This window comes from Gossypium hirsutum, chromosome A01 (assembly GCF_007990345.1).
Source record: "Gossypium hirsutum isolate 1008001.06 chromosome A01, Gossypium_hirsutum_v2.1, whole genome shotgun sequence".
Taxonomy (NCBI): Eukaryota; Viridiplantae; Streptophyta; class Magnoliopsida; order Malvales; family Malvaceae; genus Gossypium; species Gossypium hirsutum.
In genome coordinates this window covers 118,685,397-118,741,969 of record NC_053424.1, presented here as the reverse complement: position 1 = coordinate 118,741,969, position 56,573 = coordinate 118,685,397, and the positions used below count along the sequence as shown (strand labels likewise).

The following is a 56,573-nucleotide window of genomic DNA, read 5'->3' as shown; positions in this document are numbered from 1 at the left end:
CCCAAACTGAATTTGACTAAACAAATTGGTTCAGTTTAGTCGGTTTTCTCAATCCTAATAAAAAATTTCCCTTCTGCTACCTATTTGGCACTTAGATGACATGATTCAAAACTAAATGTATTTAATAGTCGAGTGATCTACCCAAACTTAATGGCCCGCTTAAAATTGAGAGAGTTGAGTAAAAAAATAGACTTAAAAATCAGTTTGAGAAAAAAATAGACACGTTTAAAATATGAGTTAGGATCGAGTTTAAACATTTAAAGCTTAAACTAGACTGAACCTATTTCCTAAATTTATGATATATTATATAATTTATAATACACAAACATTAAATTTATATTTAGAACAACTAAGCCTGGGGCAGGATGAATTATATGGAATGAAAGAACCAAATTATTGAAGATGGATGAATGATGATGAACGACAAGATAGATGACCTAATGCCTTAGGATGTCTGGATTTTAACATCCATATTTAATCAACCCTTTATTTACGAATTAGATTTGTTCATAGGTTACTTATCTAGGTCAAAGATCGGCTCGAAATTTGAAAGAGTCTAGATAAAAAAATTAGGTCCGAAAAAAAGGTTTGGGCAAAAAATTTTAGACCCGTTTAAAATATGAGTCGAGTTCAGGCTTAAACATTTAAGGATCGAGCCTGACTTGACTCGACTCGTTTTTAAGTTTATAATATTTTATATTATGTTATTTTATATATTATATCATTTAGGACACATTAAAAAAATAAATATATACTAAATATATAATATTACTCTAATGTAAACATTAAAATAATATTAAGATAACTATATAAAAATTTTCAATAAATAAAAAATGTATAAAATTATTAAATATTAAAACAATACAATATAAATCTTTTTTAAAAAAATAAAAATAATATGGACGGACCTAAAATGGGTTTGGGTTAATCTTTTGTAAATATGGACGGGTTTGGAGAAAATTTTAAACCCATATTTTAAGTCGGGCCAGACTTAAGCAAATATAATGTATGTTACTATTATATTTAGGCTTGGTCCAATCCGACTCATGAACTAAATCATACGATTCTAAATGTACTAAGCATGATGTTATTAGTAAACCTATTTATAATAAGTATAATACATAATTTGACTCATAATATACCATAAATTCAACTTCAAAAATATCCAATATCAAGTTAGAGTTTAAAAGATTGTGTGTTTCATTTTGAGCTTTTATAGAAAATTCTGCTGGCTCAGGCTTCACTAAAATAATCATAACTTAGAGCCCCAAATTTGTTTTGACATTTTTAAAATTGATATGTACCTAAAAGACAACTATTTGATCTAAAAGTAGATAACTCGACCTAGAAATACCTAGAACCGTTCAAGAATGCTTGCAAGTTGGAAAATATTCTAGGCTTGAGAAATAATAGCTTTGGTGAATTTAATTTCATAACCATCACTCTATCCATACATGTATCATGATTTGTTATTAACTCAAGCAAAATTAATACATTATACAACTCAAAATTAATACATGTATCATGATTTGTTATTAATACATTGACACAAATATCGATGTCAATTGTCTATCGACCTGAGAAAGAAGAAAGAAAGGGGGAAATGAAGGGGGTCAAAAGTTTAGGTTGGTGTGGAGAGCAAAAATGTATAAGAGAAGAAAGGTTGATGGTGAGTTAATGATCGGTGCGGAAAGAGGTGATATTGTTGTCAAAAGCGTGCTAATAGTTTCAACATTGGTGGAAGAGACAACTAAAAGAAAAGCAAAAAAGAGGATAAGGGAAAAGGAATGAGGAGAAGAGAAAGGGATGGAGAAGTAAGAAAGAGGGGAGGGTTGTGGTGGGTGAGTGGCCGATAGTCGACCCTAATGCCACCACTCGAATGGTAAAAATGGCTATAAATGAGGAGAGGGTTATCCATTTTAAAATCCAAGTCTAATTTTGTTTAGACCAAAAGTGGTATTTAAATAAATCACTCTTAACAATAACAACTCCAGAATTTGAACTTGATCAAAATACACTCGTTAATCTACTCCCACTTTTTCTAATCATTTGTCAATAATTTTTTTTTTAAGTTTAATACTTGAAAAAGGACAACGAGGGAAACAATAATATTTTAGTTGATAAACACTCGCAAATCTAACATGTTTCAAATTCGAAATAAAAATAATTACATTTAACACATATTCAAAACTTAATATTCATATTTTTAATTTCAGCCTTTTTTTTATCTTTTTAGTCTAAGGAAAAAAGTTTTCATTTTTGACACGTCTCTAAAATTAACAACTTAATTTAAATCTTTTGAGCCCTTTAATCAAATTAATAAAAAAATTATATTTTAAACTCGAAAATTAAAAATTTAATTCAGTAAACTACCATAATAATCACATTTGTTTGTCTTAGGTTACATTTTAGTCAATTATGTTATTATTTTGTTACAAAATGGTCACTTTGCTATTAAGATCTGTTACCTCCCAAATGACAGTTCGATGTGGTAATGAAAATGGGTTTTAAATGCCAACATAGATATCCAATTGGATGAGAAAAGTTAAAATTTTTTTATGAAATAAAATACAAAATTTTGGGATCTCCTACGTGAATGATTTGGGTTTTAAGGTAAATTTTGTATTCTATTTTAATAAAAAAATTAACTTTTCTCATCCTAACTGGACATCCACGTTGGCATTTTAAACTCATTTTAATTGTATTGTCGTTTGGGAGGTAACATATCTTAACCGTAAAGTGATTATTTCGTAACAAAACAATTACGTAAGTGATTAAAACGTAACATTTCAAACATGAGTGACTAAAATGTAATATGAGGCAAATAAAAATGACTATTTTAAAAATTTACCCAATTTAATTTTATGAAAAGAAAAAGAGAAAATTCAAAAAAGCAAAACACAACACAACGACAATAATCTCTAAAGTAAATCAAGCGGCGAAGACAACGGTGTCTTTAAAACGAGTTATAAAATAGTGGAGTTGACTAATCATTTGAGAATAATCAAATCAAGAAGAAAATGTCTTCTAATTTTATGGAAAAGAAGCCTTCAACCATGTACAAATTTTGGTTGGCTAAGCCTTAAAAAAGCAACAGTTCATAATGGAAGAAAGAAACCATTTTTTTTATTTTTCTTTTTTGGCTTTGCTGATATTTTTATTAATTCTCCTCTTATTCCTAAGCTAAACCCATCTTCCCAAATTTGAAAAAAAAAAAAAAAAGAGTATCTTGCAACCCCAGTCACCACCAAGCTTTGTTCTTTCTGAATAAGCAAGTTGAGTTTTTTTTATTGTCCCCCCCCTTTTTCTGGGTTGTTTTGAGACAAAGATTTGGGTTTTTTCTCCTTCTGTTTTGATGGGAGCTTGTTGGAGCAATCAAATAAAGTCTATCTGTTCTTCAACCACAGGTGAGCTGAATGAATGTAATTTGGTTACAGCTTTGAACTTTTTGTTTTTGTTCATTAAAGGATTGATCTTTGCATTGCATGCATATTTCCTATGTTTGTAATGTGAAATTTACAATTGTTTGTAGTTAATTCAAGTAGTGAGGCCAGAAATGATAAAAATTTGAGTGGATCAAGCAGTAAGGTTTCTTCAGCTTGTACGATACCACATCAACCTTCAAGGAGTGAAGGTGAAATTTTGCAATCTTCAAATTTAAAGAGTTTCACTTTCATTGAGCTTAGGGCATCTACCAGAAATTTCAGACCAGATAGTGTATTAGGAGAAGGTGGATTTGGTTCTGTTTACAAAGGATGGGTTGATGAACATTCACTTACAGCTACCAAGCCTGGTTCTGGTACTCTTATTGCTGTTAAGAGGCTCAATCAAGATGGTGTCCAAGGTCACAAGGAATGGCTGGTTAGTACCGTACATATATGTGTATATATGTATACTAATATATGTATATATCAAAGCAGTCTATTTAGCTAAAAGTGCCTTGGAGGCTTTTGTGGTAGAAGTCAGATTATATTTTGTAGATCAATTAGCCTCTGAATATGAGATCAAAGAGCAAATTGATTTTTACGGTTAAAAATTGGAATAGCTGATGGAATAATCAGAAAGTAACACGTGATATGTCTCTTGTACCTCGTGTTGACCTATAGGGATCACTTTTTAATGGTGAAAATAGATGAAATTACTCTTTAATCTAACGTATAAAGATTAATTTGCTCATTTTTAGTATAAAGATTAATTTGCTCGTTTTCTAGTAGAGAGGACAAAATGCAATCTGGCTCTTAGTAGAGAGATTTTCATGGTACTTTTACCTCATTTTGGGGTGAAAGTATCATAGAGTCGCTTGTATTAGGAGTCGAATTGTATTGTCTCTTTCACTAAAAATGGACAAATTAGTCGTTATATGTTAGATAAAAAAGTAAATTGGTCTTTTCTATTAAAATTCCATCTATTTGTATTGTTAAAATTTGGCATGGTTGACAGAGTAATCAGACAGTGCCACTGTAGCTCATGCTGACGTATGGGGCTCAACTTTTAATAAAAGGATCAATTTGCTTTTTTATATAACATGCAAAGATTAATTTGGCTAGCTTTTAAGTAAAGAGGACAAATGCAATTTGACTCCTAGTATAGGGATCTCTATGGTACTTTGGTCTATTTGGTTAAAATGTTTTAGATATGGTGAAATGATGATGATGAGAACATCATTTGATTTTCTGGTATATTTTGGTAATACAGGCTGAAATCAACTATCTTGGACAATTATATCACCCTAACCTTGTGAAATTGATTGGTTACTGTTTAGAAGAGGAGCATCGGCTTCTCGTTTACGAGTTCATGCCACGGGGTAGCATGGAAAATCATTTATTCAGAAGTGAGTTTCATTTTGTTGATGAAAACATTCATATAAATGTCTGCAATCTAATGTTTTGTTTGCTTTTAATTTCGAAACAGGAGGATCACACTTTCAGCCGCTTTCTTGGGGTGTACGGATGAAGGTCGCACTCGATGCTGCCAAAGGATTAGCCTTTCTTCACAATGCCGAAACACAAGTCATATACCGCGATTTCAAAACGTCAAATATCTTGCTTGATTCGGTACGTAGCTTAGCATGTTGAAAATATTGGAATTTTATTCATTCTACTTATGTGCTGCTATATATATTGTTGCTATATTCGATATTCACAGGATTACAATGCAAAACTCTCAGATTTCGGGTTAGCTAGGGATGGACCAACTGGTGATAGGAGCCATGTTTCTACTAGGGTCATGGGAACCCACGGTTATGCCGCCCCTGAGTATCTAGCCACAGGTATTGCTCCCTGCTCTGTTTTCTTTTGTAAATACTTTATACACGTTAATCCGGTGCGATTTTGTTTTCGACCTGCACACTCTGTCTACCTATATTACTCAAACTCGGGTGTTAGTCAGGGGCATAGACAAGGGGGCCAGAATGGTAAGATTGACTACAAGATAGTTTAATGGTAAATATGCACTTTGGCTACCCAAAAATTTAAGATTCATTTCTGACCCCCTAAAGTGATTTTCTAATTTTGCCCTTAATGTGAGTGTCAGATATGAGTATATATCGGATATGGGTATTTGCAGAGTTCTCAGAGGGTCATATCTTTCATATCCATTGTCTACGTATATGTCGGGTACAGGTACTCTAGAAAAAGAGTCCGAGTAAAATAGCATACGTAGCTATTTGGTTCTCATTGTGCTTAGCTATTTGTTAGTAAATCATATGAATTGAGATGACATATCATATACTCGAGTATCGAAATCGATATCAACATTTTTTTTTCTATTGTAAAGGTCATTTGACTGCCAAGAGCGACATATACAGCTTTGGAGTTGTTCTTCTAGAAATAATATGTGGCCGACGAGCTATCGACAAGAACAAGCCGTCTGGTGAACACAATCTAGTAGAATGGGCAAAACCTTACCTGACCAACAAACGTAGAATATTCCGCGTGCTCGATACCCGTCTCCGGGGCCAATATTCATTGAACAGAGTCCAAAAGGCGGCTAACCTTGCGCTTCATTGCTTAGCCAAAGAACCCAAATCAAGGCCAAGCATGGATGAGGTCGTAAAAAGGCTCGAGCAGCTTCAGGAGCCAGGAGGTACACCAGGAAACGCCATGTAAACGCCGGTGAACCAACCACTATACCCTTTGCCTTTGCCGCCTCGTGTGTAAATGAAAATCTTTCGATGCAGCAGTGATATCGTTACTGATTTGAACATCCACGAGAACGGTTTTTCGAATTTAAGCGCGAGGATATGAGAGCATGCATGAAAATTTGCTGGTTTTTAGTATACATATCATACCATAATGATTGAAAAAGTGAAGAATATATGTTCAGTTTTATATGGAAAATGCTTTGTATGTAATGTAATTAAGCACATATTGGACCCTGTCCATAGATTAGTGAGCTGCATGTGTGTGTATACATATGTATATGTTGATTTGATATTTTAGTATATATACATTGAAATTATGTTCATAAATAAGTTACAAATATATTTTATAGTATTGAATTAAAAAATTATTAGTAAAAAATCAAGGGGAAAGTCAATTTTTTCTAAGGGTAAAATATAATTTCATTGTCGTATTGATTTATATTTTTATCGTTTTTAAAAAGATTAGATTAAAATTTTACTATTTTTGAGAGACGAATTATAATTTCACCATATATTAACTTATAAATTTAGAAGGACTAAATCAAAAAATTTTAATGTTGAGGGATAACGGTCTTGTGCACCTGTCCTTTTATTTAGACTTGTTCGTGGGTCGGGCTACCCACCCAGGTCCGAAGGTCCATCAAAATTTGAGAGTGTTTTGACAAAAACATTAGGCCCAAAAAATGGCTTAAGCAAAAAATGGCTTAGGCTGGTTTAAAATATGAGTCGAGCTCGAACTTGAACATTGAAGGCTCAAGTCCAGCTTGACCCATTTTTAAGTTTATAAAATTTTATATTATATTATTTTTATATATTATGTAATGTAGAATACATTAAAAAAATAAATTTATACTAAATATATAATACTACTCTAACGTAAACATTAAAATAATATTAAGATTACTATATAAAAAAATTTAATAAATAAAAAATGTATAAAATCATTAAATATTAAAATAAAATAAAATAAAATAAATATTTTTTTGCCTAAAATGAGTTTGTGTTAGTCTTTTACAAATATGGACAGATTTAGGTAAAATTTTAAGCGCATATTTCGAGCTAGGTTGGATTTGAAAAACATAAAGTATGTTTAAGCTCAGCCCGACCCATAAACACCTTTACTTTTAACCACGTAAAAATTATTAAAAATCATAAAAATATTTTAAAAATAAAAAAAAAACAATTTAACTGTCAATTTAATCGATTTGTGAGAATAACTAATTTAACCTTCTATTTTAAGTTAATATTTTATTCAATTTTTTATGAAAATAATTAATTTGAGTCATTGCTCGTAGAAAAGTATATAAAATAAAAAGCGAAAACGTGTGTGAGGATAACATCTATGTCTCTCAATCAATTCTTTGATTAGTATTTGTGTTCCCATTATAAGACCTGGTCAAATAACTGTTTGATTTTCAATTTGGTTTTATTAGTAAATTGACCTTTAAATTATACCCTAATTCCAAATTAGTCTTTAAAGTTTTTCAACTAAAAACTATCAAATGTTATTTCAATTTAACCCAAAAACAATATCAATTAATAATAACACGACATATGATACATTCATATAGGAAGTTGTACACTTTTTGGGTAAAATATGACAAAATTGATAGTTTAAGGAATCATTTCTAACCAAATAAAAACATTAAGGACCAATATAGAAATTGAAGTATAGTTTAGGGGTCAATTTACTTATAAAGCACATCTTTCTTTGGATCAACAAGTGGATTATTTTATTTGTAAGGTGAATGTACTTGAGAGGTCCCTCTAAAATCAAATTAGCCTCTCTACTATTAAATGGATCAATTTGGTCCAACACTATTAAAAAGAATCAAATAAGGTCAAATTGGAATATAGTTAACATTTACTGTTTCATAGAGTTCATATTTTTAAAGTTTTTATGGTTCTGTAAATGAATCTTTAGTTTGGAATTGAACTACAATTGAAAAAATAATTTTTAATATATTTTTTATATAATAAATATTAACTCTGTTACAATTTGAGCTTATTTGATTCTTTTTACTATAAGGATTAAATTGATCTATTTAATAATAGATGGAGTAATTTCATTCAATCCCCAAAATACAAGGACCTCCTAAGTACTTTAACCTTATCTTTTAAGATTTTTTTTTGGATTTTTTTTGTCGTGATTTAAAAGGAGAGGAGAGGGGTTGCCTAAAGTTTGAATGTTAGAGCTAATAGATTTCATATAAGAATATTTGGATGTCCGATGTCTATTTTATATTTCATCATAATGCATTAAGATAGGTGCTCATGGAAAAGGATGTTAGATATTTAAAGGATAATGTTGCAAATTTTCTCAGCTTTGAGACAATAAATTATTGGATAAATAATTATAATTGTGTCGTCAATATTTGTGATCCTCATTAATACCGTGTGCATAAAAAATTTAAAAGATAAAATTATTTTCCACAGATATTTGGCGACGACATTAAAGGATTATATATAATAACTAACATACACCAACTAAAATTCTCCAAGTGACTGTGTCTTACAAGGACAATGTGATAGAGAAATAAGTCTAGAGCATGTTAGAAACATGATGGACCAATTGGTTCCATAAAATGAAAGTTGTCTTGGAAAAAAGTAGCAAATATCGAAGGTGGTCATATGTTAATGGAGGCAGATATTCGTAAAGAGATCCAAGACATATTATTTGATAAAATCTCAAGAAAAGTTTAAATACTTGAAATTATGAATATAATGAGATATCTTAATCAATTATGTCACAACCAAAAATGATATACCCGAAAAAGAAAATAATTGTTGACAACGATACTATACATAGAGCACTTCAATTTACGAAAAAGTAAGAATATTAAATGAAAATATACTTGAAAATATTGAGATAGAAACGGTTTGCCAAAATAAATAGACACGAGTCCAAGCACTTGGAATGTGTAAAGTCATTGGGGTACAAGTTATTATTACAACATAAAAGAATCGAGTCATAAGATATGAAATTGACTTGTAATGTAAATTTTTTGCATCAGAACGATTATGAAAAATGATTAATTTGAAATGAATTTAATAGTCTAGCACTAAATAAAGTTATTTATTTGCATCTAGAGGATTTACTTGAGTTCCCGGTAAAATCTTTAAATGTGTATATAAGTTTGTTCGTATGCATTAATAAATTAATGTATTCATGTATATAAGTTATTGTTATTATTGATGATATTAATGTATCAAATAACATTGGAGTTCTTGAAGAATTTCCAAGAATAATAATTAATTGACAGAAAACTTACATAATAAAAATATATAAAAAAAAAATTTTCTCTCAATTTAAAGATCGAGTATTCAACAAAGACAAATGGTCATACACGATGTTATTATCATTACTTTTATTTTTAAATTTTTGGCTTATTTGTATTTTTTTTCAATTGAGTTAATATTTAATTACCTCGTGATACTAACTCAATCATAATTTTAAATGCAACATACATAAAACTCACGAACAGATCGAATTCAAGTTGATTTTATCCACACAATTTTTCTATTTTCTCTCTTAAAAAAAGGGGTCATTTTCAAACTTTAAAGTAATTTACTTCCATTTCATCAAAATACAATCTTTTTCTTTTTGGCCAATCTTTTTTGCAAATTTGTATTCAACAAGCAAAATATTATATTGTAACAGCCTAATTTTTAGTGGTATTGGGAATAGAGATTTGAGATCACTAAATCCGACGGGTGAGTTAAAAATTTAATAAATTAATACCTATGAGTCAAATGCGAATATAAAAGCATTTTTGAATTAGTGAATTTGGTGATTTAAAAGAATTAATTAGGTAAATTGGGTCGAGAATGAGGTATCGAGACCTCGACTTCATAAATCGAGCCAGAAATATTTTTAGAAATATTTATAGAGTGTTGGTGAGGTAATATTAAAATTTAGTCAGAAAATTTTGACGTTTGGGTGGTTAATTAAATAAAAAGGACTAAATTGAAAAGGGTGTAAAGGTTGCTAGAAGGATTAAATAGCTCAATTGTCAAATCAGGAAGGACCTAAAGTGAAAATAATCCTAAAGGAGATATTTTGGGCGGCAATAGCTGAGAAAAATCAGGAAATGGATGAAATAAGGGCAAAATTGGAAAATTGCCAAAATTGGCTAAATAAAAATGGGACTAAATTGGAATATCTAGAATTCTCTTCATTTCTCTTCATATTCATCAGCTGAAAAACAGCCATGGAGGACGGTTCAAGCTGGTTTTCATACTCTAGCTTCATGTAAGTTTAATTCTTGCTTTCTCCTTGAAATTTTTATGTTTTTGTGACTTTTACAACTAGGTCCACTTGTTGAATTCATTAATTTTTGATTCTATGAAAGAAATTGAAAGTTGCTATGAATATGTGCTGGAAGTATATGATGATTTGGCATGGAATTAGAGCTTTAAATTATTTATATGCTGATTTTATTGAAAGAATTGAATAGAAAGTGAATGTTTGGGACCTAATTGTAAAAGAGTTTGAAGTTAGAGTTTCATATGGAAATTCTGAATTTCAATAGTTATGAAATAACTTATAATGTCTAGAAAAAGTGTTAATTGAGAAAATTATCTTAATTGAGGGGTTAATTGAGCAAGGACTGAATTGTATGAATTGTGAAATTTGGGGCAAAATAGAAATCAACATTTTGCACTAAAACTGTTTTAGACAGTAGCAGTAGTCTAACTTTGAAAAATCACTAAAAATTATAGAAATCGAATTAGAGGATGAATAAAATATGAAATTAAAGCTTATTGAGTTTAGTTTCTTATAAAAGAAATTATGTAAGCAATGGAATTGTAAATCATGAGATAAAATAACTTTTGTGAGACAAGGTCAGAATGTTTTCGAGTTCCCCTGTTCTGACTTTGGAAAATCATAAAAAATTTGGATAAAAATAATTAGGGGCTTAAATTTATATGTTTAGAATCCTAAATGAGTCTATTTTCAAGAGAAACAAACGAGGACATCATTCGAATCCTGTACAAGAAGATAATTAATTTTTAGTGAAGAAGGGTCGGAACTGTCAGACAGCAGAACAGGGGAGACTTTAATGAATAAACTGTATTAATTGGCCCAACCAAAAATTATGAAATTTTTATGGTAAAAAGGTATATGAGTCTAGTTTCAGGGAAAATTAGAGGATCTTAATTTGGAGTTCTGTAGCTCAAGATAAAAATAATTTAGTGACTATGACATAGATGGACAGCTTGAATATTCACATAAGTAGATAGTGAAAATTATGGATAATGTTACCTACAAGTGAGTTGTTTATACTAAGGATGTGGAATAGAGAGGAGGAGTAGGAAAAATATGTATGAATATTCAGCTAGCATGGCTAATTTGTATGTTTTTGGCTCAAGGACTAAATTGAATAAAAGTAAAACTTTATCATATCGAAAATGACTAAATTGAAGGGAATGAATTGTTTTATTATCTAAATTAATAAATTGAATGAAATTATCAATTTAAGATTGGGTGAAATTTGGGAATATGGTAAATTACCAATATGCCCCTAAATCTTGGTATTTCTGCAATTTAGTCAGGTAGGTTCGTATATCCTGCATGAGCATGTAAATATGAAAATTTAAGTATTGTATCGCATTTTATATGATATTTTAAATTGAATATATGAAAAGAATGTTACATGAAAATGAAAATGAATACTAAATAATATAAATTAATTGAAATTATTCTGAAAATCTCGGTAATGCCTCGTATCCTATCCCGGTCTCAGGTACGGGTATGGGGTATTACATATATTCTATTCTATGGCAATTCTCCAACGCAAATTTGTAGAACTTTGCCAATTCTCCATTGGTTTTAACCTTGCATGCAAAGTATGATAGTGATAAATGCTATATTGGATTCACAAATATCAAGCAAAAGATAATATGAACTTTTTGGTACATATTCCATTTCCATTACCACCTCTTTGTCTCTACAATCTCCCCAATTAGTATATATATATATATATGAGTTACTATTTGGTGTACTGGTAGTATATGTTTTATTCTGCAAGTAACGAAAAATTGACATGTATCTTTTTAGAAATATTTTACTATCCCTATATGACATTTGCCAACCTCTTAACCCTACTTGTGGAGTCTAAAAACTTCACTAACGGTGTATCAGATAATTTCTATACAGGTTTGTTCTTGATATTTTTGGGTCCTAGGCAAAACAATAAATTGGGGCCCTTTTTAAAAAATTTATAAAATGTAATACAATAAAATAAATACATATACTAGTAATTTCATTAAAATAATATGTTTTATTACATTAAGCGAATAAGATATTTTTTAACGTTAAAAGCTTTACGAAAAAAAATTATTTTTGAGCCTTTTCCAGCCTTGGACACTTGGCGGTCATACTCCCAAACTACTCCCAAGGCCGTGCTTGTTTCCATATATATATTAGATGTGCGAGGCTTTAGTAGTATTGACAAAGGTTGAAGTCTTGGCTCATTGAGTATCTAAAATTGAGTTCCATCATGCCCAATAACCACGGGTGGTTTTATATTCTATTATTCATTCATTTGTGCTTTGTATATGTTTGATTCTATTTTATAGTTTCTTGAATATGTATCTGTAATTGTATTATATTTGTACTTATAAATTCTGGTATATATATAAAGTTTTTTGATACGTTGTCAGTGAAAAATTTTGACTTCACGAATAAGCTTCAAATGTAGATATTTTGGCTATAAGGAAAATCATATGTAAAAAAAAAAGGATAGCATAATCCAATGGCATCGTTTAAAGAGGATTGAACCTATTATAGATTGTAAAGGGGCAAGTATGAAGCATCCATTTGTTCCACCTAGGGAAAGGATTTTATGAAACAGGGACGCCACATCATCTGTATCAATTTTCCAATAGTTTTATGCCATATCAGCATTTTTAACCTGAAAAAAATCAAATCCTAATTAAAATTCTGAAATTTAGGATAAAATTACTGATGTGGCATAAAACTATTGGAAATTGATAATATCCCTATTTCATTGAGTCCTTTCTCATTCCACCTATTGCATTTTTCACAAGATTTTTTTTTTTAGTTTTTCTTCTTACCCTCTCTTATTGATGATATAATATATTAATTTGGTGAAATTATGGATTTGATCCTTAAATTATACTTAAATTTAGGATTTATTTTTGTAATTTAATTTAATATAATTTAGTTCTTCTACTTTTATAATGCCATAAATTAGTTCAAATAGTTAACACTATTAACTATTCCACTTAAATTACCGATATGCATTTTTCTTAAAAACACCCTTTCAATTTTTATGTGTTAGAAAGGATGTTATTAAAAAAAGGCTTAATATAACATTTGGTACCTCAACTTGACACTTTGTCCTAATTTGGTACCTCAACTTGATACTTTTTCTTAAGTTGGTGCCTAAACTTTTTGGGGGTCCAATTTGGTATCTAAAATTGACTCTTTTTTCCTAATTTGGTACCTAATTCTTTTTTTGTTCGATTTGGTACTTGTCAAATGTTTTACAAATTACTCCACTATACTAACAATGTTATTTTTTTATGAAGTAGCAAAAATAATCAATGTATGACCGACATGTGACAGATGATATGATATTTTTTTGTATTTTATATGTTCAATTATTTTTACTTTTAATTAATTAATTAATTAATTAATTTATTGAAAACAATGAACTTTTTTTAATTTGGGGTTTTAAAAAATATATTTTTTCTTATTTAATATTAATTCGTTTAGCATAGCTTAATACATACTTTTAACATGAATTTCCTCTAATAGTGACAATATTTTTGTAGCCTAACAAAAAAAAACACCGTTAGTGTTCTGCGTAATTTGTATAACATTTAATAAATTTAGGTACTAAATTGAACCTAAAACAAAAAAAGCTTAGATTCCAAATTAGGATAAAATGCCAAGTTCAGGTACCAAATTGGGTCCAAAAAAATTTAAGTACCAAATTAGAAAAAAATGTCAAGTTCAGATACAAAAAAGGTTTAGGTACCAAATTAGAAAAAAAGTATCAAATTTAAGTACCAAATATTATATTAAGCCAAAAAAACCTATGTCAACATTTTAATTGGAATAGTTAACAATTTGAACTAAACAATGATATAATGAAAGCAAAAATGTCAAACTATGCCAAATTAGAGTATAATGTTAAATCCTAATTTAAATATTATAGAATGATTAAAATAATAAATTGACCCTGTATTTTTATTTTTCGTAAAAGGTATTTATCTTTAACTACCTAATACATATTCGAACATATATAAAATTTCATACAAAAAAATATATTCGCATTCATCACTCATGTAATAACATTAACTAGTAACTTATTGAATAAGGGTTCTACCCAACGGCGTAGCTAGAGGGGCTGGCAAGGCCTTAATCCCTCTAAAATAAAATTTTTACATTTAGACCCTTTAAAAATTTTAAAAATTTAAATTAATAAAGATAAAATTATGCTTTGGCTCTCTTGAAATGATAAAAAATTAATTTAATCCCTTAAAAATTATAAAAATATAGATTATTAAAATGATGAAATTATATTTTTACTATCGTAAAAATTACAATATAATTTCGATCTCCCTAAATTTTTTTCTTTGACTTGGTACTAGTTATACCAATATTTTCAAAGATTGGAATCTTAACAATGGCCTATCTCCACCGGCCTATTGCTTACCTAAAAGGACATACACTACTATTCACTTTAAATAAATTGAATGTCAATTTTTTACATAAAAAAGTTATCTTTATTTTTTAAAAAAGTTAAAGAGATACCCTTTTATGTGAAAATAAGATATTTCAAAAAGAAAATCATCTTTTAGTCACTAATCACTAGAGTTGGGTGAAAAGATTGGGATGTTAGTACATAGTTACAGTTTAGTGATGGTAAGTGAAACCTGTTGTAATCAGCATCGAGGAATGATCGCAAAGTAATAAGAAATAAAAATAAGAATATACCGATTTTACGTGAAAAACTTTTATAAAAAAAAATCATGGCTAGAGAAGAAGAAATTCACTATGTTGAAAAACACACTATACAAGAGGAGTATAGTCCTATACGCTACAGTTTACTGATGGTGAGTGAATCCTGTTATAATCAATGTCCGATAGAAGAAGTATAATCCTATACGGATTCAACTTGTGCGGCATGATCCCCTATTTTGCCTCTCTATTTTATTTCTTTAACAAGTGACGAGTCACACAACTCTAGCAAATCATTTCATTGATTTTGTAACTTTTTTTCCTTTAATGTCGTAATTGGTATCAAATTAAAATTTATGTGTATCTCAATCAATTCAACTTATATTCATCTAAGTTCTATTTCAATTGAAATTTTGGGGTACTGATATCGATTTGTACATATTGATACAAAATTTTGATATTTCTTTAAAAATAAAATATAATCATTAAATTAAGTTATTTAATCTAATGAATAATTTAAAATTTTATATTTGTGCATAAACATGTATTTATGTATGGAATTGAGGTATATTAGTTATTTACATGGAATTTGTACAACTAGATTCATTTAATACTTGGATTTTTTGACAATTTTTTTTCACAAATTGATCCTTGAATTGAGATTATGTTAATGTATGATGATATTGCATTATGAAAGTGCATCATCTCATCACTCAATTTAAAAAAAAAATTACAATTTTTTTTAAAGTTTTAGGCAATAATGTGGCACAATCTTAGATTATCATGTCATCGCACTTTAATGAAATTCAAACTTAAGGACTAAATTGAGAAAATTTTATCAAAATGGAATTAATTGGTAAGTTCAGGGACCAAAAATTAAATTAACACAAACGAAGATAATGGTTGAAATGGGCTCTTTTTTTTTTTTCACTTTCTAGAACTGGAATTTGATGCCCCATCAGAAAAGGCCCACTTTGTAAATCACTTGCAAATTGCCATCGGACAAAACAAAACAAATGCTCTTCTATTACATCATAGAGATTTTCTTTTGGCATGATATTACATCATAGAGATTGAAAGACATCAATTCTATGAACAAGTTGAGAACTTGAAAGAAAGTTCAAGAATTTGAACCCCCCAAAAAAGAATGAATGAATGAATGTTTTAAGAGATTTTTTATTCATTTGAGATGATACAAGATAATAATGTGGATTGAGTTTTAGTCCAATTGACATCAATATTATTGTCAGTGTAGTAGGATGTGAATTCGAGTGTGTTAAAACGCATTATTTTATTATTTAAGGGTTGGGGAGGTGCTATAGTCTATAAAAACTTTACGCTAATTAGACTCTAAACCCTAAACCCTAAAAATAAAAACAGAATGAAACTAAATAATCATAAATGGTTTGTAAAATTTAAAAAACTCAATCAAACTGAACTAAACTCACCCTTAGTGGAAGAAAAATAACGATCTCGTGCTATTGAGAATCACTAGAGTCATTGTGTGGCCCTAACATGGTTTTTTTGCACCATTCAAAACATTAGATCTATAGATTGGATAGACTAGATTGGTTTTGGACCAGATCAATCTTGATTGAGCTGATTCGAGTTTTAACATTTTCGAATCATTTCAAATTTTTAAGTTAGTTTCAAGTTCAAGTCATATCAAGTCTAATTATTTTGTGTTTTCCTCAAATCATATTAGGTTTAGGTCATTTTAATTATCTAATTGTTTTAGGATTTAATAATTTTGTATTCAAATTTGTTTCGGGTTTTAGTTATTTTAGATTTGATCATTCCAATTTTGAATTATTTTAAGTTAAATTTAATCGTTTTCGAATTTATCTTAATATTAAATTCTGATTAATTGAACTGAATTTTCAGAATCAAATCGAAATTGACAACTCAAATATTCGATATGAAGTATTGAAATTGGAACAAAAGTCACATTTATTATAGTAAAAACTATGCAATACATTTATTTATATAGTAGAAAACTACAGTATCATAGTAACAGTAAAAATGTAAAATTACTACATGACCAAAGAGGTGCGGGCTACATTTTAAGCCGCTTCAGCTCCCTTTTACGACTTTTTTACCGCTCGCTGCAATTTTTACTATTACCACCCAACTCAATGACAAAACAAAAACTAAAAAGAAACATTGCCTTACCCCCAAGGCCTAAGCTTAGGAAAAAAACAAAAATTACCACACATAAATTCACTTTAATCACTTTTGTATCTATCACTGTAAAATCCTAACAAAAAGGTAAAAACCCACAGTTTTTACCTCAACCTTAACTTTTACCGCCGCTTCAGATTTTCCCGGGAAAATGAAGGACAATTGAAGGGCAGGGAACAAAAGATTAAAAAGAAAAAAAGGGAGAAAAGGATAGGGTAGCAGTCTGTGACGGGTCTGTTATTTAATAACGGAAATTCTTTCCAGTGAAGGTTTGACCAAACTGCCAGTTAGTCGGTGCCACGTTCCAAGAGGTGGAAGTTCGTTTGTCACTGCCTTTGACACGAAACGACAGCGCTTGGCCGACTAAAACGACGTTAGATTGCCAGTTTTGACCCCAGTTCCGGCTCATGCTGGTCCAACCGGTATTGGTTCCTTTAATGCTCACCTTCACGATATCCCCTGCACCCGCCACGTTGGTGATTAAAACCAAGTTGAAGTAACGGAAACCGTTGATAGTGAATCGTATTCCCCCTTGCTTTCGGCACGGCACTCTGTAAAAGAAAATTAAAATAAAGGGTAAGAAAGTTTTTGGATTAATTTCATTAAACATCCTCAAACCATCACTCAAATTTTAAATCAATCTCTAAATTTCAATCCTTCCGTCAATCCAACTGTTTATCGTATTTAAAACAGATGGACTTGACTATAAACATGTATGCATGAATTGTATGGACAGTTTGGACTTTATGTGTTTAAAAAGCAAAAGAAAAAAAAATCTCATTAAATTTAGTAGGACGTATGATGAAATTAACCCAAAATTTTAAGACCCTTCGGCGAGTGACCGAAGCCACGGCGGGAGATGACGTAGATTTTGTCTTTTAGTCCCATGAAATTTACATTTCTGCCTTTGAGCGCTTTTCTACGGGAATCAAGGTAAGCTTTAAAGACAAGGGCGGCTTGGTCATATTATGGATCACCGCAAAACCGTTGGTTAAAAATGGGTAAACGACATTAAATTATGGATGGATTCTTATAGTCTAATCCTACGTCGAGAAAAAGGGCGATTCCTTTGAGCCCCCTATTTGCATTCCCAATAAAGTGACGGGAAAAAGTCATAAAAACTTGCTTTTTGACAAGCATACAAGAAAAAAAGGGGTTAATTGCACCATTTTCTTTAAATTTTAAAATGTTTCTAATTAAGTATTGTATCAATCTGGTCTTCCTATTAACATAACCATCACCTTTAAAGTTAATTTAACCTATAAAATACAGGGATCAAATAGTAAATATGTTTCTACCTACTGCATGAACTTTAGATTGACATGTTAAATAAAATAACTATAATACTATATAAATATGTTTTTACAATTTGACCTATGTGTATTAAATTACTTTACACCATATTTGAAATGACGGTTGGACTGATTGATAGAACATTAATTCTTTGAAAATTTAATTAGAGTATTTTAAAATAAAAAGAGATCCACTTATATCGATGTAAAACTAATTGATATTTTAACAATCCGACCATTGAATTAATCAATATTTTACTTGTCATTCATATGAAATTTTAAAAATGATCCGATATCGTTATCATATCAATATTAAATATTGTTTATATATGTATATATATTTAACGGTTATAAGTTTTTTTTTGTAAAATAAATAGTTAAAAAAAATTACTCCAAATTTGACATGTAAAATCTATATAAATGAAACATGAAATACGATAGTTGGTTTGTTAAAATATCAATAATAAGGAAAGTTACGAAATAATGTTAATTTAACCCCGGTGTAAGTAGATCCTCTTTTAAAATAAATATACCAATTTGAAATTTCAAGGATAGTTTGAGTACTTTTAGTGAAATTAACCGGAAATAGTGAAACCAACTTAAGAAATAGCAAGAGTTAAACGAGAGAGATTTTAGCGACTCACCGTCGGAAAGAAACGGGGACAATACCGGCACGGTACTCAGCGATCTTGAGGAACATAGGCATGGCAAGGTCAAAATGAGGCCGTGGCGGGTTACACCAACCACCATTATCGCTGGGAAGAGCGAAATTAGGAGGGCAAAAATTAGTGGCGGTGATGAAAATAGAAGGGCTACCAGGATGACACCACCTCGGGTCATTAGCACATTTGATCTCATAACAAGCACCGCAACTAAGGCCATTGTTAAACAATGCGGTGCTTAGAGCCGCTGTGTTGACACCGTAGCCTTGGCTGTATAAATTCCCATACCCACACGCACCACCTGAATAAAAAAATAGTGAAATTTGAGAAGCGAATAAAAATGGGTTTTTTGTTTAATGAAATAAAATTACTTACCCATTGTGCCAGAAGCATCACTGCCGCCATAGAAAGTGGCATGAGCAGTTTCCCAGGATCCACCGGTGTAAACACCGGGGATTCTTGCGTTAGTTAATGCGAAAATGGAGATTAATGAAGCTAAATGAAGCATGGTAAAGGAAGAAGATGAAGCAGCGGTAGCCATTGCTTTTTGTTTGTATAAAAGAGGAATAGAAATGTTTTTGGGACGAATGAAATGTGAGGAAGAAGGTGAGGAGTACAGGGTACTTATTGAGAAGCTAAGGGAATCACAATTCAGTGATTCACAAGTTTTAAAATATAAAAAAATAATATATTTTATTAAATTTGGAGTCTACTTAAATTAAATGTTTTAATAAGAAAGTATTTAATTAATTTTTTAGTTCGATTCAATTGGTTTGTATCAGTTCATAGATTAATCGATCTTTTATTCCTTTTCAAATTAATATCTTAATTAATTCAATCCAATTCAAATAACATTAAATAAAACTCTTTCAAGTCCGGCCTTGAGGATTGTTTGAGAGTGCAGTTGCTCAGGGTCCAAGGTTGGAAGGGACTCCACCTTTTAATGTGGAAAAAAAATTTCAGACTAAAATAAATTAATTAAATGCTTAGGCTTTCAATTTTTCACTATAAATGCTTCATCTCCTACAGTCCAAAAATTCATCTTTTAATGTATTACATTTTATAATTTTTTTATAAAATGTCAAGAACGGGCCTGAGCTCTCTTAATATTTTTTCCATAAAACTCAAATCCAATATTGTTACAAATTTTAATTGATTTAAGTGCGTACTATTCGTACTATATTTAAGTTTTTAACTAAATTAGTATACGAACTAACATAACACCAACTAAATTTTTTTTAAAAAAAATCATAAAATAAAATTTAAAAAAAACGAATTTTATTGAAAAGGTACTTATATATTTCAATAAATATTTGTAAATCAAAAAACTTAAACTACAATTTTTTTAAAAAAAATAATTAAAATAAATGATGAGTTAAATTAAAATTTTAATTTTTTTAATATTCTCATTATAGGTTTTTGATTATATTTGTTCATTTTTACACAATATTTAGAACTGCTCATTACCCCTTCCCAACCCATAAATAAGAAGATAATGAGTTTCAGACCATTTGAACCCACGTCTTCTACCATTCGAGTTAAGACTCCATCAACAATTTTAAAATTTTTAAACGTGGGTTCAATGTATTAATTTTATATTTTTTTCCAAATGTCACATAATTTAATAATGAAGTGTAAATTTTTAGGGTTATAATTCTAAGTATCTTTCAACCAAGTATTGATGGTTAAGAAATTTTAGTGATTTTTTTTCCTTTAAAAATTCACATTAAACCTTTTTCTTTTGAGCATCTTTTTAATTTGGATATTTCTTCTTTTTGTTGAGGAATTTTCTTGACATAAGATTTCTTTTTGATATTTTGAAGGATTTTTTTTTCTATGATCTTTATTCTTCATTACTTATTTGGGACGATTTCATTGACTATATTCCACAAAGATGAAAAGTTGAATGTAGAAAAATGAAAAAAAAAAGTATTCCTCGTAGATTTGATTAAAGAGCAAACCGATTTCTTTTATTAAAAATTTCATCAATTTTTACTATTAAAAATTGGTGTAATTGATGGAATAACCATACAAGTACACTTAACGTGACATACCACATATATCTCATGGTGACGTACATGGACTCGTTTTTAACAATAGTAATGGATGCAATTTTTAACAGAAGAATCATTTTACTCTTTGATCTAACGTAGTAGAGGGAGAAAAATACAATACGACTCCTAATAAGGATCTCCATAATACTTTATCGTTATAATAGTCTTTGAATTTACCCTCACTGCTACAATATCAAATCTCATCGCTGTAATACAATACTATTTCTAATTTAACCGAAACCAATGTTATCGTCCATCCAAATAAACCCGAATCACTATCACCTATTCAGAAATTACAATGGCTACATTTTGTGAACGAGGATTAAACTTACATAAAATAGTGATGGACAAAAATATAGTGAAGGGGAATCGAATAAAAAAGAACATGTCAATTTATAGTTGAGATGTAATAATTTCGTAGGGTTAATATTTTTTTTACATAATTCCTTAAACTTTTAAAATATTTTATTTACATTCTTAAATTATCAATATTATATCAATAAAGTCTTTTCGTTATTAAATAAGATATCAGATCTTATGTGACGTAATTTAAAATAAAAAAATTAAAGAAAAATAAACATCGTAAGAATGGATGTAAAAATCTTAATTTTTGAATTTTTTAAAGCTGTTACAAAAACTATTGTTCGTTCTCTTTTATTTTTGGTTTTTAAATTACGTGCATAAGATTTTATTTTAAATTAAAGTTTGTGATTATTTATTTATTTATTACAAGTTAGAATAGGAGACAAGAAAATCGTGATTTTAATGTGTAAGACGAAGAATCTCTATCCAACAAATTTGTGAACTATTTTGGTTTTATTAAAGTACTGTCCTTGCATTGTGTAGGAGAGTAGGGGACAATTACTAAGTGATATTAATGGTTAAACACGAGGTCTGGTGTGGTAATAGTTCATCTCATTTGTTAACCATATAATTAGAGGTGAAGTTAGATTAATTTTTTATTAGAGTGGCGGGATTATATTATATATTTTACGGAAGTTAAAATACAATTTTGTCATTGTATTGAATTATAATTTTACATTAGAAAGACTAAATATAATTTTACCATATATTAACATATAAATTTATAAAATTTAGGAGCGGACAAATTATAATTTTACCTCTTAAATTTCCATTATTCGAATCCGCATTACTTATTTGAACAACAAATTCAAATATCTAAATCTGCATCAAGATTGTATATTCATATTCGAACATCGGACAGATTTTAATTTCTAACATATTTGGATTGAATTTTTTTTTACGAATTGAGCTATCTAACAAATAATAATTCGAATTTAGGTATCGTTACTAGGATAATTTGTGAATAATAAACAAATTTCATTTGAAATAGAAAAAAAAATTAAATTTCATAGTAATGTTTGAGATGATGTACTCCATTATACATTAGACTATTATTCCAAATTAATACACAACAAGCATACTTTTTCTTGTCGGTGACAATAAATGCTATATAAAAACATATAAAATGTTTATTTATTTTACTATATTACCTGTCAAATCATTTCCTTAAGCTCTTATTAAGGCTAAAAACGAGGAATATTAATTAAAATTAAACCCAAATGTGTCTGTCAGCATAAGTGAGGGACTAAAAAAGAATTTTATAAAATTCCATAATCTGATGGTTAAGGATGTTTATCGCTTTAGGCGTAGTTTGGGTTTGAGTCGCGCTAGTCGTTTTAACTCACACGAACCTATATTATTTTATATTGACAACAATACTGATATTAATTGAACTAAGATTGAATCGGTAAGTAGTATTAGTAATGAAAAAAAAAGAATATTTATCATGACCAAAAACATTTTTCTATAAAGGAATTGGAAAAAAATAATTTGGATAAGACTAAAAGCATTGTGTGGGTACAACCATGTGGGTGGATCCTTATCAAGGGGACAATGCTCACTATCCCAAATACATTTAGACTTTGTTCATAAACTTGTCTTGTTTACATTTATCTTATTGTATCTAAATTATTGAAATTGAATGGTTAATATATTAAAAAAACCAAATATTAGTATCGATTTGTATTTATTAAATTGATATATTGTTGGAAATATATTATTGCAAAACGAAATAGTTAGTATCGATAGGATAAATAAATTGAGCGTAAATAATTGGAATAATTACTGTGTTGTGGAAGAACCACTGCTTTAGAAGTAAATCTGTCCTGATCGGTGTAATCATGTAGTGGACATCACCCTCTAGGTTAACACGGTACTTCAATATTTGTACACCCAAATAAAGAATGTGAAACACAAATGGTATTACTCTTCTCACAAGTGTTCAAAAAAGTAGACTGGAAATTAAAGCCAAAAACTTAGTCAGAAAAACAGAAAACGAGCGAGCTAAGAAAGGTAGAGAATAGATTATTGTTTGCTTGTTGTTGTGTAAAATGAGAAGAATTACCTACTATTTATACTGTTTTCTGAAAGAGCAAAATGGTAAAATAGCAATGTCAATTTTATTTAAAAAGAAACATGCACTGTCTATGTTGTAGACACGTGTCAACACGAACACGAACAAAGTCAAGCGATGAGAATAAGAGATAAAGCTATATTTAAACTCTGTTAGAAACCTTTTTTTCTATCGCATGACAAATTTGATTCGCACAAATTGCCTAATAGTAGTATCTGAGTGCTAGTGATTTGCTTCCGCTAATAGTGTGCTTGAGTTGTACTTAAAAATATATTATGACAATGTTTTAAAGAAAAATATATAAATAAAAAGGACTTATTTGAACAAAATGTATAATTTTGAAGACATTTTAATATATTATCAATCTAAAATTTGCCCTACCTAAGTAAGGCCCATGAGATTTCTTCATCCATTGAGATCTTCCTCTTTCGTTGCATCCACTTTGATTCGTCAAATTTTATAGGCCATTGGGTCCACCCCAAAACCGACACCTATTTGCCTATTTGGTTAAGTTTAGAGTCTACTTTTAGGAAATGCATGAGTAGTTAAATCGGTTAAATCATTAGTTTTTTATTTGATTAATTCGATCTGTTTATCCGATTTAATTAAATAAATTATTAAAATATTTGTAATAATTTAAAATATATATATATTAAAAAATAGAGAAAATATGTTTAACTAATTTTTTTTAGTCCAATTCAACTGGTTATGAGTAGTTCGAGGATTAACTGATCTAACCACTCTCTCTGAATTGATACCCTAACAATGCTTGATCCAACCGATCCAATTTGATTTAAACGAAATTGGTCTTGAGTTCGTTATAATTAAGTCCTTGCTTGGCCTAATGAATAGGGTTTTAAGACCTTGATAAGTTCTAGCATCACGGACTCCAACATATAAACGGGTTTGAATTGGTCATTTATAAATATAGATGAATTTGGAAAAAATTTGAAGCTTATATACAAATATAATGTTGATATCATACAACCACCTAGCTTGGCCTGCGAGCATTTATACTCCATTTTTGTTATATGATTCATAGAGACTAATTTTTTCGGGGTTTGAGACTATCTCTCCCAACAATTTTGTCTCCAAAATTTGAATACGAATTTTTCAAATGAGAGTACAATATATCTTACCATTCACTTTTAATTGGTTAGAAAGGTGATCCTTAGTCGAGTTTGAATCAAAATAGTCTAGACTGAATCGATTAACATATTGTTTTTGTTTTGATACCCGGATTTCCGTTATAATTCACTTTTAATATACAATAAAAATAGTAAAAAAACCAAAGGAAGCCAATATCACCGTGAAGGCCAATTTTCCTAACAATTGTAGTATGGGACTTCGTAATATATAAACATATTAAAAACGAATGGCTATTAAACATGGTGGTACTGTTGAAATTTCGTACATGAAATTAATGCAGTGTAGAGCTAGAAAGTTCCATGTTTTTGGCCTAAAAAATTAGGTGCATTGCTGAGAGAACATAGGCTCTGGATCTGAGATTTGGTAGTACCGGCAAAAAGGTACGTGGTGGTGTTTGCGGTGGTGGAGCAAAGTTACATTTACTTAGCTGCCTAGTTGGGTGGACTGCAATTATAGCATATTTGCAGATGTAGGGTATAATTTTTTTGACCCCTTTTTTAAAAAAATGTCAAATTAATTCATATACATTAAATTGAAGAGAAAACGAGTCACTTTGTTAAAAATTTCATCCATTCTACTGTTAAAAACCGCTCATGTGCATTAGCATGTGATATACGTAGTATGTCATATGTTACTGTCTAATTATTTTATCATACATGCTCGTTTTTAACTGTACAAATATGTAAAAATTTTAACATGAAAGACCAATTTACCTCTTGATCTAACTTATAAAAGCTAATTTATAAAATTTTTTTAGTAGAAAAGATAAATTAGAATAAGTCTTAATATAAAAATCACCAATAAATGCACCCTTTCACTTATGCTAAACATTTTTCATTCGAACTATTCATTACTTCATTCAAGCAATATATCGTTTTCAAGTATTTATTAAGTTATTATAAATATAAACTCGAAGATGAGCATTGAATACAAGCATATGTGGGTTAAAAATTTCCAAGTTGATCCATTTGGAGGACAAACAATAAGGAGCCAAAATTTAATAATATTATTATTATTATTATAAAGAATTGAATTTATCCATGTTGATTGAGTCTTTAACTCGATTGGTATGAACATTGTTGCAAATACAAGAAAATGTGGATTCGAGTGCGCTGAAGCACATTATCCCTATTTATAAATTTCTAGAAATTGGTATATTGTAACTAACATTCTCAACATTCACAAGAAGTTGTTCATCTAATATTAGTCAAAGAAACGTGTTAGGTGCTACAAGAATTTGAAAAACATTCAGACAGCAAACACACAAAATCTGTCGTGAAAATTTATTAGTTCTAGTGTTAATTTTGGCTCACATTTTAAATTAATCCTCAAATTTTAAAATATTTCAATTAAATAATTAAGATATAAGTATCGTATCAGTTAGGTTTATTTGTCTTCTTAATCATTAGTTTTAATGTTAAATATTGTAACACCCCAAATTTTGAGATTAGAAATTTTGAGTTTTGAGGTTAGGGTTAGAGAGAAAGGTGTGCTATTGTGTTTAGCTACGTGTTTAAGTGTTAAAATGGGCTTGTTGGTCTAGTGGTTTGTTGTGTGTTAGTATACCTCAAGGTTTTAGGTTTGAGTCTTTGGGAAATATTTTTATTTCGTTTTGTTTTGTTAAGTATCAGTTTTGTTTTAAGTTAAAATATATAAAACTATTTATTGTCATTTTTATTGAGATTTTTTTTTCTTCTCTCTGGATGTTCTTCTCTTCCCTTTTCTTTGTTCTTCTTTATTTTTTTCTTTGAAAACAATATTACTTGTGGATGTTGGAGAGTCGTTTCCTTGTCATCAAGTTGGTGTCTGAACGTCTATGATCGCGAATCATGTGTGGGATTCGAACCTCTTTTAATTTATTTGCGAATTGTTGATTTGCTGTGGAATTCGACGATCTTTTTGTGTGTTTCAGTAATTGAGAAATTGAGGCTCGTGTTGTTTATATTTTCTTGAAATTTAGTGCGTTATGGTTGGGTTATGAAACGTTATGATTGGAGGTCGATTTAATGACAAAAAAACTCGATTTTCAGGCTGTTTGCGGGTGTTTTTGTGACCACACAGTTGTGTGCCAGTTCACACGGCCGCGTGGAATTAGGAATTAGGGTTTTCGGGCAAAATTTCCTGCCAGACGACAGTGTGGATGATTTGGGGAAAATGGTCGATTTTCACACGGCCGTGTCCCCTGGGCACACGGGCATGTATATTTGGGAATTAGGGATTAGTGATTTGGTGCCACCCAGCTTGGCCACACGGCTGTGTGGATAATTTGGGGATTTAAGGATCCCACACGGGCGTGTGAGACCCTCACACGGTCGTGTTTACCCTATACTTTATTTTAGCACAATTGGACAGAGAGTTACACGGTTCGTTCACACAGCTATGTCCTTCATCCGCATGGGTGTGTACCTCATCCACACGGGCGTGTTGACCCCCACAAGGGCGTGTTGACCCCCCACTTGGTTTAGGCATTTCCACATAACCAGAGCACACGGCCGTGTGGCCCTAAGTCACTTATTTTGGTTCTGTGTGTGTTTTTACTTGAAAATGTGTCTGTATGGGTTACGACTCCTGGCTAGGCTTTAGTGAGAGTAATTAAGTCTTTGCATCTATGGCTATGTGTTCTGCTTATGTGTTAATTGTGATTACTGTGTGTAAGATGTCTGATTTTGAACCCGGTTAGCTGGGTGAGTGTGCATAACTGTTCTGTCTAATTGTTTGTTGTTGTGTTCCTTGTTTCTGTGAGATTGTATGTATGCAAACACTTGCATAAAGTAAATTTTTGGGTTGGTTGCGAAGAGAATGAAGACTGATTCTGATCTGATTTAGCAGTTTTACTGCAATTTATCTGTACAGCAGTTTACCGCAATGCACTGTACTACAGATACGTCAACTTTGCTACGTATTATTATCTGAGTGCCTTAGTCCACACACATGGTGTGTAGGGTTGGATGGGCCTTTTGAGGTCCTATGTGGTGTGTTTGGTTGGATGAGATTAGACAGCTCTATTAGGGTGTGATCGGGGGACGGAGAGGTGTTTTGGCTGGATGGGTGGATTTTCACTACTTGACAGCATTCATAAGCATCTGTTTAAGTGATTGGGTGTAAGCTTGTTTGTCTGCATTCTGTCTGTTTGACCTATCATTTGTGATTGTTCTTGGGTGTAATGACGTTTGGTAACACTGTGTGTGATGAGAAGTGCTTTGCTTAAGTACGTTTCACAGTTGTACTGTTATCTGAAATCCCGGCCTGTAATTATGTTATTGATCATGTCTTGAACTCACACTGAGCTCATATAGCTCACCCCCTTAGTGTTTCCCCTTTCAGGTACATTTCTAAATTTTGACGCTGGACTCGATATGCAGAGGTCACGAACAGTCACGGTTAAAAATAAATTAACAGTTCTTATTTTTAGTTTCCATTTTGATATACTATTGTGAAATGTAAGGTTTTATAAAAACTGTGGTACGAGTTCTGTTTTTGATATTTCTCGTAAATCTTATTTTGTTCATAAATTAAACTTAACTGTAATTTTTCTGATTGAAATCTACAAGATTTAATGTTCTTGGTTTGTAAGGAGATAAATATGTTTGAAATGAAATTTGAGATAACTTGTTTTGTATAATTTTCCTACAATCACTTCGGTGATCAATATAACCTCCGAAATTCAGTCTAAACTTTTAGGCCGAGTTTTGGGGCATTACAAATATCAACTCAAATATGAAATTGAATATTTTAAAATAAGTGGCTCAAATTATAAACACGTGCTAGATTTGAGGCGTTAAGAAAAAAAACTTTTCTAAATATAATTAACACGATATTTTGTTTAACATGTCAATTTCAAGTTGTCCATGCAGTAAGTATATACGTGTTTATGATTTGATCAGCGTATTTTAAATATGCTTCGTATCAGACTTGAATTGATATTAAATGCTTAAATTGACGATTAGATTGACAGAAAGACCTTACAATGGATATGGATTACCATGATTAGTTATGTACGACATTGTTGATATTGGTTAATCCCTTGGTTTTTTAATGAACATTGGAGAAAATTTGTCTTTCGCTTTATTAGATTCTTATTTTATATATAACAGTACATCTACATTATTTGAATTTTGAACAATGACAAGGAATGTAGACTACATTTTTTTCCCTCTAAACATAAACATAGGATCTAAGCTGTCACCGATGTCTCAACGGCAACTTGGCCGGCGTAACTAACATCGGATTTGACATCAGTTTCCCATAGCTCCGGTAATGCCTGCTTGATATTATGAATGCTTTCCAATGCGTAATCAGCACCTTTTGGTCTTTGGGAAGTACCAACCTGCAAACAGATCAGCTATTCATATACATTCCAAGCAAAAATATTTATGTTAATTGAGACACCAAAACACCTTCCATGGACTTACCAACACAGTGTGTAGACCGACACGTTTTCCGGCTTGGATGTTACGGACACTATCGTCAAAGAACAACTGAAAACGGGAGGAACCCGTTAGTTGGCCGTAACAACTTCGAAGAATAAAGTACACAAAAGAGTAAATTTATAACATAAATCTTACTGTTCTTTGAGGATTGATTTTGGCAATCTTGAGAGCAAGTTCAATGGCACTATCTTGTGGTTTGCAAACAATGGGTGTTTTAGGCAATGTTGCACCTGGCTTTGGGTCGGCAAAATGACCGATTATGTCGAAAATCTCGGGGTTGTTAGCAACACCAGTCGTGGTGGAAACCGATCCGAAGAACTCGACGTCATCCTCGTCATCGGAGACCGTGTTCTTATGGGTAGGATTGAGGGTTTCAAAGCAAATAATCCCTTCAAAACAGTCTTCTAATCCAAGTTTACTAAGAGCTTTAATTGCATGGACCCTATCAGCATTTGTGAAGATCTATATTGAACAGCATACATATTAATTGGACAATTCCATCAAAATAGGGTCAATATTTGCTTATATTGGGCATAGCCCATTACTTACAATTTTTCTAATAGGTAAAGTCAATAATAGGCTCCTCAATTGAGGGTCTGCTTTTAAGTTTTCATAAGGAAGCCCTCCATGGACATAGCTATGGTAATCATCATAGTCAAAGTCATAACCAACAGCCTGTCAAAGTAGAAATAAAAAAAGAGGTAACCCCCATTGAATTTTTAGCTTTTACCTAATGAGAAAAAAAATTTGATGTTGAAAACAAGAAAAAATAAAAGTAAATATACCCTAAGGCCAGCCATTGTTGTCCCATAATTCTTATACAAGTAGTTGGACAATTCAACAATTTTCTCCTTTCCAATCCCCAGCTTTTCAACCATGTAATCTGTAAAAAAAATTAAAAAAATTTTGGGTTATTTTTTTTGGTATCATACAATTAAAGGATTAATATATAGCTACATATGGTAGCGACATATTCACAGCACACACGTACATACTACGTCTAGGGGTGAAGGGAGGGACAAGTAAGAGCCTTGACTCCCTTAAAATGAGAAATTGTGCTTTTAGCTCTTAAAATTCTATAAAATTTTAAGTAAATAAATGGTAAAATTATAATTTGACCCCAAAACTGATAGTTTTTCTATTTAGTCTTCCTAATAACTACAAAGGTATATATGCCAATACAATTTCTTACTTTGCCTCTGATTAGGTTCAAAGGGAGCTGTTCAAATAAAGTTCTAACACTTGCCCTTTTGGAGACTCAAACCCTGATGAATTCTACATATGAACAATTTTTTACCACGGGAGTACAATTTGGGCTTAGTTTAAAAAAAAGAAGTTGGATGATACAATTACAAAGATCACAATGGCAAAAAATCCTTTACCTTTAATGTTGTTTCCACATGCTTTAGCAAGACCAGAGCTCAAGGGATAAAGGGTATCATCAAGATCTGCAAATTCCAATAGAAAAAAGGGTTTCATTATATCATTTAAAAGCCTTTTAGTTCATATATTAATTAATTAATTAATTAATTAACCTTTGATTTTTCTTTTTCTCATTTAGCTTACCAAAGAGAAGGCAATCATATTTAGGCCTTGGAGATAGTCCGTATATGTCCTCATATTCCATTTTTTTTCACCCTTTGATCAATAGACCTTAAATCACCAATGAAATTAAGTTAACATCATAATCCAAAAATGTTATTATGGAGTTTATATTATAAAAAAAAAACCAACTCAAATGGTACACTTTTTAAGGAGTTGGAATGGAAAAATGATGATAATTTTAATAAAAAAAAGCATTAAAAGATGGTGAAAATTAAACATAAGAAAAAACCCAAATTTAAATCTGTGTGTTAGTATGATAATTAAAGTAAACATCCTATATATGACTTAGGTTCGAATCGTGCTAGAAATTTCCCGTGATTGAAAAAAAAAACCCAAATTTCTTTCCACCATGAAAGAAAAGATCAGAACTTTTTTTGCTTAAAAAAATGCATTATGTCAAGGTGGCACTTTTCATTTCAATATGATAGGAAAACAGACATCAAAGAAATGATACGAAAAAGAAAATATTTTTATAAAAGCCCAAAAGGAAAAGCTTTGACAAAGAAAAGAAAAATGCAAGAAAATTTAAGGTTGTAATGAGAAAATAAAAACCATACCAGTTACAAAAAAACAGGGCAAAGCTAAACAAAAGGAAGTGTCTTTGAAGAACAAAAAAGAAAAACAGAGGATTTTGTTAATGTTCTATAGGAAGAACAGAGGGCCAAGGAGGAGGAAGAACAGAGCTAGAATTGGGTTTTTATAGGCAAAAATGGTGGGCTCCTTTGTAATTTTAATTAAGAAAAAAAGACATTTTTTTCCCCATTATGTTGTTAAAGTAATCACATTTAACTTGTGTTGAACAAAAAGAAAACAGAATCTTTTTCTTGTAATGTTCAAAGTGCATGAGAAAGTGAGAAAGTCACAGGCAGTCACCTAGAAAAAGAAAACTTTCTTTAAAGGTTTAATTTTGATTTTAGTCCCTTTATTATGTTGAAAGCTGAGAATTGATCTTTTTATTTCAATTTGGTATAATATAATCCTTCAGTTTTATAATGTTATCAGGGGTGAAGCCATAAAAAGATTTAGTGGAGAGGAGGTGGAATTAAATTATAAATTTTTGAGAGGTTAAAGTGTAATTTTATCATGTATGAACTTATGATTTCATTGTAATTTTATCATGTATGAACTTATGATTTCATCTTTTTTTTAAGGGACTAAATAGATTTGGTTTTTGTTTTGGGGGATCAAAGTATAGTTTTACCATATATTAACTTCTAATTTTAAATTTTTGAGGGACTAAAAGGCCAACTTTCCATTGAGGGGACAAGGTAAAGCAAATTAGTCCTTATGCATTAGATCAAAAAGCAAATTGGTCTTTTTTGTTGTTAAAAACTGGTGTGGCTGATAAAATAACCAGATAATTATACATGGTGTGCCACGTACACCTCATTCTGGCATACAATGACCAATTTTCAACAGTAAAAATGAATGGAATTTTTAACAAAACGATCAGTTTACTCTTTGATCTAACGTATAGGGACTAATTTGTCCATTTTTTTAGTAGAGGAGGAAAAATACAATCTGACTTCTAATATAAGGGCCTCAACTATACTTTTACCAAAGATGACTAAATTATGTTAAATTAAAACAGGGAAACTAAATCTCAAATTTCAAAATAGTAAAAGGACTAAAACCAAAATTAAACCATTTAAAGAAAAAATTAAGAAATAAAAAGAAGGAGGTAAAACCGAGTTAGCTGTCTGAATAAGACTATCAATGAACTTTTACATTCCCTGTTTTGTCCCTATTTTTCCATTTGTCTAAACTTAGGTCATTTCTTTATTATTAATTTATTACAACAAAAATCTATATTTGTCTGAATATGAAGCAAAATTTAATGTAATTTGGTGAGCTGTAAACTGTTCTTTGGCTTCTTGTAATCAGTTTGGCACAAAAGATTGGATGCAATGCTTAGCCTAAAAAACAGGTAATTCTTTTCATTTTTTTAATAAATATAAAAATTAAAGATACCATTTTTTTAATTTGTAGGCTAACTCTCAATTATCAATGTAAACAACATATAATATCTGGTTATGGAGTTCCATCCTCGTTCTGGGTATAAAATAATTTTAAAACGCGTGATCAATATTTACTAATTAATGAGGTTACAGAATGTAAATAATTAATTATTGAATTTGTTCTGATAGATGCTTTGAGAAATAAAAACAAAAACAAAACATATAATACCAATTTAGAGTTAAAGCTAAAATAAGTCTTCTTTCTTTGCTATCTTTCTTTGCGATGTATTTTAGTTAGGCACTCTGGTTTTGAAGGTTTTGATTAAATTTAAAATCGATTTGGGTCTAACTCTTAGATGAGATAAACTCTTTCGATATTGTCTTCATCTACAAAGTTCTTATTCAAAATCTTACTTAATATATATTGAGTTCCTTATCGTTCAACCCAATAAATGTTGGTATCCATGGGTTAGCTAGGTTTGAAGTATGAAGGATGTACTTTAATCATATTTGGGCTAATTATGGTTTTAGTCCTTGTATTTTGCTAGAACTTGGAATTTGCTCCCTTTGTTTTAATTTGACACAATTTGATCCCTCCACTTTAATATTAATGTTTTCTTCATTCACAAAACTTGTACTTCTAATCACAGTCTTACTCCTTGTATTATGCTGAAATTAGAAATTTAACCCCTTTAATTTTACATAATTTGCTCTCTCCATTTTAATAACATTTTTTTCCAACTATAAAACTCATACTTGTAGCATTACTTATCAAGCTCGTCTTCACTCAAACCTAATAAATGTTGCTATCCCGTATTAGGTAGATTTGAACCGAGGATGATGTATTTTAATCAGATTTGGTCTAATTATGGTTTTAGTCCCTATATTTTACTAAAATTTGAAATTTCATTCCTTTACTTTAATTTAACATAATTTAATGTCTTGACTTTAATAATGTTATTAGTAAATCTAAATAGATAACACTATGAAGCACTACCCTTAAAGTGATTACATGAATTTTCATGAATCTTTTAACAACATTAATATTGTAACACTTGTAACGTTATAAAAATAGAATGATAAATTATATCAAATTAAAATATAAAAATTAAATCTCAAATTTCAACATAACTAACAAACCTAAGTTATAATTAGACCATCGTAGTTTGTTGTGCGGAAGCGTGTAAAAGAGTAAAATTATTGTACTAAAAAATCACACCAAGTTCAATTCCCAGGAAAGAGAGGTGGATCACAAGGATCGCTTAAGTACCAGGTCTTTCCTAGCTAGAATATCCCTCAATCGTAATTTAATAGCACAATAAATCACTACAATCACACACACAATTCATGCAGAATAATACAATAAAGAACACAAGAATTTAACGAGGTTCAGCAAATTTTGCCTACGTCCTCGGGCACTACCAAATATATTTCACTCCAAAATACAAGTGAGAATTTACAAAGAGAGAGAGAGAGAAAACAATGCCTTAAGTAGAGAATGGCAAGTTTGAGATACAGAATGAGAGATGGTTATGCCTATTTATAGTTGAGGTTCAGGGATCAACTTGCAAAGTCACATTACAATTAGAGACCATATATTGCAAATATCTCAGATTTTATTATGCCAATATCTCGATACCCATATCTTTGACTTTCCAATATTTGATACCCATATCTTTGACTTTCCAATATTTGATACCCATATCTTTGATTTTCCATAAATATGGATAATTCCCAATAATCTCCACCTTGAAGATTTGATTCGAGTAATCTTATCTTCACACAATTCTCTCTGCCTTTGTCAACAACACTTGATAGTGCCTTCTTCAACTGTTAAACATGTAGAATATTGATTAAGTTCAAACAATGTTCGAACTTGATTGTTGTTACCACCTTGGTCATCATATCTGCGGGATTATCTGCAGTCTTAATCTTCTGAAGGTGAATTTTCCCCTCATCAATAATTTCCCGCACAAAGTGGAAACGTACATCGATATGCTTTGTACGTGCATGATAGACTTGATTCTTTGCTAAATGAATAGCACTTTGACTATCACAATACACATTAATATGCTCCTGGACCAATCCCAAGGTTTTAACCATACCTTGTAACCAAATAGCTTCCTTTACAGCCTCTGTTACAGCCATGTATTCAGCTTCTGTGGTTGACAACGCAACTGTAGACTGCAGTGTAGACTTCCAACTTATTGGTCCTCCAGCAAGAGTAAACACATAACCAGTGGTTGATCTTCGTTTGTCCAAATCACCGGCATAATCAGAATCAACGTACCCAACAACATCTTTACCAAGTGCAGTATCCTGCTTGAACAGTAATCCAATATCCATGGTCTTATGAATATACCGTAGAATCCATTTCACAGCTTGCCAATGTCCTTTTCCAGGATTATGCATATACCTGCTCACTATACTAACTGCCTGTGAAATGCCGGGTCTTGTACACACCATTGCATACATCAAGCTACCTACTGCATTAGAATACGGAACTTGTAACATGTATTCTTGTTCCGTATTTGTCGAAGGAGATAGTTGTGTAGAAAGCTTGAAATGAGAAGCCAACGGGGTACTTACAGCTTTAGTCTGCTCGTTCATGGCAAACTTCTGTAGTATCTTCTTTAAATATTGCTTCTGAGATAAACTAACTCTGCCATGAGCTCTATCCCTACATATTTCCATGCCAAGGATCTTCTTAGCTTCACCTAGATCTTTCATCTCAAACTCAAGGTTGAGTTGAGTCTTCAATCTCTCAATTTCAACTTTACTCTTAGATGCTATCAACATATCATCAACATATAAGAGCAAGTATACGAAAAATCCTTCTTGTAGCTTCTGAAAATACACGCAATGATCAAATTTACTTCTTGTATACCTTTGCCCTTTCATGAATTGATCAAATCGCTTGTACCACTGCCTTAGAGATTGTTTCAATCCATAAAGCGACTTTGTCAGTTTGCAAACCCAATTTTCTTTATCAGCAACCTTGAATCCATCTGGCTGAGTCATATAGATTTCCTCTTCCAAATCACTGTGTAAAAATGCGGTCTTCACATCGAGCTGAACTAGTTCAAGATCATATTGCGCAACCAAGGCTAGCAAAATCCGAATAGACGAATGCTTCACAACTGGAGAAAATACTTCATTGTAGTCTATTCCTTCTTTCTGAGCGTAACCCTTTGCTACCAATCTAGCCTTGTATCGAACTTCATTTTTATCAGGAAATCCTTCCTTCTTTGCATATATCCATTTGCATCCAATTGCCTTCTTTCCTTTAGGTAGTGTCACCAACTCCCAAGTCCTATTTTTATGAAGAGACTGCATTTCTTCATTCATAGCTTGCTTCCACTTTACACTATCAGAGTTACTTCTTGCTTCTGTGTAAGTAGAAGGAACATCATCATCTGTAATTGGAAGTGTATAGGCCACCATATCATCAAAGCGAGCAGGCATACGAATCTCTCTTCTTGGCCTTCTATATGCAATTGAATCATGTTGTTGTAGAAGTTCTTGGGTCAAAACTTCTTCATCATTTGTTCCTTCAATATTAGCTGGATCATCATTAACCTTTTCAAGCTCCACCTGCTGCAAAGTGCCACTGGTTGTGTTATCCTTTTTTGAATCATTGTTCTTCATCATGGTTGATTCATCAAAAGTCACATCTCTACTGAAAATTATTTTCCTTGTATCAGGACACCAGAGACGGTATCCTTTTACTCCACCAGTTATACCCATGAATAATGCTTTCTTTGCTCTTGGGTCTAACTTAGATTCTTTTACATGATAATATGCAGTGGAACCAAAAATATGTAAAGAATCATAATCAATAGCAGGTTTACCAGTCCACATCTCCATAGGAGTTTTTCCATTTATTGCAGCTGATGGCAAACGGTTAATTAGATGGCACGCATATGTAACTGCCTCAGCCCAAAATTCTTTGCCCAATCCAGCATTGGACAACATACATCGAACTTTCTCCAGTATAGTTCGATTCATTCGTTCTGCCACCCCATTTTGCTGTGGTGTATCCCGAACAGTGAAGTGTCGCACAATGCCCTCATCTTGGCATACTTGTAGAAATGGATCGTTTTTGTACTCAGTACCATTATTTGATCGAAGTCGTTTGACCTTTCGACCAGTCTGAGTCTCCACCATCTTCTTCCATTTCAGAAATGCATCCAAAACTTCACTTTTTCTTTTCATTAGATACACCCATACTTTTCTTGAATAATCATCAACAAAAGTAACAAAATAGTGCATACCTCCCAAAGAAGCTACTTTGGTAGGTCCCCACACATCACTGTGAACGTAGTCCAGAATTCCTTTCGTATTGTGAATTGCTGGACCAAATTTTACCCTCTTCTGCTTGCCCAGAACACAATGTTCACAGAATTCCATTTTGCAAGAATTTGCACCTTTCAATAAGCCTTGCTTCACCAATGTCTGCAAAACTTTTTCACCAGCATGTCCCAATCGCATATGCCATAATCTGGTAGCCTTTGAATCTACATCTTTTGTAGAAACTGTTGATGTTGATCCAATAACTGTACTTCCATTTAAAAAATACAAGTTATTTCTTCTTGTGCCTTTCATCACCGTCAGTTGCCCAGCTACTACTTTTAGTAATCCATCTCTCAAAGTGATTGTGAGCCCTTTAGATTCTAGGGCACCTAATGAGATGAGATTTTTCTTCAGGCTAGGTACGTAGCGAACATCTGTCAAGACTTGGATTGAGCCGTCGTGATTCTTCAATTGGACTGTACCCACTCCCATTGTCTTACAAGCACTATCATTTCCCATAAGAACAATTCCACCTTCTAGCTCTTTAAGACTAGAAAACCAGTCCTTATTAGGACACATATGGTAAGTACATCCTGAATCCAAAATCCACTCATCCGTTTGACATGCCATTGCCATGCCAACCAAGCTAAAGTCTGACTCCTCATCATGCTCTGCTACACATGCATTAGAAATAGCCTTGCCCTTTTGTAGCTTAGGACAATTCTTTTTCCAATGCCCTTTTTCACGGCAAAAGGCACATTCATCTTTGGTGGGTCTCCCTTTGGACTTTCCCCTTCTACCAGATTTGCTGCTGTGTGAACGACCTCTTACTGTTAAGACTTCTGCGGTTGTATCTCTGTGATCTCTTTTATCTTTCTTTCGAGTCTCAGATCTATACAACGCACTACAGACTGCATCAAATGTGATTGTATCCTTCCCATGAAGCAATGTGGTGGTAAGATGATCATATTCATCAGGAAGAGAATTCAACAACAGTAATGCCTTGTCTTCATCTTCAAATTTCTCATCCAAATTTAGCAAGTCTGCTAAAATTTTATTGAATGAGTTCACATGGTCATTCATCGACATACCGGGTGCATACGTGAATCGATAAAGTTTCTTTTTCATATAAAGCCTATTTTCAAGACTTTTTGTTAGAAACTTTTCTTCCAGTGTATCCCACAACTTCTTCGCTGATGTCTCCCTCATGACAGAGTACTTCTGCTCTTTGGCCAAACATAGGCGAATTGTTCCACATGCCTGTCTATTGATCTTGGCCCACTCCTTGTCATCCATCTTGTCAGGTTTTTCTTCAAGGGCTATATCCAGCTTTTGCTGACATAAGACATCCAGGATCTCACATTGCCACATACCAAAATCATTGGTACCATCAAATTTCTCTACTTCAAATTTCGCATTGGTCACAGTAGTCTTTGACGATGACTTTTCCATTTTTTTCTCCTCAATCCCAACTACAGTACGTGAACAGTGCCGTGAACGATCGTATTCCCCAAGTACGAATCTAGCTCTGATACCAATTGTTGTGCGGAAGCGTGTAAAAGAGTAAAATTATTGTACTAAAAAATCACACTAAGTTCAATTCCCAGGAAAGAGAGGTGGATCACAAGGATCGCTTAAGTACCAGGTCTTTCCTAGCCAGAATATCCCTCAATCGTAATTTAATAGCACAATAAATCACTACAATCACACACACAATTCATGCAGAATAATACAATAAAGAATACAAGAATTTAACGAGGTTCAGCAAATTTTGCCTACGTCCTCGGGCACTACCAAATATATTTCACTCCAAAATACAAGTGAGAATTTACAAAGAGAGAGAGAGAAAACAATGCCTTAAGTAGAGAATGGCAAGTTTGAGATACAGAATGAGAGATGGTTATGCCTATTTATAGTTGAGGTTCAGGGATCAACTTGCAAAGTCACATTACAATTAGGGACCATATATTGCAAATATCTCAGATTTTATTATGCCAATATCTCGATACCCATATCTTTGACTTTCCAATATTTGATACCCATATCTTTGACTTTCCAATATTTGATACCCATATCTTTGATTTTCCATAAATATGGATAATTCCCAATATAGTTATATAAAAAATTCAATTTAAATCAGATTAAGTTTTTATTGAGTTAAAGAATTTGAACATAATTGCAAAGATTTTCTTTTTCTTTAAAAGTGGTTTATTATATTTGGGGATTCAAAGTAAATTTATTCAAAACTTGAAAGGATAACTCAAATTCCATGAATTTACACCCAAATGTATATAAATATTCAAAAATATATTTTTTTTGAATTTAAATTTGATCATAAAATATCTTTTTTAACAATCTTATTATACGTTCTTATCATATTTTCTCTTTTCAATACAATACTTAGAACTACCCATAGCCCCTCCCTAACCCATAAATAGGAGAATAATGCGTTTCAGCATACTCAAACCCACATCCTCCTACACTGACAATAAAACCCGTATCAATCAAGACTCAACCGACTAATTATAAAATATCTAAGCATATTTTTTCATTTTATGAATAATGGAGGGGGAAGTACATGGGGTACTTTCTCTCATTATTATTTATCTTTTATTGAACAAGTGGTTGTAATGCTTTTCACAAATCCATGCAAAAAGAATTATGTCATGTGTTTCGTTTAGGTATGAAAAAAATTACTAGGTGTGAACATAGGTAGGTTTTTTTTCTTTTCTCAGTTTGGATGTACGGTACAGTACATTTAATTTATTTTTTATTTCACACTACAGTATTATTATAGTATTTAATCTCACTATCATCGTTGTTTTTACACTAATCACATATAAACGTATAGTCTATCCAAACCCACATTTAACGCATTTAAGATTTATTTAATTATTTTTTTAAATTTTATTGAATTTAAGAAAAATAAATCAAACTATATTTTTGTAAAGTATTTGTTTAGGATTAAAATTTAATTATAATCAAGAAAAAAATATATGGAAATGACAAGTGTTGATTTATAAATTGATTTTTGAGTAAAAAAGTAGATTAGGAAGGAATATCTAGACATGTGATTGCAGCTGAAATTTTACATTACTCCACAATGAATCAATCATTGAAGATTGATGTGTTTTTTTAAGTTACAATAATTTGAGTTATTAAAAACTTTACTTAAAAGTAATTAATTAATTCAGTTTGACTAGTCGATTGAGTCTTAACTCGATTGATATCGGCATTATTGTTAATGTAGGAGGACATGAGTTCGAGTGCACTGAAATACATTATCCTCTTATTTAAGGATTGAGAAGAGGTTATGAGTAGTTTTAGTTATTGTATTAAAAAAAAGTAAATATAATAGATGACTTCGATTCTAGAAAATGATAAATTTACTTTGAAACTCTTTAAAAATTTGTAAACTTACAAATTACTATAATGAAGAGCAATTTTTTGGCTTCACATTAGTTTCTCTATAGCAACCAAGACATCATTAGTAATAAAATGTATTTATCTGTCATTTTCTATATAATTGAAGACAAGGGACAGCAAAATCATGTCTTTTAGCCTTTTATAATAATCAACATATATAGATAGACCATTACCTTTCTTATAAAAATGAACATAATTCTCATGTTTTGTGTATATACTCTCATTAGGATAGATTTTGATGATTTGATGAAGCAATGTCTGTTATGATATCCAACTTGTTATGATATTCACTGTTACTGACCCACTGACTTGTTAGTCCGTCGGGTTTTGACCTGCACGCCGTATGGGCGAACCCAAGATGGAGATGCGCAGTATGGGTTCGATTACACATGGTGCAAACCTTGTGTATGTGAACCCACCTCAAGGTAGGGTACATGTCACCAAGCATGGTAACTTACCTAACATATCACATCTATGAATAGTGACCGTATTATATAAATACATAGAATTAACTCATTTGAGGGGACACACAAAAAAATACTCAACAAAACTAATATTTCGATTTACGAATTAGTTTAGCTTAAATTATGAATAAGAAAGTTTTACAATTTTGGCTTTGGGAAAAGAAATAAATGATTACATACAGAATTAAAAATGCTCCCTAGATGGGAATTTGTTGAAAAAAAAAGAACAAAAAAGAATGGGGTTATAATGTAGATGTGTGTGTGGTGCTAAATGCTTCCATTGATATATGTGAAAAGGACTAACCCTAACTATAAAAAAGAAAAGGACTAGTAACCCTAATGAAAACCAAAGACATAAAAGTTGGCCATATTTAATGTAATAAGGATAAAATTGAGAAGATTTTTAAACAATGGGAAATGTACAAGAAAGTAGATAGAAAAAGGAGAGGCTAAAAACCAAGAAGCGTGTGCACTAAAATTTATTGCAGAGGATGGCAGTGTAGGGAGACGAATTGAAATTATTTTGTCTATTTATATGAATTTCAGTAGAATAATTAAAGGATAAAAATGTAATTTTCTAGAATGAAAGTTAGAAAATTTACTGGAGATCAAAATGAAGTTTTACCATATGAACAAAAAGGAGTGTGGGGCCTTTGCCTCCCCCTTGGATACACCCTTGATAAGGTTAGTTTTGGATCCAATTATACTTGTTCATGAATTGGACTACTCGTTCAGGCCTGAAGATTCGTTTGAAATTTCTGAGTGTTTGGATAAAAATATTAGGTCCAAAAAATGGGCTTTGATAAAAAATTTAAGCCCGTTTAAAATATGAGTCGGGCTCGGGCTTGAACATTCAAGGCCCAAGTCCAACTCGTTTTTAAGTTTATAATACTTTATATTATGTTATTCTTACTTTTTGCGGCGTTTGGACCAAAAACGCTGCTATTGATCAACTTTTTGCGGCATTTTCTTGCAAACGCCACTAATTTATAAACTTTGCGGTGTTTCTTGTCCAAACGCCGCTAAAGCCCTATTTTCCTGTAGTGTATATATTATGTAATTTAGAAAATATTAAAAAAATAAACCTATACTAAATATACAATAGTACTCTAATATAAGATTATATAAAAAAAATTCAATAAATAAGAAATGTATAAAATTATTAAATATTAAAATAATATAATATAAATATTTTTTAAAAAATAATATGATCAAGCTTAAAATGGACTTGGATTAGTTTTTTAAAATATAAGCGGGTTTGGGCAAAATTTTAAGCCTATATTTCAGGTTGGATAGGGCTTGGACAAACATGAAGTATGTTAATATCATGCTTAGACTTGACTCAAATCTAGTCCGGCCTGGCCCATAAGCACCTCTAGATCCAATCAATTTGGATTGGGTTAATCTGTGTTTTGCAATTTTGGGTTCTGGTCAAATTTTAATTAGGATAATTTCTGGATTGAGTCATCTCGAATTCTGGGTTTAAGTATTCAACTTTTCATAATCAAATCGAGTTGATCAAATTGGGTTTTTGAACTTAAGTAAAAATTAACATGTTTAAATATCAACTTCTATTTTAAAAAAAATTACTTTCACATTAAAAATATATTATCATGAAATCCGTAAGACGGATTAGATTTAACCATATGAAAAAAGAAAGACCACGACCTTGGCCTCATCCTTGATCAGGTTGGTTTTAGGTCCTGTCAATGTGGACCGGATTAATTCGTGCTTTACAATTTTAAGTTATTTTAATTCAAGTCAATTTAGAATTAACTTCAATTTTTGTTTGAATTCACGTTTTGAGTTCAAATTTCATCATTCAAAACCGCATCAAATTTTACCATCCTAATTTAATCTTTGGAACCTTTAGATCCATATAGAAAAAGATAGTTACGTAATTGACAAAAACACCAGCCAAATTCCAACTCTTTTCTCCCTCAATTATTTCAACCAAAACGTAAAAAGGATGACCATGAAGATGACTTAATTGAATTTTTTAAAAATTTATTAGTATATTATAAACAAATGGGGTTTTTATTATTAAGGGCTCTTAGCTTTTAGCTCCCATTAGGTAAGGTTTGGTTTGATTGAGAAAAGTACAGCAATGGAGAGATCATAATATATAAATATTTACTATAATTATTAATTAAAGCAAATGATGTAAAGCTCTTTAGATGATTGCCATTTTCCTTTTCTCAGAATATTTTATTTTCACTTAGCATTTAAATTAGTCAACAATAGATATGACAATAATTCCAATGGATCAAAAATATCTTTTCACAACTAATCAAATAGGTTGACACAAATATTCTGAGCAATCATATGAATTTAATATTCACAATAAATATTATCGATTGAGTGGGTTTAAGTGTACTGAAATTTATTATCCTCTTATTTATGAGTTGGGGACAGACTATGAGTAGTTCTAGGCATTGTGTCAAAAAAAGCAGATATGATCAGAACTTATAATGAGATTGTTAAAAAAAATAGATATATTAACCGGACTTGTATCAAGATAGTTTGGGTTGGGTCAATTTGAAATCTAATCGCTTTAGATTATTTCGGGTTAGTTTATTTTTGGTTACTTATTCAAACTATTTCAAATTTAAATCATTTTGAGTACGAGTCATTTTTATGTTTAGGTTTGATAAATTCAGTATGTTGAATTTTATGATAAATTTAAGTGATATCAAGCTTAGAATTTCTAGATTTGAATTAGAATTGAACGAATTTCCAATTGATTTCTAAAATATTTTAATATCCAATAATTACATTAAATCTAAATTAAATCTAGAATTACACTAAATTAAACCTCTAAATAAAATAAATATTTTTCAATATTCCTTTTTTATCCACAAAATTCAAATCCAAAACCTTAAAATCCAAACCATATAATGATAATAAAAGAAGAGAAGATGCTAAATCTCATGAGGGTGGGGGTGATGTGAAATATGGGGTTATATATAATTATATGCAAAATTGGATGACAGCAAGCAAATGAGTTGAGTGGTGCATTATTTGGCTGCTTCTTTCTGAACCTTCTGACTTTATGACCCCAAACCCTTTATATTTAAAGAGAAAATATCTTGCAACCTTTGATTTTGATGTACTCTTGTTTTTGTATGATTGCCTTTTGCCACGAGGGTTAAAATGAAAATAAATAAATAAGCAAAAACCATCTAATGTTGGACGGTAGCTCAATTCACCGACCTTCATTTGTTCATACCTTAAATATAATTATTATGGCATAAAAAACAACATAATTGTGTGATTCTTAGCTTAAATAGTATGAATATTGTTATACAGGAGGATATGAGTTCGAGTACGTTAGATTATGGAGGAGTATAAGTAATTTTAGATATTGTGTCAAAAAAATTCAGATACTATCAACAACTATTGATAAACATATGAATTTAAATACGAAGATCGAATTACAATAAATTAAAATTGAAGAATCAAATTCTTAATTAGATCTATACAATTATAAATATTTCCAAAGTTCTCTTACCCAAATGCAAAGAAACTTGAAATCTTTGTCACCCTTTTTGGGTTGAGATAAGTTGTAAAACAAATTTATATTGTATGTGCACTGTATTGTACAAATCTGTGTGGAGTTTTTGTCTTTTTGAGGTGAAAACTTTTTTTTTTTAATTTAGTAGTCAACTTGTCTTTGTTTATTAAAAAGAAATGTTAAGTCCTTAAGTAAAATAAACTATTAAGAACACAGCACAGTTCCAAAAAGAGACAACCTTACTAAATTTGATCCACCAATCGTCATTAAGGCAAGTACGTTTAATTTAAAGGTTAGGTTGCTTAAAGAACTAAACTAAACTAAACTAAACAAAACAACAAAACTAATTAAAAAAAAAAAAGACAGTAGTGTTTGGGGTGATTGCATGCAACTATTAAAGGTATCCATTGGTAATTATATAGAGATTTGGTTTTAAGAATTCAGCAATTATGCAGTCATGAGTGGAGAGTAGATTTTTAGTAGATATTAAGGGAGGCGAACTATGCCGCTCACATGTTGGCGGGAATGATGAAGAATTCTTCGATTGGTGCCTAGATTTTCCATACAGTTCTCTCTTTAGTCCTTCACCAATTAGGATTGATAATATGTCTGTGTTTTCGATTCCCGTTGCGCTAAAAAAAATTCCAATCACAATAAGTATATATATCATAATTAGTCAGCACTAAATTGAATCATTGAACTCAATAATTAATTAAATAATTAGTAGAGTTTGAATTTAAAACCTCAAAATTTTTCCCATTACATAATTAAAAACCTATCTTTATAAATAGTTTATGTAAAATTCAAATGAAGCTTTAGTTGAATTGGTAAAATTAAAAGTCTGAAAATCATAATGTTTTAGGTTCAGATCTCATCATTTGCAGTTTTTTATTGATTTCGCATAAAATATAAAAAGACAAACATCTTCATAACCGTATAATTAACTTTGTAAAACCCGGACAACAAACGCAACTAGACGACTCATCGGCTACAAATGATTGGAGATGGATTGAATTATTAGTCCTGCTGGAGAGCATGGTAAGATTTAGCATTTGCTTTTCCAACAAAGGAGGCAATTGAATAATGTGTTTTGGTCCTTTTAGGAATTAGTTGTAAAGCTTTCTTTCTATATCAAGTCTTTTCCATGCTGTCAAGCAACATTAAAAAGAAATTTTGTCTACTTCTTCAGTTCTTGTAAGCCCACAAATGCCAGAAAACCATCCAATTATCATATACCCTTCATGAAATGTATGTGTATTATTATTTGGGAGTTCTATCTAAAGTATAAATGTCCAAAGATGACAATCAATGCATATGAACACACTTTCCACCCTCTTGGTTAAAGCTTGGATTTAAAGCAATAAAGTTTTCAGCAACCTACCATTGTGTCACATGTCAATACTTTAACTATATCATTTTAGATTCTTATGCACTAGCTGTGATATATTAAGTTATTTATTGATTATAAGTTAATTTATAATTAAAGGGATAATCGAAATAGAAAATAATTATATGCACACAAGAATTTATTGTGTAATTTGAAAGCCTTCCTACTTATACGAGAGCAATGCATTATGAACTAACTGTTTAAGTCGTTATTTAAGTTCAACTCACTTATTAAATTGTAATTCCACTCCTAAGGTCAAAGGACTAATGGTAAGGACACAAAGGACTAATGCTAAACAAAGGGCTGTTATGATCAGATCCTTACATAGAGCAAATAGACGAAGAGAACTCGATCCCAAAGCTCAAGGCTAAGGGATTGACATGTGAAAGGTAAGAATGAGATAAGCATCAAATGACATGAGGTGATATCTTCGTATTCATGTTCACCTTATTATCTTAATCGTTCTATTTTCTTTGAACCCAAAATTGACTTAAGCATTAGATAACGATTAGAGTATCAACTCCAACACCCTCACAACTCATCATTTATACCTTTTCAGATTACATTTCGCCTCCATTACTCAAAAAGAGAGCAAGTTAGTTATTATACGTTAGATCAAAGACTAAATTATTGCTTTTGTTAAAAATTTCATCTATTTCTACGGCTAAAACTTATCCCTGTACAACAACATGAAGTACAAGTGACATACCACGTGCAACTGTCAAGTTATCTAATGGTTACTCTAATTTTTAACGATAAAAAATGATAAAACCTTTAACAAAAACGACTAATTTTAACTTTAAAAAAACCAAAATAAAAACTAGATAAAACCCAAATTACTGCACGTATTAGAGTTTATATCCATGTTAATTATTAATTTTAACATATATTACACGTATCAAACATGCTATGTTAATTACGTTTATATCCAAAATTGACATGTCTAAATGGTTCTATTGTTGCTTAGCTTATTTGGAGTTATTCAATCATTGTGCATTAATCATGTACAAATGTTAATATAATAACTACAAATTCTCAAAACAAATTTGGCCACATAGCAACTTCAAATACACATTAACGTGCTTTTCAATATCAAGATTCAATAAGTTAATTCTAAAAATGAAAACATCATAATAATGGTACAAATCTTCCATTTTCAGATTAGACATTATGTTTTAAGAGTTCAGTTTGTATAAGTGAGGGAGGCAAAATGAGCAAATTAATGTGAAAAAAAAAAAAACCTTGTATTTTAGAGAACCAGAAATATATGTTCAAGAACTATGCTGGTACTGCCTAAGGTTCCAAGGGTGTTGAACCATTATCATCCAGTCTTGCTCTCTGTTGATGTGTCCTTGGATGCTTTCTTGCTTAAACCTATAATAATTAGTGGGTTCACTCGACTTAAAGGGGCGTCACGAAGTACTCGGACCAAGTCCTCTTGGTGAAGTATGTCTTTCTCTAGAAGCAATTCTGCAATCTGAGCTACGTGTTCCTTGTGCTCCTCTATCAGCTGCACTGTTCGGTCGTATGCCTTGCCTACCCACTCTCTAACTTCGGAGTCGATGATTGCAGCGGTTGTGCTGCTATAAGGCATGGTCATCTCGAATGCATAGTTAATTCGAGGGAAAGAAAGAAGACCGACCTTGTCACTGAAACCATAGACTGCTACTTGGGCATAAGTCATCTTAGTTACTTTCTCTAAGTCGTTCTGAGCTCCGGTTGATATCTTCCCTAATAGAACCTAGTCCCCATAAAATATGCATGACATGGTTAAAAATATATCGTGCGAAACAGATAAGAATGGCATTGAAATGAGTAAAATGTTGGTTTCTTCTTACCACGAAACGAGAGCACTCATCAGGGATAAATACCATCTAGGATTTCATCTCAATTTGAGATACAAATATATCAGAGACATGCATGAGATATCTAATCCATTGCAGGATATCAAACCCAAACCCGGTAACATGTTGTACATACTTGCATGAGATACGTTATCAATTTTGATATGTTATACAAACAAATCAAACCTGAGTGCCAAACCAAAATGACAACTGAAATGATCTGAACTCATGTATGCTATTAGTATGTTCCTTTCTTGCTTAAGTTTAACCCGAGCTCAAAATATAGACATCAAATTTTGCTTAAATCTGACCTATATTTTAAATGAATTTAAGTTTTTGGTTAATACAATTTATAGAACCTAATATTTTTATCCAGACTTTGGACCAAAAAGTTCAACATATTAAATTGCACTAATTTATAAATCAAGATATAAAAATAACATGAAATGAAATTTTAAAATTTATATAATTTTAAATTATGAATATATAAAAGTTTATATAAATATAATATTTTAAATATATTAATAAAACTAAAATAATATTTTAGTGTGAAGGAGAGATTAATTATTAAGATGAAAAAAATAGATATATAGTACAATGTAGATAGATATATACTATATTGTTTATACCATATTGAGATTTCTCTAATGACTATTAATGGGAAGGGCTAAATTATTTTGTAGAGTGTTCTGCACTAGCCGTGATATGTTGAGTTATTTATCAATTATAAGTTAATTTATAATTAAATGGATAATAGAAGGATAAAATTGATTCTAATGATGTAATTCGAAAGCTTTTTTTTACATTTGTAAGTTTTTATACGAGAGCAATTCATTATGAATTAACTGTTTAAGTCATTATTTAAATTCAACTCACTTATTAAGTTACAATTTCACTCTTAAGGACAAGGATGAGAAAACAAAAAAATTTGAGCTATCAAAGGACTAATGGCCAAAAGACAAAAGTTTGGTGTCACAAAGGACTAACACCAAACAAAAGACTGACATGACCAAATCCTCACACAAGGCAAATAGACAAAGAGGAGTCGATCCCAAGACTCAAGACTAAAGGATTGACACGTAAAAGGTAAAAATGAAGTAAGCATAAAAGGACATGAGGTGATATATTCCTATTCATGTTCACCTTATTATCTTAACCTTTTTTTTTTCTTTGAACCCTAAATTGACTTAAAAATTAAATAACGATCAGAGTATCAAGTTTAATACCCTCATAAGTCATCTTTTCTACCTTTTGCAGTTATCGCCATCTTCCAACTCTTTGATCGGTCCAAAACCACACTAATCTAAAAAAGGACATTTAACATGCAGAACAAAAGACGTGATAATATTTCCTTTAATCTAGTTTTTTTTTTGGCCAACTTTCCTTTTATCTAGTTTAATTGATTGGTTTTCTTTATTTAAATTGTATTTCAAATTCCTATTATTTTGTATTTATATTAGGAGTTAGATTATATTTTGTCTCTTCTACTATAAAGTATACAAATTAGTTTTTATAGATTAGATCAAATAGTAAATTAATACTTTTGTTAAAAATTTTATCCATTTATACTGCTAAAACTTATCCTTGTACGACAACATAAAGTACAAATGCAATACCACATGCAACTGTCAAGTTATCTAACGATTAATTCAATCTTTAATGGTAAAAATAGATAACAACTTTAACAAAAAAAAACTAATTTTATAAATAAAAAATGCATAATACAATCTAACTTTAGTACAAAAACTTCGATAATACTTTTAGCTTCTTATTGCTTATCTTATTTGGAGTTTTCCAATCAGTGTGCATTAATCATGTACAAATGTTAATATAATAACTACAAATTCTCAAAACAAATTTGGCCGCATAGCAACTTCAAATACATATTAACATACATACTTTTCAATATCAAGAATCAATAAGTTAATTCTAAAAATGAAAACATCTCAGTAATGGTAAAAATCTTCCGACATTCTGTTATTAGTTCTTTTTACAGCTTAAGAGTTCAGTTTGGACAAGTGTGGGCGGTAAAATGAGCAAATTAATGTGAAAAAAAAAAAACCCTTGTATTTTAGAGAACGAGTAATATATGTTCAAGAACTATGCTGGTACTACCTCAGGTTCCAAGGGTGTTGAACCATTATCATCCACGGTCTTGCTCTCTGTTGATGTGTCCTTGGACGCTTTATCTTCTTCTTGGAACCCTTTCTTAAACCTATCATAATTAGTGGGTTCAGTCGACTTAAACGGGCGTTCACCAAGTACTCGGACCAAGTCCTCTTGGTGAAGGACCTCTTTCTCTAGAAGCAATTCTGCAATCTGAGCTACGTGTTCCTTGTGCTCCTCTATCAGCTGCACTGTTCGGTCGTATGCCTTGCCTACCCACTCTCTAACTTCGGAGTCGATGATTGCACCGGTCTTGCTGCTATAAGGCTTGGTCATCTCGAATGCATCGTCCCTTTGAGGGAAAGAAAGAAGACCAACCTTGTCACTGAAACCATAGACTGCTACTTGGGCATAAGTCATCTTGGTTACTTTCTCTAAGTCATTCTGAGCTCCGGTTGATATCTTCCCCAATAGAACCTAGTCCCCATAAAACATGCATGACATATATAAAAATATATCATGCGAAACAGATAACGAGTGGCATTGAAATGTGCAAAATGTTGGTTTCTTCTTACAACAAAACGAGAGCAGTCATCAGGCATAATACCATCTGGGATTTCACGTCAATTTGAGATACAAACATATCAGAGACATACATGAGATATGTAATCCATCGCAGGATATCCCGAAAACATGTTGTACATACTTGCATGTTGTCAATTTTGATATGTTACACAAACATATCAAACCTGAGTGCCAAACCAAAATGACAACCTGAAATGATCTGAACTCAAAATTATCCAAATAAAAAATGACCTAAGCATGAGACACTCAAACTCTTAACTGACCCAAACCCCAAATGGCCAAAAGATTTTAAAACCTGTATTTATCCGGCCCAGATTGATCAGGTCCAAAACCAACTTGACCCGCCCAATTAACAGGTCTACTTGATACTAAAGGCTTCTGTTTCAACCTAGGAACTATATGTTCAAGCACCAAGGAGGCCTTCATAATTCAAGTTAGATACAACAAGTGTCTGATATTGCTGAAAGTCAGATATCTAAGTTCTAAAGAAGTCTTTGTTCACCAGTTCAGGAGGACATTATTGAGATAGGAAAAGATGAGCATTGAGAAAGTGTTCTGAAATCTCACCTGCTCAGCAGCTCGACCACCTAGTGTCATGCAAGTCACATCAAAGAGCTGCTCTTTCGTCATCAGAAGATTTTCATTGGGAACATACTGAGCAAATCCCAGTGCTGCAGTACCACGAGGAACAATTGTTACTTTAAGCAATGGTTCTGCATGTTCCAAGAACCAACCAGCAACAGCATGGCCTGATTCATGGTAAGCAACAGTTCGCCTCTCCAACTTGCTTATAACCTGCAAGCCAGAACAAAAATTTTAAATAAGACAAACCTTCATTGCACACTGGAAGCTGGAACCAGTCAGGACAAAAAATATATAGATCATAGATCTTTGGGACGCTAAAACTGGAGATAAAACAGAGAACAAAAAGACATTTTATGGCAGAAACCGGATTTTGAAATTTGGAAATTCAAATCACTCATCTACTACATCTCCAGTACCATAACCAGCTACAGAGATTGAATAGAAATCCCAATAATATAATGCAGTGCATAAGTAAACAAAACAGGCAGATGATGAGGAACAACATGCCTTGTTTTTCTTCTCTAAACCACCTATTACTCTGTCTATAGCTCCCTCAAAATGTTCCATGGTTATCACTGCACTTTCATTCCTTGCAGCAATCAAGGCTGCTTCATTGCAAACATTCGCAATGTCAGCTCCAGCAAAACCAGGGGTTAGAGCAGCAAGTCGCTGAGAGTAATACGATGGCTCATTATCAAGTTTTAGTTTCTTCAAGTATATTTGGAAGATCTGTTCACGACCCTTAATGTCAGGTTTGTCTATTGTAATTTGACGATCAAACCGACCAGGTCTTAGCAGAGCTCTATCTAAAATGTCAGGCCTATTTGTACCAGCAAGCACAACAACTCCAGAAGTTGTTCCAAATCCATCCATTTCTACTAGCAACTGGTTAAGTGTACTTTCCCGCTCATCATTGCCACCAGAAAAGCCTCCACGACCCCTTGCTCTACCTATTGCATCAATTTCATCAATGAATACAATACTAGGAGCACACTGCCTAGCCTCTTGAAATAAGCTTCTCACTCTTGACGGCCCAACTCCAACAAACATTTCCATAAAATCTGATCCAGACATAGAGAGGAAAGGCACACCAGATTCACCAGCAGTTGCCTTTGCAAGAAGTGTCTTCCCTGTGCCAGGAGGACCAACAAGAAGAGCACCTCTGGGAATCTTAGCTCCTAATTCTTCGTATTTCTTTGGGTTCTTTAAGAAGTGCACAAACTCCATAATTTCTTGCTTTGCCTCGTCACATCCAGCAACATCTTTGAAGAAGACCTGAGATAGCAAGAAAACCATTGCAGTAATTATTATGATGGTGACCTTTAAATCTCACTTCATGTATATATGTGTGATAACAGCATTGAAAAATTCAAAAGAAAACATCTAACGATGGTTTACCTTGTCCTTTGCATTCTTGTCCATTTTGGTTATTTGAGCCTTTCCCATATTGAATAGTCCACGACCACCTCGTCCCCCAGGACCACCAACTCCAAATCCACTTTGCATTTTTCTCCCCATAAACCATAAGGATCCTAAGATCAAGAGTGTGGGTCCAAAGCGCATCAACTCTTGGAACCAATTCACCTCACTTACATAGGTTACAGGAACATAATTATGAGGATCTATCCCCAACGCTTCTTGGGCTTCTTCTAACTTCTCCTCAAAAGATTCAACACTCCCTATGTTAAAGTAGTACTTATATTGACTCGTCTTTGTTCTGGCAGGGGCTCCATTCATTGGAGCTTCTACAGGATCATCAGTGGTCTGACTTGCGTTGCGTGGTGAACTCCTCATGTACACTTTTGCAACCGATTTATTTGAAACAACAATTTTGTCCACCATGCCAGGTTCCAGGAGTTTGTTTTTGAACTCTTGGAAACTAATCTGAACAAAACACCAAACAGCTTAAAGAAAAACTGAAAAGAAAGAACTGGAAATTACAACAGTTGCAAGGAAAAAAAAACGATAAGGCTTTGCTTTTGGAATCAGAACGAAGCTTAAACATAGCCTAAAGGCATTAAATTTCTTTTTCGCCTGATAGAGGTTCCATGTTTTGCCCAATAAAACACACAAAAGGCGATAGATTTCAACATACAGTTTCTAGTCCTGGTTTCATCCAGTTTGTTTACTTTTTAACTTTAGTTTCTTACATGGGTATGAATAAAATTCTTGAACAAGATAAGGAATATGAATAAAGGGATCAGCCTAAGTCCAAAAAATTGCACTAAGACCAACTGGAACAAGAACCATGAAGATTATCAGTATACTATATCCTTCAATATAATAACTCATCTAAATTCATGTTTAGTAACTTCATAACAAGAACAATGAAATGATTGCTCAAGTTTTAGCATGCTATAAAAAAAGTTATCATCAAGGTGGTCCCTTGTAATATGCAATATATCATTTTAAAACCAGTCTATGTAATTTCTAAAGTCATAGGATAATAGCTGCTAACCTCCTGCTGTTCATGAGGACCGGATAACGAAGAGTACGTAATCCCAATCAACAATAAAGTGGTAACAATATTCTGCACCAACCTTTGAATGTTCTGAGAATTCCCAGGCTCACCAGCACCTGAATCCTCTGGAGAAGAATCACACACATATATAAATATATATATATTATATAAATACAGAAAGAGCTCGAATTAGTTAACAGCACTTAGCAATAAAGCTTTTCTGGTCTCAATATTTCAACTAAATCAGACAAAAATACTTCCCCTACTATCAAAGTTCTAATTAACCCCAAATTAGAACTTTAAAGACGTACCTTTGGATCCAGATTTCTGTTCATTAGCCTTAGGAATATCTTTCTTGTTCTTGGGAAAGTAATTTTCATAATCTGCAACAATGCAATTAAAAAATCAATAAAAATGTCAAATATTTATACAATAAGCATAAAAACAGTAACAATTATAAATTAACTCACTTCTTTTCTTAGGCCCTTCACTGCAAAAAAACCGCCTGATCCTAGGGTTTGCAAGAATAGAATCCAAATTCGACAACGGTGTATTAGTACTAAGCTGCTTCCCAACTCCAGCCGGTGCGAAATAACCCTTTACAAGCCCTAACCCTTTATTAATGCGTGAAATGCACGTATTTGTTACAGGACTTGGTACATTCGATTCATTTCGTAACAGTTTCCTCGATATAACATTCTACAAAACGAGCATTCATTTCATTATAAAACAATAAAAAGAAAGCATTAAAAATTAAAAAAAAAAAGAATACAAAGAAGGAGAAGAATATTATTACTGTTCGGAAATTAGAGCGAGAAGAGCGGGAGAGAGAGCGGCCGATTCTGGAGAAACTCATTGTGAAAGTACCAACGATGTTCACATGAACCGATTCAAAAACAAAAAAAGCTAATTAACACTCAAAGGTTGAGTTTTTATGGTTTTTTTTTTGTTTTTACTTTCTGGGCTCTGTTTGGCTGATGAGAAAATTTCTTTTTTTCCCCTTTTAGTAATCTGATTTTGATTTTTTATTGTTAAGGTTGAAGAAGGGAAGAAAATGTAGAAGTGGGAAAAGTGTGGGATTTTTAACGGAGTCCGGTTATTGAGCTGCTTACCTTTTTTTTTTGATGAATTTACCTTCTTGGCCTTATTGATTGAAGTGTTAGCATGGGTGATATCGGTTTTACCATTTTAACTAAAATCAACAAGAATATCGAAGATAACTTAATTGAATCTCATTAGTTTTTTTTTTTAAGTTTCACTAATACAAATATATTTAAATAACCGTAATTAAGGGTGAAGTCGATTTTTTTTGAAATAGTAGAATTTGAATTATAAATTTTTGCGAGTTAAAATTTCAATTTCATCATTGTATTAATATAAAATTTTACAATTTTCAATGGATTAAACTATAGACTTTTTTTGTTTTTGGAAAGAGCAAAATTTTCCAAAATTTAAGAGGGACTAAAATAGAATCTGATCATTAGATTAACTCAAAATTTTGCAAATACTCAAAGGATTAAAGGGACAGATTTTTATTTTTAAGAGAGCTAATGCAAAACGAACAAATAACTAAACAAAAATCGAACTAGTTCAAAGAGGTTTTGACAAATCTCATATATAACATAACCACAGGGTGTGAGGTGACCCACGCATTGTGATTGCCTGGGACTCAAATTTAAAACTTCAAAATCAAGAGTTTTCAAATTTTGTTAATAATACCAAGACTTGATTAGTAAAATCATAGTTTTTTTCTTTGATACAATACTTAGAACTATCTATAGTCCCTCGTCAACCCTTAAATAGGAAGATAATATGTTTTAGAACACTTGAATCCATATTCTCCTGAACCAGCAACAATATCGATACCAACCGAATTAGGACTCAATTCAACTAAATTTTAAAATGTTATGAAAATTAAAAAATAAATATTCATGTTGTTTTGAATAATTGTAATTTAAGAAGGTTGATTTTGTCATTTTAAGTGGAGTTTGAGAGTTTTTTATTTGTGGTAAGAGGCTAATACACAACTCCTTGGGATCCACTAAAAATATAAACCAAATGGGTCAATTTATGGGTTCCACTATAACAAAATTTAGTAACAATTTCATTTCACATTTTATGTCAATATTCATTTTAATTATAAACATGAATTTTATTCTTTTGAAGTATTTTGTTTCAATTCATATCGTATACCGACAATCATTTGCCTAACTCCACATATAGGCACTAAAGTGTCATTCCATATACATTTCGATACAACTTTTTTAGTGGTTAGTGTTCTTATCATATTATGATCATTTTAATGTTTTAAACTTGTATAGACTCTTGTTGACATTAAGAAAAATTTTCCACTTTGACATTTTTTACCGTAGTGGCCTTACCCAATCTTTCCATAATAATTACACAATTCATTCATATGTGTACATATCCTATTAAGTTATAATTTCTTCCATGGAAACCTTGGTAACATTTTCACACAATTGGATACAAAGCCTCACATTTTGCCATAAAATTTCACACTAATATTAGCACAATTAAACACTTATTTATAGCATCAATTTCATAATCGCTAAGCCTCCTAACTTAAGAGAATGATGAGTATCTATGATACTTACTTTAATATATACTCTATATTGCTTAATCAAACTTCCATGATCTCCAATTCATCTTTGATCAAGCTTGGAACTTCATAAAACATTTGCTCATTTCCATAAAACAAAAATACATTAAAAATTAATATAAATTCCTTTAAAGTTTTCTCTTAATCTTTCTTAACAAATATCAAGCTAAAATAGGAAGCCATTTTTTTTATCTTATTGTAGCTTTCTCACTCTAGCTTCAAGTCCTCTCTTTAAGCTTCATAAACCTTAAGTTGAGAATGATGAGATTAATGGTAGAAATGAGTTGAGGAGATTGTTTGTTAAGAGATTTTAACAACATTTGAAAGTGAAAGGTAAAAATTTTGAAAGAAGGTGAAATAATAAGGAAATGGAGAGGAAAAAGGGTAGCTATGGGATCATATGGGTGGCTGGAGAAGAAGAAAAAAACAAGTGGCTAATGGTG

At 31.4% G+C, this 56,573-nt stretch overlaps 4 protein-coding genes across 5 annotated transcripts; 1 reads left to right on the top strand and 3 right to left on the bottom strand.

The window, feature by feature from the left end:
- Window positions 1–2,984: 2,984 nt before the first annotated feature.
- Window positions 2,985–6,444, top strand: LOC107958009 (probable serine/threonine-protein kinase PBL10). Its single transcript, XM_016893653.2, has 6 exons — window positions 2,985–3,407; window positions 3,533–3,861; window positions 4,696–4,831; window positions 4,912–5,054; window positions 5,146–5,269; window positions 5,776–6,444. Exons 1-6 carry the CDS (start codon window positions 3,356–3,358, stop codon window positions 6,105–6,107), a joined length of 1,116 nt encoding a protein of 371 aa, XP_016749142.2. The 5' UTR covers window positions 2,985–3,355; the 3' UTR covers window positions 6,108–6,444.
- A 10,565-nt stretch (window positions 6,445–17,009) lies between these two features.
- Window positions 17,010–19,869, bottom strand: LOC107958007 (expansin-A6). The gene is made up of 3 exons (XM_016893652.2): window positions 19,588–19,869; window positions 19,195–19,513; window positions 17,010–17,809 (listed from the first exon to the last, which is right to left on the bottom strand). The coding sequence occupies exons 1-3, from the start codon at window positions 19,751–19,753 to the stop codon at window positions 17,500–17,502; spliced, it is 795 nt and encodes a 264-aa protein (XP_016749141.1). The 5' UTR covers window positions 19,754–19,869; the 3' UTR covers window positions 17,010–17,499.
- Window positions 19,870–28,894: 9,025 nt separating this feature from the next.
- Window positions 28,895–31,620, bottom strand: LOC107958006 (suppressor of disruption of TFIIS). The gene is made up of 8 exons (XM_016893651.2): window positions 31,445–31,620; window positions 30,849–30,935; window positions 30,665–30,730; window positions 30,068–30,165; window positions 29,832–29,957; window positions 29,418–29,744; window positions 29,265–29,330; window positions 28,895–29,179 (listed from the first exon to the last, which is right to left on the bottom strand). Exons 2-8 carry the CDS (start codon window positions 30,907–30,909, stop codon window positions 29,027–29,029), a joined length of 897 nt encoding a protein of 298 aa, XP_016749140.2. The 5' UTR covers window positions 30,910–30,935; window positions 31,445–31,620; the 3' UTR covers window positions 28,895–29,026.
- An 18,103-nt stretch (window positions 31,621–49,723) lies between these two features.
- LOC107958005 (ATP-dependent zinc metalloprotease FTSH 10, mitochondrial) lies at window positions 49,724–54,651 on the bottom strand. Of its 2 annotated transcripts, none has more exons than XM_016893649.2 (8): window positions 54,307–54,651; window positions 53,981–54,209; window positions 53,822–53,893; window positions 53,508–53,635; window positions 52,448–52,933; window positions 51,557–52,324; window positions 51,032–51,259; window positions 49,724–50,356 (listed from the first exon to the last, which is right to left on the bottom strand). In XM_016893649.2, the coding sequence occupies exons 1-8, from the start codon at window positions 54,364–54,366 to the stop codon at window positions 49,874–49,876; spliced, it is 2,454 nt and encodes an 817-aa protein (XP_016749138.2). In that variant the 5' UTR covers window positions 54,367–54,651; the 3' UTR covers window positions 49,724–49,873. The 2 variants fall into 2 exon arrangements, with proteins under 2 accessions (XP_016749138.2, XP_016749139.2); XM_016893650.2 differs by having other exon boundaries at window positions 50,072–50,628; window positions 54,307–54,578.
- Between the last annotated feature and the right edge of the window lie 1,922 nt (window positions 54,652–56,573).

What these genes read in the sequence shown, in the direction of transcription:
- LOC107958009 (XM_016893653.2), top strand. Translation starts at nt 3,356, where the DNA reads ATGGGAGCTTGTTGGAGCAATCAAATAAAGTCTATCTGTTCTTCAACC. An exon ending in TATCTGTTCTTCAACCACAG is followed by an intron (nt 3,408 to 3,532) that starts GTGAGCTGAATG and finishes AATTGTTTGTAG; the next exon opens with TTAATTCAAGTAGTGAGGCC. An exon ending in CCCTGAGTATCTAGCCACAG is followed by an intron (nt 5,270 to 5,775) that starts GTATTGCTCCCT and finishes TCTATTGTAAAG; the next exon opens with GTCATTTGACTGCCAAGAGC.
- LOC107958007 (XM_016893652.2), bottom strand. Translation starts at nt 19,753, where the DNA reads ATGGCTACCGCTGCTTCATCTTCTTCCTTTACCATGCTTCATTTAGCT. An exon ending in TGATGCTTCTGGCACAATGG is followed by an intron (nt 19,514 to 19,587) that starts GTAAGTAATTTT and finishes TTTTTTATTCAG; the next exon opens with GTGGTGCGTGTGGGTATGGG. An exon ending in GTCCCCGTTTCTTTCCGACG is followed by an intron (nt 17,810 to 19,194) that starts GTGAGTCGCTAA and finishes TTTCTTTTACAG; the next exon opens with AGTGCCGTGCCGAAAGCAAG.
- LOC107958006 (XM_016893651.2), bottom strand. Translation starts at nt 30,909, where the DNA reads ATGGAATATGAGGACATATACGGACTATCTCCAAGGCCTAAATATGAT. An exon ending in ATGTGGAAACAACATTAAAG is followed by an intron (nt 30,166 to 30,664) that starts GTAAAGGATTTT and finishes TTTTTTTTACAG; the next exon opens with ATTACATGGTTGAAAAGCTG. An exon ending in CTTTACCTATTAGAAAAATT is followed by an intron (nt 29,745 to 29,831) that starts GTAAGTAATGGG and finishes TGTTCAATATAG; the next exon opens with ATCTTCACAAATGCTGATAG.
- LOC107958005 (XM_016893649.2), bottom strand. Translation starts at nt 54,366, where the DNA reads ATGAGTTTCTCCAGAATCGGCCGCTCTCTCTCCCGCTCTTCTCGCTCT. An exon ending in ACAAGAATGCAAAGGACAAG is followed by an intron (nt 52,325 to 52,447) that starts GTAAACCATCGT and finishes TTGCTATCTCAG; the next exon opens with GTCTTCTTCAAAGATGTTGC. An exon ending in GTTTAGAGAAGAAAAACAAG is followed by an intron (nt 51,260 to 51,556) that starts GCATGTTGTTCC and finishes TCTGGCTTGCAG; the next exon opens with GTTATAAGCAAGTTGGAGAG.